Below are 69,860 nucleotides of genomic sequence, written 5' to 3'. Positions count from 1 at the left end.
TCTAAATTGGCACAAGTGGTCAGTACTTAGAGGAACAGATCCAAATTTAAGATAAATTTGTGAGTTAAAAAAAGTAAATAGGTATTAAGGTGTAGAGACAGAGAGACAGTCTACCAATTACCACTCTCTACCAAAGGAGTTACCGATCTCCTCAAAAATGTTCTCAATCAACCTCCAAAGCAGCGCTCCTTCATCTGTGTTCTGAATGCATCATGTGCAAATCTCTGTCACAGGTATTATGTCACCATCTTATCGTTATTTGACAAGGACAGTCTATTATTATTAATCTGTATGTCCTAGGAATAAAGCATTACCCTCAATTACTGAAGAAGAGTGGGACAAGGGAATGATTCAGACTTCCTTTCATAGAAAGGGGCCCAAGGAAGTAATTACTTGAAAGTAAGTACCCTTCAAATTCAGGATTAGAGGAGAAACAACACAACAAGGAAACCCTGCAATCTGAGAACCGAGTTCTTACCTTATCGTAGGAAGCAGATGTGAGGTCATCATAGTCAGAAAGCCAGGGGTGAGCCTCAGCGTCCCGTTTCGCCATCTCCTCCAACTCTGCCTGTAACTTGTCCCAGAAATCGACATCAGACTGTAAGGAAGGGAAGGCAGGTAGAAAAGGAGATCCATCATGTTCGCCTCACCCCACCCTCAGCGCCACTAGGATGGATTCCCTAAGGCGGTAAATCTTAACTTTCAAAGCGTCCAAGAGCCTCTGAAGAGTTTTTTTAAATGCAAATTCCTAGATGCTACCCCCAGATTCTGATTCTGCAGTGGGAGGTGATGCCCTGGGATCTGCATTTTTGACAGTTACCCACCCTGCCCCCAGCAGTTCTGACACAGTGGGTCCAAGAACACTATGGCATACAATGTTCATCATCTGTGATATTAAAACACCAACTCTCCAGTGGAGTGAGTTCCCTTGAGGTGTCTGCTCCTGTGCTATCTGCTCTCACCTCTATAGCAGACTTGGCTCGTTCAAACTCCATATCAAGGGCAGCTGTGTTTACTGGTCTTGTGAACTGGTCAACCCAAGCCTCAGATGTACCCTGTGACAAAGAAGGATGATCATACCACCACCAACTTTCTGGTGACACCCACTCAGCACCAGCAACCTGGACACTTCTGAGAAGATTCTCAGAATCTCTTTCCCACCCACTCAGGACCTGGATGCTACCAAGACAAGCTGGCAATAAAATCCCTTCCCCGTCCGGGACCACTAACACTGAACCCAAGGCCTGGGGCACCAGCCGGCTCTGAAGTGGGACTAGGAAGTGACGACGTCCTACCTGCTGCTGTATAAACTCTGCTGCCCACTGTTCTGCCTGAGCTCGGCCCGACCCTGCACCGGACTCCAGGGACACCTGCCCCTCGCCAATCTGCCGCACGAATTTCAGGAACTGGGGCACAGAGACACACATAGGCCACTTGGGAGAGGACTTTCAGGTGTGCACTCTCAACCATGCCCAAGAGAAGCCTGCACTTACCCCTCCCCCTGACCATCTCTAGCTGCAGACGAGATTTGCTAAAGACCCTGAAAAATGTCAAGAGCAAAAAGAAAGGGATTTCTGGCCTTAAAGATTTGTGAAGACACAGAAAAGCGAAAGGGTTAGTATGCAAGGAAATGAGGGAAAGAATGTTGGAAGGAAGAAGCAGGAACCTAAGTCTCTGTTCTCCAGACAGGAAGGAACAGACTTCAGATCTTATTTCCTTCTCTTTAAACTGGGGTAAGAGAAGCTAGATTCTTGACTTCCAAGACCAGCTCTGCTGGGCAAAGCAGCAGTGGGATGTGGCTCACCTCGGAGTTGGCCAATTTGGGGTCATCCATCTTGGCCACAAAGTCACTGGCTGTGTGCTGCAGGTCCTCCTCAGGATGATATTCATCGTACCTGGAACAGGTAAGGACACACTCGTTCCACACACTAGTCTACCACCACCTTCCCCACACTATTCCGTACTCCCAGCCCATGGCAATCACAGTACCTGGGGGAGGGGGGAAAGGGGAGGAGGGAAAGACTCTGCTCTCTCACTGAGGACCTACAAATTCCAATTCACATTAAAAAAGGACACTTGCACGGAAGTGGCAAAGCACTAATTACATTCTTTTATCTTTCCCATTCCCAAACCTCTGTTTATAGAGAGAAGGAATACAGTAGCAGCCTCCAAAGTAAAGAGGGAACAGGGTGCATAAGGTAAAGTTACGAACTTCCGGTTAGGACATTTAGAATTCTTAACTCAATTATATCTGAGACAAATTTCTAGGGGTAATAACATAAGCGAGAACCTTACCACAGAAAATGAAGGGGCTGCAAGTCAGTTTGAGAATGTGGATGGAGAAAGTGAGGGAGGCTGGGAAAACTATCTAGTACTCCTTTCACAGGGATCCATCCAGAAAGAAGTAGCTAGACTCACCAGCGATCTGTGGTTGCTGTTCCCTCAGGCTCTCCCAGCCACAGCTTCTCCTCTGACTGTTCCAGATATTCCTCAGCCCAGCGGGCAGGGGACACAGACAAAGGATCTGCAAGGAGCAGAGGTGGAGAAATCACACAGGGCTCAGTGAGGATCAGGGAAAGGGAGAGTACAACTGACCCTCTCTTATCCAAGCCAAAGCAGATGAGATCCTACTGAATCCCTCAGAGACTCCTGGTCAAAAGAAAACACTACCGAATTCTCAATATGCAACCCACTCCCAAGGGGCCTGGGGTGGAAGTTTACGGAGCTGGAAACAAGAAAACAAATGAGGAGACGCAGGGAAGGAGTATGGACCAAACCCTTCTGCTTGAAGTGCCAGAGACTTCAATAAGAAACAGCAGGCACTCAGGGCCTCCACCTTCCTCAAAGGTACTGCAGGCAACTGGTAAGGAGCTAAGGGAGAACAGAAGAGCCCCTGCTCCTTAACCAAACCTCTGGTCCGTTCTCCATCAACAGAGTTCACCCTCTCCCAAGAAAACAATTGCAATTATATTTCATCTTAATATAACTACCTAGAGAATCTGAGAAGCAGAATGCTGGGCTAGAATTTAAAAATACATTGGTCCACTCCTCCCATTGGATGTCTGTTCAGTTTTTTCACTGAGATGTAACATGCAAACATGAAAGTACGTGCAGTGTACCAAACGTAAGTCTGCCGCTTTATTTACTTCTACCCACGAATACACTCAATCACCACCACCCAGATCAAGACACAGGTTGACAGCTCTCTCACAGGCTCCCTCAGACTGCCTCTCCCCCAGGAAGAAACACTAGTCTGACTTGTCACTTTCGATTCATTTTGAGGGCTATGTTTTTAAGTGTAATACTAGAAATTGTCTCAGAAGCTCTAGTGACAAAGGGTGCCACCACAACATCATAATAAACATACCAAGGTGACAGATCGAATGAGGGCGCTAAACTCTTTCTCCACCTCTGACTTGGTCCTGTACTGTTCTGGGGCAGGAAAAAACCCCAAACTAAAACAAAACAAAAGCATTAAGACATTGTTCAAAAGTGCCCAAAAGAATGAGTAAAACACAGAGAAGGCAGGACGTGCCGTTTTCCCTCTGCTCTGCCTTCATACCTTTCCACATCAACACTGAAGTGCCCATCCTGTCTCTGTCCCCAGTTTAAAGATCTGTCAGTGCTTTTAACACTGACAAGGCAGATTCATCCCCTCGATATTAAATATATAACAGAACTGTCTATCCTATTTACCGAGACTTTGCCTGAACAATTTCAACAAAGTCAACACAAATCTGAGAAAGTAATGTCAAAATCTGAAAAAAAAAAAAAGATCCAGACTCTCAAAATATACCTAATTATAAATAATAAATATTACTAATATAATAAAAGATGTGGCTGATGACTTTTTTTTGATCATTCGATCTCTTAACTTCAAGGACGCTCAACGTTTTTATCCAGATGCCCTCACTAGTTCTTACAGACAACATTTCTCTTTCCTTTGCCCCAACTAGACTGTTGGCTCAAGAGTGGAGACCTAGTAAGGAAATACTTGATACTTAAGTAAACCTTACAATGCCTCCTGGTCCCTTTGTCCCATTCTGTTAAAACTAGACACCCTTTCTCCTTACTCTCCAGTCAATCCTTCCTCTCAACTAGAGGATTTTGCAGAAACATACTCTGGTCGCAGTGCTCCTCAAATTATAGAGCATACTGTTTCTGTGAAATGCTCCTTTCAAGGACAAGAAGCAATGGAAAAAATACAAAGCCATGTGGACTTTAAAAGAGACATGAGGCAGATTAGAAAAAAAAACCCCAGAGGTGAGAAAAATCATCCTCAAACAGCCGTAACCTGGTATTTGGCCACACTAACCACAAACCTCAGAATTTTCTGGCATTGGGAACCTGTCAGAAGGAGTCAAAATGAAATGATGAAAAGAATTCTCTTTGGTCTTCATGCTATTTTTCAAAAAATTCTCACAGAAAATCAGATCCACTTGGATACCTGAAATTGAAACAATAAAGACCTACAGACTGGAAGGGACTACCCCAGGTCACATAAATTAGTAGAATTAGAACCAACAATCTAGATACCAAATATCCAATGCACAATGTTCTCTTACTTAGTTTCTCATTGTGTTCCTTGGCACATCTAGCCCAAGCTCCAAAATCAAAAACTCAGAACTATTTGCTAAATAACCCAATGGTAAAGAATGTAGGTTCCAGATCAGCCTACTGGGCACTCGAATACCAACACCACCATTTATTCACTGTGCAAGGCACTTAACCCTTAAGTTTCCCTTTCCTTATCTATAAAACAGAGATAATAATAGCTACCTCATAGGGACTGTTGTAAAGACCAAGTGAGATGATGCATATAGAAAGCACGGAGTAACAAGTGTTAGTTATTATTATCATGACTGTCTGCTCACAGCAAACCTGTACCGAAAGTAGAAAACATCGCAACGAGATTGTTACTCCTTTTCTTCCACAGCCTTCTCTGCGGCCATCAGGGGAGAAATACTGCCACTCCTCATTTGCTACTGCTGCCTACCACTTCTTCTAGGAACGCGCAGGCTTCTCTCTCATGATTACCGCTGGAACCTCGCACACACCACGTTAGCTGAGGCTGTCTACACTCAAACCCCTTAAAAACGTATTTCATCCCTACAGCTGAGTCACAAGATGGAGAATTATTTGGCCCAGGAGATTTAGGGGCAGAGGTGGGGGAATGGATTGCATCAAGAAATATGGCAGACTCAAAAATGAGCTTCATGTAGTGACGGAATAATTCTGTAACTCGATTGTGGTGGCAGTTACACAAATCTACACACACGATAAAACGGCATGAAACCATAAACACACACACAGAGGCATGTAAAACTGGTGCAATTTAATAAACTCTGTGGACTACACCAATGGACGTGCCTGACTTTGCTACTGTACATTACTAACAGTTATGCAAAATATTGCCACTGGGGAAGACAGCGAGAAAGATACACAGAACTTTCCTCTACACTTTTTGGCAACTTCCAGTGAAACTATCATTACTTCCAAATAAAACATTAAAACAAAAAACAAAAAAAATGAACTGTCAAGGCTCCTTTTAAACTTGAGTCTAGAAACTTAACAACAGTGATTTGAAGATAATAAGGATTTAAATATAACCTCCTTTCATTCTGAAGTCTACTTATCCATAAAGTAATAGGTAACCTATATCATCGATTAACACTAGCAGCCACAAACACTATGAGGATAATAAAAAATGAATTACTGGAAAATTAATTTCCTTTAACTTTCTCCCAAATCTCAATTCATTTGCTCAATAAATACTGAAGGTCCGGTACATATAAAGCAATATACTACTACATTTGGCATTTTTGTAAAGGCAGACCCCAAATAGCTCAAGTTCCCTTTCCAGCTCTCCATCTCCCCACCTCCATGAAGCAGGCACCGTCCCGAAAGAATGTATGAAACAGAAGAAATCTCCCAAAGACGACTTTACAAGTAAGAGACGTCCAACAGATTTTTCTAAAGTTGTTTTCCACCTAAAGGTTAAGGAAGAGTTCACTGATTGCAAGCAATTTCAGTAATTATAACAAAAATCTCATCAATCTCAATGCTTATAGTAGCAATGACTTTTTCTTCCCTGAGTTACCAAAAATGACAGATGCCCACACATTACAAAAGAAGTCTCTCTACAATAAAGAGATGGCATTTAAGTCTATGGTTTGTATGAAAAACTGAGTTTGTCTGGTGGAGGGTGTTTGTTACAACTCAGATTTTCACTTGAGGCAGGCTCCCCGAAGAAGATTCTCAATGATAGCATAATGGCTCTAAGTATGAAGCCTCGAGTCAGAAAGACAGGAGTCTGAATGTCCTCTCTGTTACTGAGTGACTTTGAACAAAGTACTTAACCTTTCCAAATCTCAGTCTCCTTATCTATAAAATGGGGAAGGAATACCTACAAGGTAAATATAACTGTGAAGACCAAATGAATTGAAGATTATAAAGTGCAAAGTACTATTAATGAAACAAAGAATATCTATTGTTCTACCTTAAACTCCAACTTAAGGGTGGGAAAGGGAGTCATGATAAAAGAGATCAACATCTTTTATTAAAGATGAGTTTTAGTTGTTAGATTTGGGGTTCTACCCTAGAAACAGAAAGCCCTATTTTAGAGAATAAAAATGATGGCGGAAGAAAACAATTAGGTGCCATTAATGATCTCAGGAATGTTCAAGATCTATGGCGATGGGAATGCCCTGAGAGTTTAGAATCTTTGTAAATTTCTCCATTTGTAGCTCTTGTTATTCTTAATTTCTTAAACTGGAAAAAGGCTAACAAATGCTTCTCTTTGAAAGCAATGAGGAAGAAGAAAGTTAAAGAGAATGCCATTCCCGCATGCCCCTAATCAGACAGGTTTGGAGAAGAATCAATCCCAAAGGACAGGATGAGCACGGACATTCTCAAAGACGGAGAACTAGGCTGGGACTCTGAAGAGCTTCGGGTGCAGGCCTGGCAGTAGAGCACCATGGTTCAGCCCACACAGGGTCTGGAATCATTCAATCCCAGAGTCAAATCCCCCAACTCCACCACTTATAAAACTGTATCACCTTGGGCAAATCACTTAATCTCAAAGCCTGTTTTCTTATCTATGTGCTGGGAATAAAAACAGTAGCTACCTCAAGAATTCTCGTGGGGATTAAACAGATAATACACTGAAAGCACTTAAAACAAAGCCTCGAACATGGTAAGTACACACTGGCTATTATTATGAGTATTTATTATTATCATCAGGATATGGTCTTTGCCCTCTAAGACCTCATACTTCAGGCCCTTGAACACAATTCCATTTTCCAAGGCCCCAACTCTGTTCAAGAGGGCTTAATACCAGAATCCCACTGGCTATGCTTAGTATTTCTTCCTGGGCGACATTGCCATCCATCTAATCTGTGAATCCTCACCACCAAACTACAATAAAGTTCCAGATAACAAAGAAGTACCTAACTCCTCGTGTTCTCCTCATCCTCTCTCCCATTCTGTCTTTATATAAAGATATAAAGAGATACATAAATATCATCTCCAAAATCTCTTATCCAGTTCAGACCCAATCCCCTCTTTCATGTAAGTTTCAATAACTCCCTATTATCACCTAAGGGAAATTAGATTCAGTGCCCTAGAGAAATGAGTCAAGAGTCCAGAAAAGCCATAGAAGAAATCGCTCTATATCCTAAGATTGAGCTGGGGGAACAGAACTTTGCCCCATATGAACCACTTTAGGTTTACCCATGACAAACCTCACCTGTAACTTCAGAGATGAATTCTTGGGACCAGTCGGTCTCATTATAATCCTGAGTTACATCTACAGCATCTCCAGCTGCAAGAAACTCCTGGGCCCAGTTCTCAGACAAGGCCAAGTCTGCCACACCAGGAGCTTAAAAGAAAGAGAGAGAACTAAGAAGAAGAAAAAAAAAGAAAGAAAAGAAATGCATATCATTCTATCATGCCTCAGGAACCCTGAGCGCACATGAAAACACTTTTTGTCCCTTTTGTCTCCTTCTGCATCTCAGTTCCCCAGTGCCTGCAGCATCCAAATATGGAACCCCCTTGGTCCTGTCTGCACAGAAAATGGTGATCTGCCCTCCCACCAGACTCTAGACCCACCTCTCTGGGGTGCCTGGCGGAAGTTTGACTGTTCAATCTCCTGCATTTCTGCCAGGAGGTCATCCATTTTGAAGGTCTGAGGGGCACGGGATACAAGTGGTGCATTCTGGTCCTGGAGAAATTCAGCCACCAGCTGCCGGGAAAAAGATGATGAACTCACGGCCCAATGACCAGGAGACACTAACATCAAATACAAGGAAAGGGAAACACAGAAACTACAGATTTGGAAATCTCAAAGAATACATTTTTAAAAACAAGCAGGAGAAGAAATAAGGCAAATCTCATTTGGTCAGGAAGCTCCAAAGAGTGAAATATCAATGAGCCACATTTAAAGTAAAAACACAATGGGCAAAACAAAAATGGGGCAGAAGAGACTGGTATGTTTACCTCATCTTCAGAAGCTACTCCCAAAGGCTTAGAGACCTAAGACAGAAAAGAAAGGGAAGCAATATGGTACAGTAATGAAATCCACACAAGCAACTCAGTTAAACAGGAGTTAAAATTCCAGCTCTAGCATTTAGAGTGACCTTTGTTTGGCAAGTCACAAAACTTCACTGAGCCCGTTTCTTCACCTACAAAATGACTGCCTTCAGCTGTATAAAGATGTACAATGCTCAGTACAGTGTTAAGTAAACACTCATTAAGTAATAACTACTATTAACCTGCAACACAACAGAAAAAGCAGTTATCCCAAAGTGTTCATCTGGCCCCTCCATCCCAGGCCACCACTCCAGTTTTCTACCTCAAGAACACTCACCGCCTCAGACGCTGGGGTTCCTGGGGGCCAAGGGCCAGGCCTCAACCCCTCCTGCCGAAGGGCCTTGTCCTGGGTGAAGTGCCCGGCCAGCTTCATGAGCGGGTTGGCACCCCCGCATTCGGCCTCCACCAGCTCCCGCATTGCCATGGTGACCGCCAGCTCACTGATGGGTAGTGAAGGTTTGGAACTGAGCTCCCGTTGCCAGATCCTTTCCCACTCCACAACTTTGCCCAAATCTGGGGGGAGGCGGGCGGACTTCTGTCCCAGGTTGTTAGCCACTCGCCACCCTCCACCCCTGTACCTTTTGCTATGGCCCCCACCTCTGCCAGGAGTCCGAGAGGGGGCCGATGCTCTCCTGCCGCCCCCCTCAAAGGCCACAGCTTTCAGCCTGGGCCTCTCCAGAGGCCTCCACGACTGCGGTCGCAGGCGGCGGCACCGGCCGGCAGCCGCCCCCCACAAAGGGGCCAGGGCCCCAAGGGACTAAGGGGGACAATTCCGCAGTTGGGCTTTACCGGGGCACTGGACGGGCAAGAAAGAGTGGGAACCCCGCCAGAGCGTAAGCCCTGTCCCCCCAAACCCCCTGTCGTCCGGCGAGCTCCGCGGGGAGCCATTCCTTCCCAAGTCACCTGAGCCCCTCCCCCCATTCGGCGGGTCCCGGCCCACCCCTCCTGCGCTCCGGACCACCCATTTCCCCCGCCCCAGTCGCAGCTCCAGCTCCGCCCCCGGGGCCCGCGAGGACTAGGGAAGACCGGAACGCTTCCGCGCGGCCCCTCGGGACCCTGCGCTCACCGTAGCGCGCCGCGCCACAAGACCGGCCGGGGCACCTGGTGCGGGCTGAAGAGGGAGGGGAGAGGAGGGGGTGGGAGGCCAGGGGCGGGGCTCGGGCTTAAAGGGGCCGTGGCGACCGCGCAGCCTTCTCTGCCCTGCGGAAAGCTGCTTGTAGGGGCGGGGCCTTAAGGCTGCGACGCAGCGTGACGGAAGGAGCTGTGAATCTTAAAGGGGAAGACCGTTTTAAAGGGGAAGTCTTTTAAAGGGGAAGTCTTGGAGCGGCGACGCTTAGAGCGTTTAAAAGGATCACCGGCTCTAGGACTGGTTGGATGGAAAGCTCAAAGAAGAATGGAGCTAGGAGGGGCTTCCTGAGCTTTGAGGGAAAGCCGAGGGAGCGTAATCCTGGATTCAGCCCATCCTGACTCTTCCCTGGCGGCACATTGTGACCCAATGGGATTTCCTCCCCTTTCTGGGCCTCAGTTTCCCCTTCTAAAAAGGGGCTGACTAGTCTTCCTAAGCCCCAAAGCAGGTAAGAGAAAGGCCCTAACACGGGAGTTGCAGGGGTCAAATCCGAGGCCTTCCCCAGCCCTCTAAGGATGTCCACTTCCAAATTGCCCCTAGAGGGACATCGTCACAGTCTCCTTGGAGACAGAAGCCTGCCCCCAATCCCTCTGCCACTTCTGCGTAGTAGGGAAAATATCACTGGATGATGACAAATTCCGGAGACTAAAATAGGGTCCAACGCATTCTGAGTCCTCAAGCTGGTAACATACAGGGAAGGTGCACAGTGAATCACTCTTCTCCCCTCCTTCCTCCTTCACCCATGGTCAAGGTCACCATGGTTGCCGTATTCCCACTGCTCCAGACTGGGAAAGCACAGACATGATCCAAGAAATGATTTTCAATCACGGAATAAGCCTCAGGCCCCACCATCTGCCGCAACATTGGCTCTGATGTCAAACTTCAAGGTCACCAGGAAATAAACCCTTATATCTCACCTGGCTCCAAGACTAAGGGAGTCCTGGTGCCACAAAGAAGGGCAGAAGGGGCTCAGGGCTGCTAGTAATTGAGCAAGGATTGGTTAGTACCAAAAGGACAGAAGCACCATCCTAGCCCAGAGTGCAGGAGAGGAGACAGGTAGACAGCAGATGGTGCCCTGGGCCAGGCTTGTTTCCTGGTTGCCCAGCAGATTTCAAAGGTGGACGCCCCAGGGGATCAGAGGGGCTTGGCTCTGTAAACTTCCCTGGCAAAGGAAAGAAGCTGCTCTGACACCTCAAGGGAACAGAATGGCAGGGCAAACCTGGAGATTGTGCAGAATTTCTCCTTTTCCTTACTTTTTCACCATCTTCCAGAACCCCCGCACCCCCTACCCTGCTCCTTTTCCCTAGAGAACACAAATCCCAGCCATCCCAGTGCATGTTCACTGTTCTCAGCTGCCACTGTAAAGAAAATAACTAGTACCTAATAAACTAAACCATGTCGAGGAGGAAGGGACGCTCTGTAAGATGTAAAGGATCCCTGGAGAGGGGAATAAACATTTAATTGAAACCATATGATATGGTAGAATTTTAGAAAATCAAGGCAGCCAGAAAGGACTTCCCAGTACCACTCAAACCATACCACACACATAGCCACCTGCTCTGCTAGGAGTTTAGTAACTGATTATCTATAACTCATTATGTGCCTGCCTCCGAGGAGATGATAATAATGATCATAACTGAGGTTTATTTGATGCTTGCTAAAACCCAGGCATTGCACTAAACACTTTATGGGCTGTACTGCTTTCATTCTTCATAATACCCCCTATGAAATAGGTATTGCCAACCCACTTTGCAGATGAGACTTACCCAAAATCACACAGCTAGAAAGTCAAAATTCAATCCAGACATAACTCCAAATACCTACCCATTATGAAACATGGCCTCCCAATCTCAGAAAAGCCCTATTTATAAGTTCCAGAGAGCTTTGTCTCCCAGGCCACAGAATTCTGCACAGAACCTGGCTTACAAGTCCAAGAGGGATTCGGGGGCTAAGAAAGGACTAATAAAGGTAGTTGGGTGTCTAACATTCAATTTATTGAAGTTCTAGATTTAAAATACTAGGTTCAACTTTAAATTATTATTCGATTCATAAAAGTAATAAGTTTTTTTAAATGAAAATTGCATTTCATACTTCAATGTTTAATTCTACTTATTTTTTTTTAAAGATTTTATTTATTTATTTGATAGAGATAGAGACAGCCAGCGAGAGAGGGAACACAAGCAGGGGGAGTGGGAGAGGAAGAAGCAGCCTCCCAGCAGAGGAGCCTGATGTGGGGCTCGATCCCATAACGCCGGGATCACGCCCTGAGCCAAAGGCAGACGCTTAACCGCTGTGCCACCCAGGCGCCCCTCTACTTATTTTTTTTAAGATTTTATTTATTTGAAGTAGAGAGAGACAGATAAAGAGAGATAAGTGGAGAGAGGGGAAGAGGGAGAGGGAAAAGCAGACTCCCCGCTGAGCAGGGATCCAGACGTGGGCTCCATCCCAGGACGCTGAGGTCATGACCCGAGCCAAAGGCAGACGCTTAGCCAACTAAGCTGCCCAGGAGCCCCAGATTCTTATTCTTTTGACTACTGGTTGATTAACTCAGGTTTAACGGGTTAAAGTTCTCCAATTTTTAGACATAGACTATATTTGCTGTGTTCCCGGCATTGTTCTAAGCATTTTTCAAGTATCAGTTTATTTCATCCTCACAATAACTTCAGAGATTTTATTTAATTATTTGTCAGAGACAGAGAGTGAGCACAAGCAGGGGGAGAAGCGGTCTCCCTGCTGAGCAAGGAGCCTGATGTGGGGCTCTATCCCAGTACCCTGGGATCATGACCTGAGCCAAAGGCGGACTTTTAACAACTGAGCCACCCAGGTGTCCCTCACAATAAGTTCATAATAGAAACTATAATTCTCCCCATTTTGCAGAAGAGAAAACCGAGGCACAGGGAGGTTAAATGACTGGCCCAAGCTCATACTAATAAGTAGCGAAGCTGTGATTGTAACCTATGCCAGGGTCATCCAACTTTATCTGTAAAGAGCCAAACAGTAAATATTATCTTTTCAGGTCACGCAGTCTCTGTCACAAACACTCAGCTCTGCTCTCTTAGCATGAAAACAGCCAAAGATAATACACAAACGAATGAGCATGGTCATGTTCCAATAACATATTTTATGGACACTGAAATTTGAGTTTTATATAATTTTCACACATCACAAAAGAATTCTTTTGATCTTTTTTTTACCATTTAAAAACGTCAAAACCATCCTTAGCTTGCAGACTTTACAGAAATAGGCAGCAGGCCTACATAATCTGGTTCCAGAGGCCATGCTCTTAAACCTTATGCTAGACTTCCCCTTTTTAAAAATAAAAATTACATTTCCTTAAATATTTTTAACTACGTGGCATTTAATATACATATATTTTAAGCATTTTGAATGCCTGACAGGGCCACCAACTCTTATCAGGCAAAACCTTTCTAGATTTATTCAACCCTGTACATCTAATAAATCAAACTTATAAATATTTATCTGATTCCCTTAGTCCTTTTAAAATCTCAAGTCTAAAATTTTACTTCCCAAATTGAAGGCTAATACATCGGATTCGCTTAAACATCAAATATTCTAATTCATAAAGTCACTTATACCTCTGGAAAGTAAATTTACTGGCTCGGGTAGGTCAAGATTACTAGGCCAAATTTGGAACCAGAGTAAAGGTCCTTAAAAGCCAGAGATTTGAGACCAACACACAAGACTTGGGAGCTACCTATTCCCAAGACAGTGCTGTCTGAATAATAAGTGAACACTCTCAGCCAAATTTTAGAGATGAGTTCCGTCTGCTGTATCATAGTCCCTGAGGCCATTTCCTTCAGCTAATATGATACCTGACTCACAGTTTTCCATTTTCCCTAGCTTTTATTGTCTCATTTAGGTGCAACCAATTGCTTTACTCAACTTCACTGGAGCAAACGAACTATTGTAGAAGTGTTGACTTCTGTATTTCTTTTTGTTGGGGGGGAGTTGGAAATGGGGAACCACCTCCTCTGGTTTGATTCTTTGGTTTTTTAATGACATAAGATGTAGTGTTATGGAACTGTCCATGCTCTGGAAATTGGAAATATATACAGTCTTTATACCTGTACGTTTGGCAGAGCTTATTGGTTATGATTTACCAGCCTTTCAGCCTCAGTACCATCACTGGCAGAGATAACTCGGGCAGAGGAAGAAAGCTACATGTGTAGTGAGACACAGCAAATCCCAAAGTTGGGCCCATCTAAATATACTTGGACAAAAATCTCAGTTTGCTTTAAGTGTTCAGAATAATGAGATGTACTCACTCAGTTGTGAAATTTAAGAAACAAAACAGAGGATCATAGGGGAAGAGAGGGAGAAATAAAATAAGACGGAATCAGAGAAGGAGACAAACCATAAGAGACTCTAAATCATAGGAAACAAACTGAGGGTTGCTGGGGAGGAGGGGGGGAGGATGGGGTAATTGGGTGATGGACATTAAGGAGGGCATGTGATGTAAAGAGCACTGGATATGATAAAAGACTGATGAATCACTGAACTCTACATCTGAAGCTAATAGTACATTATATGTTAATTAGTTGAACTTAAATTAAAAAAAAAAAAGAATAGTGAGAGCTAGATATACCTAGGTGTATTCAGCACTACCAACCAAACTTTAGGTGCAAAGCACCTAACTCCATTTCCTGGACACACAGCAGGGAATTCCCCCAGCTAGCAATAAGGACTGTAGTACATGTTCCCTCTACCCCTAAGCTTGTAGCAGAATTGTACCACCTTTAGAAATCCAGAGAAGTTTCAGAATATGTCACCCTTGCCAAAATCCAATGGGAACCTTTCCATCCTCTCCCCCTCAAAGAATGGAAGGAAGAATGAAAAGTAGTCAAGGTTTTTGACTTGGGAGTCTTTCTCCAAATGAGTTTTGCTCCTTCTTCAGGATTTTTCACCAAATATCCATAGCTTACATAGATAAGCAATGTATTTGTTTTCAGGAAAACGCAAGACTTCTGCTCTCAGAAAAATGGAGTAGGAGGCACCTGGGTGGCTCAGTCGTTAAGCGTCTGCCTTCGGCTCAGGGCGTGATCCCGGGGTTCTGGGATCGAGCCCCACGTCGGGTTCTTCCTCTGGGAGCCTGCTTCTTTCTCTCCCACTCCCCCTGCTTGTGTTCCCTCTCTCGCTAGCTGTCTCTCTCTCTCTCTCTCAAATAAATAAATAAAATCTTTAAAAAAAAAAAAAAAGAAAAATGGAGTAGACATACTTTTCTCTATTCCTACCACTAAGTACAACTAAAAACCCTGGACATTGTATGTGAAGTAAACATAAGGAGAGTCCAAAAGGTGGAAAAAAGAAAGCAGACTAGCTAGGGACCTCAAAACCCAAGAAACAACATAATAGTCAGTTTTATGGGTTTTCTTTTTGCCTCTTATATCCCACACTGGGTGCTAGAAAGGTCAGCAGCCTATTAGCACCAACATGCACAAACAAACAAACAAAAAGCGCCAATAAAAGCCCAGCTCTCTCCGGCCAAAAGACCAGGAAAGGCTTAGCCTGCAAAGACAGAATCTTCTAAACAACCACTCTGCTCCAGCAAAACATGAAATAAAAACTATGGCTCTACTCACACTCACACCAGCAAAGGCCAAGCGTTGTGAAGACCAGATCTCCACCCTCATGAGGCTACATCAAGATACCTACAAGATACCCCAATACCTACTGTGGGATGGTATCAAAGAAGGCCAGGTAGAGACCCCTTTCCCACAGGCCAGCGATGAGGCTCTCCTCCATTCCCTGCAATGTCAGGGGACACCATGTGGAGAGTTGGAATTAATACCCCTACCCAGCCCATCAGTTAAGAGAGGCCTCGGCCTCTCACGTGTCAGTGGAGGCCAAATGGAAAACCTGGGCTTCTACTTCCACATGGCAGGAGTGATATGGTGTACTTTCTTTCTTTGCAGGAGTGGTGTCCAAAAAAAGTCAGTTAAAATAGAAGTCATCAATAAGATTCAGATTCCATAACATAAAGTAAAAATGTCCTGATTCCAATATAAAATCACTCATTATATCACGAATCAAGAAGATCTCAAACTGAATGAAAAATGTCATCTAGGGTCACCCAGGTGGCGCAGTCGGTTGAGCGTCTGACTCTTGGTTTTGGCTCGAGTCATGACCTCAGGGTGGTGGGATTGAGTCTCAAGCTGGGCTCTGCGCTCAGCATGGAGTCTGCTTGAGGGTCTCCCTCCTTCTCCTCTGCCCCCCCCCAACTTGTGCGCTCTCTCTCTCTTTCTAAAATAAATAAATAAATCTTTTTTTAAAAATGTCAACCAACAGATGCCAACACCAAGATGAAAATACTGGAATTATTTTCAGGCAGCCATGATAAATATGCTTCAACAAGCAATTACAAACATACTTGGAACAAATGAAATAGAGAGAGCCTCAGCAAAGAAATAAAAGCTATCACAAAGAACCAAATGGAAATTTTAGAAATGAAAAATACCATAGCCAAAATAAAAAGCTCAGTGGATGAGCTCAACATGAGACAGGATAGGACGGTGAGTTGGGGCCAGGGGTGGGGCTGGAGATACCAGTGAACTGGAAGATAGGACAGTAGAAATTACTCAATCTGAACAACAGAGAAAAAGTACACTAGAAAAAAAGAAGAAAAAAAGAAGGAAAGAAAGAAAGATCAGAATCTGTAGAACTATAACGAAAGATCTAACATTGTGTAATCAAAGTCCCAGAAAGAGAGGAAAGAGGTGAAGGGCTGAAAAAGAGCTTAAAGAAATAACAGTCAAAATTTTCCCAAATTTGGCAGAACATATAATCCTACAGATTCAAGAACCTGAGCAAACCCCAAACGGAATTAACCCAAAGGAATATACACTAAGATACATCATAATTAAATTTCTGAAAACTAAAGACAAATTAAAAATCTTGAGAGCAGGGGCGCCTGGGTGGCACAGCGGTTAGGCATCTGCCTTTGGATCAGGGCGTGATCCCGGCGTTGTGGGATCGAGCCCCACATTGGGCTCCTCCACTATGAGCCTGCTTCTTTCTCTCCCACTCCCCCTGCTTGTGTTCCCTCTCTCGCTGGCTGTCTCTATCTCTGTCGAATAAATAAATAAAATCTTAAAAAAAAAAAAATCTTGAGAGCAGCCAGAGAAAAATGAAACCTCCCCATAGCGGAAAAAACAACAAATAATAGCAGATTTCTCATCAGAAACCAAGAAGGCCAGAAAGAAGCAGCACAATGCTTTTCAAGTGTTCAAAGAAAAGAGCTATTGGCCCAGAATCCTGTATTGTTAGGATATATTAACCCTAGTTCTCTATTGATGCTGTAAAACAGCATCACACATCTGGTGGCTTAAAACAACACAGATTTATTATTTTACAGTCTTGGAGGTCGGAAGTCTGAAATTGGTCTCATCAGGCTAAAACTGAGGTGTCAGCAGAGCTGTATTCCTTCTGGAGGCTGTAGGGAAAAATCTGTTTCCTTGTCTTTCCAGATTCTAGAGGCTACTCACGTTCTTTGGCTTATGGCTTCCTTCCTCCATCTTCAGCCAGCAAGGTTGGGCCAAGTTCTTGTCACCCTGCCATTCCTCTGGTTCTCTCCCTTCCGCCTCCCTCTTCTAAAAGTCCTCATAAGGACCTTTGTGATTATATTGGGCTCATTCAGATCATCTTAAATTCAGCTGACTAGCAATCTTAATTCATCTACAACCCATTTTTCCTAAAATAATCACAGGGTCTGGGGATTATGACATGGACCTCTTTTGGGGAACATTATTCTGCATCATACCCAGTGAAAATATCCGTCAGGAATGAAGGCAAAATCAAGACATTCTCAATGGAGGAAAAGGAAGAGAATTTGTCACCAGCAGACTTACCCTAAATGAATGGCTAAAAAAAGTTCTTTGAGCAGAAGAGAAACAATAAAATAAAAAAACATGCAAAATCATGATAAAAGAAAGAATACAGTAAGCAAAAATATGGACAAATATAATATGCTTGAGTTTTCTAAAATATGTTTGGTAGCCGAAGCATCGTTATACCACTTTTTATTTTTTGGAATAAGCATTAGGTAAAGGTATGAAATCTGGGATTTGAATCCCATCTATGAGTTGCAGTAACTTTGGCTGGACACCTCATTTTCTCATTTACACCCGGGGCAGGGATAGAATTCACTACATCTCTAAAAGGCTTCCGTCTCTAAAATCTGTGACTGTCATGCAGTGAGTAGTATCAGATGTCCTATATAAAAGCCAGACAGTTAATTCATTAAGTCAGCAAGTATGTATTGAGCTCAAATCCCTGTGCTAATTCCTTAATTCCTTTTTATTGACACTGGGCATTTACCGTGATACTTACATTACCTTTAAATCCCCTCCCAGGTTTAACCTTACCTACCCCTCTTCCCCCACCACACACAAACACTCCCTGCCCGTAGGAGCATTCTATCCCTCCCATCTTCCCAATCTGACTTCCCCTGAGACCTCATCTACATTTATTGATTCTAAAAAGTATTATTTCGAGAAAATTAGAAGACAAGCCACAGACTAGGAGAAAAAATTTGCAAAACATGTACCTGATTTAAAAAAGAAAAGAAGTGGCAGCGAAATTTTACAAACAGCTCTTAAAACTCAAGAAGAAGATAAACAGCCCCAATTAAAAAATGGGCAAAAGATCTGAACAGACATGTTACCAAAGAAGATGTACAGATGGCAAATAAGTACATGAAAAGATGTTCAACATCTTATGTCCTTAGGGAAATGCAAATTAAAATAACAATGATACCACTACACACCTACTGGAATAGCCAAAATCTAAAACTTTGACAACACTAAATGCTGGCAAGGATGTGGAGCAACAGGAACTGTCATTTCTTGCTGGGTGGGAATGCAAAATGGTACAGCCATTTGGAAGACAGTTTGGAAGTTCCTTACAAAACTAAACATACTCTTACCATACAATCCAGCAGTAGTGATCCTTGGTATTTAACCAAATGAACTGAACACTTTTGCCCACACAAAACTCTGTACATGAATGTTTATAGTGACTTTACGCATAATTGCCAAAACTTGGAAGCAACCGAGATTCCTTCAGTCGATGAATGGATAAACTGTATCCATTCATACAATGAAATATTATTCAGTGACAAAAAGAAATGTGCTAAAACTTAAAAAGAAAAAGAAATGAGGGTGTCTCAGTCAGTTAAGCATCTGACTCTTGATTTCGGCTCAGGTCATGATCTCAGGGTGGTGAGACCGAGCCCCGCTGAGCATGGAGCCTGCTTAACATGGAGCCTTCTTGGGATTCTCTTTCTCCTTCTCTCTCTGCCCCTCATCCCTACATGTGCGCGCACTTCTCTCTCTCTCTCTCTCTCAAAAATAAAAAGGGCTATCAAGCCATAAAAAAGAAATGAAGAAACCTTAAGTGAAAGAAGTCAATCTGAAAAGGCTACATACTCTATGATTCCAACTATGTAACATTCTGGAAAAAAACAAAACTCTGGAGATGGTGAAAAGACCAAAAGATCAGTAGTTTCCAACAGGGACAGGGAGGAGGGAGAGATGCATAGATGGAGCACAGGGTGAAACTATTCTGTATTATACTATAGTGGCGAGTACATGACATTGTTCAATTGTCAAAACCCATAAAGTGTACAACACAAAAAGTGAACTCCCATGTAAACTATGGACTTTAGTTGATAATAATATATCGGTATTGATTCATCAACTGTACCAAACATAACCACACTAAAGCAAAATATTAATAATAGCGGAAAGGGGGTATGACAAGATATATGTAGACTGTACTTCGTGCTCATTTTTCTGTAAAACCTGAAGCTCTTTTTCTGTAAACTTAAAACTCCTCTAAAAAATAAAGTCTATTAATTTTTTAAATTAGTAAATAGCAAAAAAATTTATTAAAAATATGGTTTTTTAAAAAGTTAAGAAAATAAACTACTAGCAAACTTAGTCAAGGGGCAAAAGGGGAAGTATAAATACACAAATTAAGAAATGACAAGGAAGAAATAATCAAAAACAAACCAGGAAATTTTTTTTAAAATTATGAGACTAAGTCCCGTACCTCTTTTGTCACAGGTTGGACTCCTTTGCAAGCTGACCTGAATGTAGAAATTCGCATGCACAAGGCTTATTGGGGAGTGCCTCTAGGATCGATATGTATGGTGGAGCAAAGAAAGCAGGACTGAGCAAAGAAAGAAGTTGAACTCCAGTGCAGTCATAGCAGTGTTCAGATAACTTGTCTTTTAGCTCTCAAGTCACCAGACCCTGAGGAATGACCTAGAGAATACTACACACCATCCAGAGATGCCTGGTTGGGACTTGGGTCTGTCCCTTGGGAAAGGGGTGAGTGTATTCCCTATATGAGAAGGAGGATGAAATGGATATTTTGCTAAAAATACCAGAAGGATGGACTGTCGTAGAGAGACTGCCAGCTAATTACAAAGCCTCATTCTTCCTCATGGGAGGAATGGGCACGCAGCCAAACTACATTTCCCAGCTTCCTTAGCTGTTAAGGCGGCCAAGTAACTAAACACTAGCTCACAGAACCGGAGCAGAAGGATAAGCACTCCTTCCAGGTCTGGCCTGAAATCCCCCCCCGTGCCACCCTCGGACTCTTGCTCTTTCCAGCTTGGTGCAGCTGTCCATGCCCAGTGACCTTGGAAATCATGTGTTGAAAACGGCAGAGGCACCAGAAGGTATTAGCCTGAGTTTCTAATTCAAAACTGATTAGCCCAAGCAAGATATCCCAGAATCTAGGACAATACATACACACCCCAGACCCACATTTTCTCAGGTCCACAGTCCCTCATCTTAAACTCTTGGAGCCAGATGTGTCTTAGTGTTCAAAACTTTGGGGATTTTAATAAGGCAAATATGGTGTGTGAATTACATACCCTTTTGCTCACCAGTATCAGGCTATGCCAGTGACTCTGAATTTAAACTCCACTGAAAGGATTTGCCAATCAACAGGTCGGTGTAGCTGTTTTAATCTTCCAATCTTCAATCTTCCAATCTTCTGATTTTGAATTGTTCCTTCATGGGCTCTACTGCAGCTTTGGGGAGCCGCCTCGCAGCTGTGCCCTGGCCGGGAGCTCTCTCGTGATATCTCTGGTCTTCTCTGGGACGTGTCTCTAACGTCTTAGATTTCTTTAGATCCCATCATTCTTTCTGATTCAACAACTGATATGAGCGCCACACACACCACATCGTTGTGAAGAGCTATAATGTCTAGTGTGTGTGGGACTATTTCCAGTTATCTGGGTTTTAATATGTAATTTATTAAAATTGTAAGTATAAAATCTAGTTTTGCTTAAATCTTTACATTCAACTTACAAATCCGGAAATTCTATTTATAAATGTGCCAAATGGTACATTTAATCACTTCCACTTGTTCTTTGATTGGTGTTTAACTCAACTTGAAGGGATTCAAATTTCCTTAACAATTACTCCCATCCACAAACTTACTAAAATTTCCATAACTGTTTTAGACCAAATTCATATGCTTAATACATTTGATTTTTTATTTTTTTTCCTCATTCACTTTACTGGCCTGACAAGGTAAGGTTAAAATCCTTACACGCAAAATCTTTCTTATACATAAGCAACTTGTAAATCTCCTTACTTAACGTACCTTGTTCAGATGTTAGATTTGTCTTAAATGTCCTAATACTGTCTATAAGCGTGAGCACTATCTTATAACTTTCAACTAAAAGTCAGAATCAACAGATACTCCAAGTTGAAAATGCAAACCTTAACTTAAATTCATACAGATTTTTAAACTTACCTTAAATTTAACATCAAAATATTATGATTTACTTCACTGTCTCTATGCCAAATTTTATACCTTCTCAGAAGATCAATTTGACTACATCAGGAAGGCCGAGGTTATTAGGTCAAAATATTAGTGCCAATAAAACAGTTAGTTATCAGACTGAAGAGCAGGACAGGAGCACTCAGGGGCGAAGGGGTTACGTGCTGTCAGAATAATTCTCACCAGTGAGCTCACTGCGCGTTCTCCTGGTAGAGCTTCCTGTGTGGAACGTAGGGCTGGGCTTTCAGTTAGACCAGCTCACAATTCACAGTGCAAATCAGGGCATCTCTTGCATGCTACCTGATCCCATCTTGGATAGATGAACCCCTACTGCACCCCACCTAGCTCTCAGCAAATTTCCCTTCGCTGATTTGGTCCTCCATTCCTTCTCTGCTTTGCTTGTCTTACCCAACGCTCTAGCCCTGTCACTGGCCTCTCTTCTAATTAAGGGGTATCAAATTCACATAGATCTTTTCCTATTCATACCCACCTGGCCTGACCTCTGAGATCGCAGGCTCCTTTCCTATGTGTCTAGCCTGTCTTCAAAGACCATAAGCCTTTCTTCCAATGAAATCTATCCCTTCCTCCAGCTTAACCAGCCTTCTATCTTTCTTTCAGTTTTCCACCTCTTCTGTTCCAGGAGTAAAACCAAATTCTCCTGTTGTTGCTATTGTTTTTCACTTGATCTTAGCCAAAAGGCCGAGAAGCGATTGTGGTGTTGTTCTCAAGCAGTTCTTCCCAACTTCTTGAGCAAACGTGATTCTTAGAGCCAGAAAACTCAAGACACAGACCTTTTTAATCACCTTCCTGAGCCTTTAGGTTTGCCGTCAGTTCAATTATTTACCTTAACAAGAAAATGGTATATCCCATATATATAATAAAGGAACCCCACTTCTTTTGAACTCTTTATTGGAAAAAAATACGCCAGCCTTAGTAGGTGAAGCTGCAGTCTGGGTCTACAAGATTCAAATTCATGGCCAAGGACTGGATAATTAACCAAAGGAGTATAAAGGATACAATTTCAGAGCCACCTTGAAATGACTGGAGGTAACTCCAGGCCTCCCCACACCCCATCCCCTTGTTGCATAACACAGTCTCTAATGACAGTAAGAGGCTGACCAGGCACAGCCCATCTGCGCCTGCACAAAGTTCACACACAAACACGCTTGGGAGTGTCATTTGCTTCCTGTGATGTGTGAGGCCCAACCTGAAAACCTGGCTGAAAAACACACCAGAACAAGAAGTTATTCCATCTACCAACACCTTGCCTAGAAAGACTTCATAGCTAAAATTCTGCCCATTTTGAAGTGAGATCAAAAGACCATCTATTGGGTGAACTAATCTCTGGTTTTCCTTTAACTGCAGCTCCAGGTCACCTTCACCCACCTGGCTCAAGGTCAGCCGCAGGAGTCGGCACCTGAAAGCCTGTGAACCCTTGACTACTAAAATCCCAGCAGTTTCTGTTGCTGAAGCCCCCACCTATTAAAAAATAACCCTGTGCCCACTTAAAACAGCCCGGTAACTATAAAAATAGTCACTGTCCTATGTGATTAGCCATAACCAGCTTCTGTAAGCTGCCAAGGTGAGAGGAACCCCAAGCGCGCCTGACTCCAAAGTATGTGTTCAAAACCACAAGGCTGGGCTTTGGATGAAAGAAACTTCAGGGATCCTGCCTTCGCCAAGACTGCATTTCTAAAGACCCCATTGCCACTGGGGCTGGGGATGGTTTTGCCCATCTCCCAATAATTAATGATAATGATAGCTAATGTAATACGCTGATTCTGAGTTACTACAGAAAGAGTTACCTTATTTAACCCTCACTCATCCTTTGAGTAAGCAATTCCCCTTGTTAGGTGATGAACAAAAGCTTAAAGAAGTTAAAGACCAAGACTGGACCCTAAGTTGCTGGGATCCGAACACAGGAACCTGACAGCAAAGCCCACCTCAACCCCTCCTCCCCACCACCTTCCCTGGCAAGAGGTGCCCCTCTGGGCTTTCAGACTTTCTCAAAGTGACAAGATGGCAGTTCAAGAATAGGGTCCTGAGCTAGAAAGTCATTGGCCCAGTGGTCTGTGAGGGGACAGCTGAACTTGCAGGAGACGAGGTAGTGTGAACAGCCCAAGCCCACCTTGCACTCGGTGCCCTGGGCCCTTGCCTAGTTGTTGGGTGGAAGTTGCATTACCCTCTCTTCACTGCTTCATGCCTTTTGGACTCTACCCTCTCTGTAGTGGAGCAGAATGAAGGAAGACTAACCCCCCTCCAGTGGCCTAAGCAAAAATCAGAGGTCTTCTCAAATGCTGCTTTGGCCAGTTAATAACCCCCCAGAGGCAGCCATACTGCAGCCCATGGGAAGAGGGCAGCATAATCCCAACCCACACACGCTTGAGGAGAAAAGACCACATGTGATGGGGGAGGGGGGGGCTGTAGAGTTGGGGTGGGAACTTCAAAATTTGGGGTCAGGTCCTGGAGACTGGATGTTTGGGATAGAGGTTCCCTTACCCTTGTGGGTTATAATCCTCACCAGGTCCCATGGGGTTCCTACTCCTTTTCTGACAGAGCCAGCTCCACCACATCCCAGAGCCTCTATCCCCCCTCCTCCTACCCACTGTTGCTAAATTTAAACCCTCATCTGTCCTTTTCCTGTAGGATGCGAGTATTTTAAGGGAGTGACAGCGTGTGCCGCAGGAGACGCAGTGACAGCAGCGCTGTGAAAATAAGCACCCCAGCTTCTCCCCTCTGTCTGTCAGATGCACCCGCCTGCTGGGGAATCACCCATCCTCCTCCTCACCTAGCCCCCTTCCCCCTGCTCTGACTCTCTCCCAGGAGGGAGCTCACTGTGAGCCCTCAGCAGGACCGTGCGTGAGGAGAGGATCCCCGGAAGGTGGAGTCCAGGAAGATAGGAGCCACAGTACCACAGAGGTCCCAGCAGAACCACAGAAGAACATAACAGACACAAGCTCATCCTTGGTTCATGCTTGCAGACAGTGCCGTGAAACACCCCAGTGTCCGAGGGACTCACCAGATGGATCAACACACAGTCCAGAGGAGCCCTGAGGTGTCATAAGTCTGGGGGATCCAGGGGACATGCTTTCAGGAGTCCCCAGGATGGAGATTAAAATCTGAAGGGAATATGAGATCTTCCATAGCCTTCCTAGAAGACCGGGAGCAAATTCGTCATTCTTGACCTCCCCCAACAAGCTCCGGGGTGGGGGCTGGTAGGGGGGAAATGGAGGCCTCCTTATTGTTGCTGATTAGTGCATCAGCCCCCAGGGTGCAGAGTGGAATCAGAGACTCTCGAAGTGGGCAGAGTGCTGTGTCCCCCTGCCCAGAAGGCACAGGTGAGTTTTCAGGTCTCTGGCCTGGTAACAGGAAGGACACACTCTGTCTTGAACTGGTGACAGCGTGGCTTTTCCCAATGGCACAGCTTTTCATCATGCACCTTTCAGCAAGCTAATCAATTTACACTGCAGAGAATGGACCTAGGGGGAAAACAGCCTCCCAATGCAGAAGGAAAGATCTGAGTTAGGCCAATGGAGATGTGTTTGCTGTTTCTAATTAACTTGAGAACAGGTAAATTGGAAACCCTGCCCAAGGCCTGGCATCCTGAGGCTTTACCAGCTGCTGTGAGGGAGGGTAGAGAGCATCCTTCTAGGAGATCTTGAGCAACAAAATAAAAACCCATTTGGACTCCTGCCTGGTGCCCTTTCTCTGCATGATTGTAGCTGGCATCTTGCCTCACTCATGACTCCTGTTTCTCGTGTTTGTGTGTGTGTGTGTGTGTGTGTGTGTGTGTGTGTGTGTAGTGGGGGGGTGTGGAGAGGACAGAGAGACGAAGAGACAGGGACAGAGAGATTGCGAGAGGGAGGGTGGGCCAGCAAGCAAGAGCAACAGTTTGAGACAGGTGGTGGCCCAAGGAGTTCAAGGTCTTCTCTAGGCCTCCAGACTCCTACTTCCACCCTCAGCCCTCATGACACATCTACCTGCCCAACTGTCATAGAGGGAGAGAGTGGTCACCAAGGGCTGAGATCTGGGGTGTCAGACACTGAGGGAGGGTGATGAGGAGAGACAGGAAAGCTTACAGCTATTCGACCTAACTGGGTATCAGTGATTCTGACTGTGGAGTCTCCGGGAATCAAATGCAGAATGATACACTTCAGAAGAAACCCGTTTGGTTCCCAAGACAGATGACCCAGGAAGACCGGAAGTCAGACCGAGGTTTGGCAGATGTTGAGAGAAAGTCTCTATGCTGTCACTTGCTCTGCATGCTGCAGATGTCTGTACATCGGGGGGCGGGGGGCGGTGGGCAAGTTCACAAGGTTGCCCTCTCCTCCACCTGCTCCCTGGAGCCAAGGCTTGAGCCAGAGGTAAATAAACACCCCAGTCTCAGCCACACTGGAGGGGCTCCAAGAGCCAACACAAGAATAATGGGATCCCCTGCATGGGAAGCTGTAGTCTCTGAGACCAGGGCCGGGTGAGGACTGGAAGGGATAGCAGGAGGGAGGAGAAGGAGGTAACTCACTCAAAACTCTCTCACACCCTTTGAGAGTGAAGGCCCTCAGATGTCTGAAGGCTCTACTGTGGAGCCGTCACCGGAGCTTCTGAGGGAGTCCGGGTCAAACAGGTAGGTAGGTCGAATACCCACTTGGTATTCCCGCAGCTGCCATGCTGGGAGGCCCCGACTATAGGAGGGGCTGCTGCGGGGCATCTGCGTGGTGCTCTGTGCACTGACCCCCCAGGCCAGAGGCCCCCAGAGCCCCTCTCCTCCTGCTAATAAAGGCTTCTCTGAGCCTGAGAGCCATGCACATCACCTCGCTCGTATTCCCGGAGCTCCTACCGTGTGCCAGGCACTGTGCGAGTTGCTGAGGATACAGCAAACCAACCGGGTGGTGGAGACAGACACGTGCCACAGTCTTGGAGGAGGGGCTGTGGCAGGGGTGTGATCAAGGGGCACCAGAGCACACACTTCCTGGAAGAGGCAACATTCCAACTGAGTCTCCAGTGATGCACGGAAGACGGCGAGGCGCACGAAGGGGAAAGGGCACACCAGGCACGGGGGAACAGCACATGCAAAGACACGGAGGCACCGGAAGAGCAGGGTGAGCTTGGAGAAGTGCCAGTGGTTTGTGCGACGGGAGCCCAGGTGCACAGAGGAGGTGGGCAGACAGGGCCAGAGAAAGAGGGAGACAGGGCCTGACCCCCTGCATGAGAAGACCTCCCAAGATGTCAGGACTTGACCCTGGCAGTGACAGGGAGGCTGGGACAGCTCTCAGTAGGAGAGTGGCATAACCAGAGCTGCACTTTAGAAAGGTCACTCAGATCCAAAGTTGAGATGGACTACAGCAAGACACCCCGGGGCAAGGAGAACAGGTGGGACGAGGCGGGTAGGAGGGAGGCTCTTGCAACAGATAGGCAACAGGCATGTCTTGAGACAGCAGCAGCAGTAGGGGAAAGGGAAAGAAAGACACATTCAAGAGATCTTAAGGGGTAAAATTCACAGGGTCTAGTCACCATTTGGACATGAGGTTAAGGGAGAGAGGAAAATGGAGACAGACTCCCAGGCTTCTGGCTTCGGTAAATGCATGAAAGAGGAAAGGGATAGGTAAGCAAGGGAGTAAGAACAGTGGGAATCCGGCAAAGGGTAGCTTCAAGGCCCCAGCTGCCTGGGTGGAGACAACAATGTGTAGTTGTACACAGGGCTGGGGAAGGGGATGTGGGAGGGAGCCACACAGGTGGTGGCGTCAACCCGCAGCTGGTAGATGAAGCCATAGGTAAGGTGAGGCACCCAGCAGGAGTCAGACTGGGCCCTGGGTGGGGTCTGGGCGGGGCCAGTGAGCTCCACCGCCCCCTCAACTGAGTTACTGAGAATCACAGACAACCACTGATGCTCCAAGCTCCTCATGGGACAGAAAGGACTTAAGACGTGGATCCCTGGTACTTCTGGGACAGGGAGAGCACCAGAAGGATGCTCCCAATACAGTTCCCTCTTCTGAAATGAGCCCATCTGTTTCCTGTTCCTTACTACCTGGGGAACGTGAACCAGAGCCTGTTTTCTCGTTACAAACAGTAGGGTAGCCTGCCCTCTCGCCCTGGACTTCCGGGCTAGAAGCTCCAGGCAGAATCTCCAAGAGACGAGGAGGGGCTGACAGGGTCTCCCCCGAAGCCCAGGCATGCGGGCGCTCCCTGAATCGTCTATGCTTTTCTTGGGGGTGCTGAAGGAAGAAGGCAGTGGGGCCAATAGTATCACATTCCCAGTGGCCTGGATTCTGGAGATTTACCTGGGGGGTGCTTTGACACCCTGCCCTCTCACTGCAGCCCCGCTCAAAAACCCCAACGGGCCCTGGGACCGGAAAGCCTGCCACCTACACAACACCCACAGGGGATCGGGCAGGCAGGAGGCGGCTCACAGAGCTTTTTCTGGTTGTTTTATTTGAAAACCCTAGGGTGTGTCCCCTCCCTCACCACACCCAACCCCCTACCCCCACCCCAGGACATGACGATGCCACACACACACAAGGCTGTGAGCTGCACACGGAACACAGGGGCTGCGCTCACAGCAACATGAAAAAATATACATTATATATAATACCTGGGCCCCCACCCCGCCACTCCGCCTGCCATCCCCACAACCTGGCCACAACCAGGTCACGTTGGAAGGGGTAGGGGCTGCAGGACCTCAGGCAAGGAGAAGAGAGGAAAGAGGACAGGAAAGGAAGGAGAGTGGGCAAGGTGAAGAAGCAGGGGTCCCCAGAGTGAAATGGAAAGAGAGAAAGGGGAGGGGACAGAAGAGAAGCTGTGAAGGCCCAGCTGAGGGAGTCCCAGGGAAGGAAGGCCTCCATGGACAGGAGAGTAGGGAAAGGTTCCCTTCGATCCCACCCCCCGCCGCTAGTGACAACCCCATCCCCCATGCAGCACATGGCTGGTGGGGGGACAGAGACCTGGGCAAGCTAAGCGGCCACTGCCTTGGGGACAGAGAAGGCAGCCCAAGTCTTTTGGGGAACTGAAGCCCAGAGGCACAGGAGAGAGGTGGGCTGGGGGTGGGGGGCAGGGGGGATGGATCCCAGCGGGGCCCATTGGGATTCGGGGATTAAAGGATGACTCATTCTGAAGAACTCTCTCTCTATTGGTCTCTTCTCTCAGAATGTCCTTGTCTCTTTTCTGGGGGTGTCTCTGTCTCACCAGCGCAGAATTCTCTGTTCAGGGAGGAGTGTAGCCTTAGTAGCGGTGTGGAGGGGTCTCAATGATGCGTCTCTCATTGCTGCTGGGGGAGTCCGCTGCCTCTGAGTCACTGCTGTCCTCGTCCTCCTGCTGGCCATCAGCAGCCCCTGCCACACAGGCCTGCCGATTCTGGTAGGACTGGATAAAGTGGGAGCAGAGAGCACGGGCTCAGTGGTCCACACACACCCCAGAGCCTCTCCTGTGGGGACCACGCTCCCTCGGGCCCCTTACCCCACACCCTCAAACCTTCCTCCTTCCCACTCAAGGCAGCTCATCCTGGAGCTTTTTGCCCAGGGCCCGGCCATGGAGATGCTCCAGCTGCATCTTGACTGTAGACTGCCCCACTTCCCAGTGCCACTCACCTCCATGGGGTTCACGATAATGGTGAGCGCTGAGTCATCCCAGAAGAGGTCAGGGTCCTTGGGGTCACTGGAGGCCTCTGGAGGCCCACCGGCCCCTGACACACGGCGGTGAAGGGAGTGGATGCGCACGAGGCCCAAGATGACCATAAGCACCAGGAAGCCCACACACACCACAATGACGAGAGTCGCTGCGCTGGGGACCACTGCAGGGACAGCGTGCAGTGAGGAGACCGCCAGGCACCCCCGCAGGGACTTGGCACAGCAGGGAGCGGGGGATGGGGGGCCCCAGGGGAAGAGGGAGTCCTGGAGTAAGAAAAGACAGGATCCCTGATGGCCCAGAAGGGGGGAATACCCTGTGCAAGCTGGAGGACGAAGAGCAGGAGATAGGGAGGAAAGTGGGGGGAAGAGCTGCTAAGGCCAAAGGGACAGAGACAGAGGGAGAGGGTGTCCCAAGCGGGGCATGGGCCAGGGGAGGAGAGCTCCCTGCCCAATGCTGTCATGAGCAACCCTGTTCTCAGCAGACACAGGTGTAAGGATTGGAGCCTACAGTCATTCTGCCCATGCCTTCCCCGCTCAGGAAGGGGTCACTCAGCCTAGGGAAGAGGTGCCTGGCGCCTGGGGGCGGGGGGGGGGGGGGGAGGAGAGAGGCAGCCACACAGGCACAATGGTGCAAGAGGAGAGAATGTCCTGCATCCTAAGAGGCGAAGCAGGCCCCAAGCCTGGCCTGGCAGCCAGAAGGAGATACTAGCGCCCCAGGCTGGGGGACAGGCCCCAGGGGCAAGCAGCAGCCCCTTCACTTACCCACCTGGACTGAGCTCATTCCTGCTCTGTGACACCTCTCCTCTCCCTGGGGGCTCAGGGCTCCTGGGCATCCGGGGCTCCTGCTCCTCCCAAGTCTCCCCCTGAGGTATACCCACCTCCCCCGCGGCCCCGTCACCCCTCTGGCCCCACAGCCTCACTTGAATGCCTCGGCTCAGGGGAGCACGGACCCTGAAGGGCAGCGAGACAGAGAAAGGCGCGTGCACGCGCACGCGGACCCTGGAGCTGATGGCGGCCAAGCAGACGTGGATGCACAAGCACGTGCCCAGGAAAAGCGTGTGGCCACACAGCTGGACGAGAGCCGCCACTGCCTGCACCCGAGCCAGGACTCTGCCAGCCTGCACCCCCGCCCACGCCAGCCACCTGGCAGCCTGCGCACAGAGCAGGAGCAAAGGGAGGCGTCTGAGGGTCTCCAGCAAGGCGTAGCAGAGCCATAGTTGCAGCGTCACCCAGCTCCCCGCCAGCTGGGCGCACCAGGCGACGCCCTGAAGGAGGATGTACACAGCGCAGACGCGGGCAGCGCGGGCCACAGAGCAAGCAGCCGCGAGCATGGCCCTGGCCACCTGTCGCGCACACACACACAGAGCCTGGAGCGGCAGGAGCAGACAAAGCAGGAGAGCCCGCAGCCCCACCGACAGCACGTGGAGGCAGCGGTCCCACATCCAGGTCCCCAGGCTGAGGGCCCGCACAGGCAGCTGGGTCACTGCACCCCACATGCGAGCACACCCTGCTCACTGTTTGTGTGCACAGCAGCTCACCCAACCACGGAGGGCTCGTGGGGCCCAGGATCCGGACAGTCCCACGGCGGAGGGATGATTACATATATGCATCCCATACACGCACACAGCCCACACACGAATCTCCCAGGCCCGAATTTCCCCACAGCCTTGAAGGCTCACACGTTGAGAGAGAGAGCAGAACATAAAGAGGCACACAGCATGGGCAGCCACGCACACAGCCTGTTGCGTTCCCCTCCTCCCCAGCCACCAGCACCTGCAGACTGCCACAAGCTCCGGGGCCAGCCAGGAGTGTGGAGAATGCCCTGCGTGAGCAGGCACGCTAACCTTGCACCTCCCTGAGGCCACCCTGATGGCTCTCTGCCAAGTTGGTCCCCATCCTGACCCGACCCATAGCTCACTTGGGGCCACTTGTCGATGAGAGCTGATCCTGCTAAACAGGGCCGGCTGGCTCCCTGGGTACTGGCTCTAGGGCAGAGATGGCTAGCTCAGCATTTCTCAACTGCCTAGGGATAGGGGAGAAGGGAAGAAGGGGACAGAGGTGCTTTTTCTGACCATCTACAGGAAATAGTCCCTCCCAGGTCTCCGTGTCAGTGGGCAAGATCCAGGAACAGGAATCCGGCCAAGAGATGGCCCCTGTGGCTGAGCCCAGGCTCCAGAAGGAGTAGAGACCCTCCCCTGACTCATAGAGGAGACCGTAGCTGGCAAACTTGCTCTAGGAGCACAGCGATGGCAAGCCGAAGTTTCTGGCTTAGCCTGGCGGGGGAAACGACAAGTTGATTGCCAGGAATAAGAAATGGCCCCAGAAAGACAAAATGCAGACCTGTATCTGCAGGCAAACAAGTAGAGTTAATTAATTTAAAATGAGCCTGGGAAGCCAGCGAGATGGCAGCATTTTTAAATTAGCGACAGACAAAAATCAAGAGTATATAAAAAGTGCAGTGAACCTTTCTTGCTGCATTAGATCCAAGCAGTTAACTCTGGCCTTGAATGACCTGAATGCCCAACATGAAGGGGTGTTTTATCAAATGGCCCCTGAGAAACTTGTTTCAGTTGGTTGTGAGGACACTGTTGAAAGCCCTGTCCACAGTCTTGCTTGGTGCCCCCTTTCTGATGAGCCTTAGGAGAAATTTCTTTCTGCTCTCAGTCCCAGGACTTTTCTTGAAATACTGGTTGGCTCTTATCATACGATTCCCATAAGTGCCCAGGTCTCCTTTTGCTTAAGCTGCAAGGAAGCTCAGAGTCCAAATTCTGGCCCACTCTGGCAACCCCAAGTATTTCAGAGTATGTGTATTTTATGGATGGACTTCATATCCACCTGCACTTTATTCTTCTTTCAGAATTGTCCTTTCCTCCCCACTCCCTAGTTCATTTTCTATGCTTACCCTATTTCCTTTTTTTTTTTTAACGTAGGCTCCACGTCCAGCATGTGCTCACCACCCTGAGATCAAGACCTGAGCTGAGACCAAGAGTCAGATGCTTAGCCACACAGGTGCCCCTGTGCTTACCCTATTTCGTTGTAGGTCTTCCTGCAAAGCTTCAGAAACTTGTAGGAAACAAAGCAGGGAAACAGTTCCCAAACTTTGCTGCACATTGGAATCACTTGGAGATCTTTAAAAACCACTGATGCCTGGCTCCCACCTCCATTGTGATTTAACTAGTATGGGGTGTAAAGTAACCTAGGCACCAAGCCTTTTTACAACTCTCCAGCCCATCCAAGGTGTATCAGAATTCAGGATGACTAGGTAAATATTGTCTTTATCATCTTGCCTCTCCCTTCTGGGACAACCTTCTCTCCCTAACCATGAACATCCCAAACCAGCTGTCCACCCCCAATTCTCAAATTCTCATTCTCTCTTCTGCTCATCCAAAATCCCTTCTACCCTTCAAGGTCCAAGCTCTGACTCTACCTGCACCATAAAACCCTCCCTAACTGTCCCAGTTCACACTGATATCTCTTTTCTGGCACTCGTAGGAGCTTCAGAGAAATGAATCCCCTATCCCACTGGAGGGGATTATGCCTCCTTCGGTTTCCCCCTGGCTGGAGCAATTCGAAATTGCAAAGTCACCACTCCATAACACCACGCCTGCAGTTGGGAGGGTTCCTGGACACTGGGGAGGTGAGCGGAAGGAACACTGTGAAGAGTCAGAGAAGGTATATGGGATGGGTTTTATGAAGTGGATCTCCTGGTATGCTCAGGAGATGTCCATCTCCAATGGCTTTAGGTGAACTATGAACTCTGCATCCTACTCAGGCCAAAATAAGGGGAAAGCAAAAGCAAGCTGCCTCTATCAATTGAAATCTCAGAGGGAAGTTTGGTTGGCCTAGACATCAGCTCAGAACAGTGAACGGGGAGGCTGGGTTTCACTCTGAGGAGGTGAAACAAGGCAACCCTCACACACCCTGGAGCACATCCAGGCAGCTTCAGGGGATGAGGGGTGAGAAACACGGCCTACCAGGCCGGCCAGTGGGACAACTGGCCACTCAGGGCACGAAGCTCTGGGGTAGTTACAACAGGTATTCCCTCCCAGCAGAGAACAAAGACTGAGAATTCACCAGGCCCAGCAGTAATGTCAATGCAAAGTAGCAGGACCCAGTATCCAACCCAGACAAGGTTGAGTGGGATGATTCCCAAGGGAAGAACTGAAGAAACAGCTAGGGAATCACTGGGGGGAGGGGTGGGAAGCTGGATCCGAGGGTCTTTTTAACAAGAACGGGTTTAGCTTGCTCACAAGTCTCTAAAGATTGTGTGAAGTTTCTATGAACCTTTGCAACTTGGTTACGCATTATGCTTCCTCTTCACCCCTACTTCCCTACTCCCTCCACTCCTACCTCCAACTGTTTTGTTATAGTGAGTAAAAGCACTTACAGAAGCCCCTGCAGTTATTTTCAGAGAGAGCACGGAAGAAGGGAGTCAGCCCCAGGGAAAGGGAACACAGGGGACTCTAGTGGTGGCCACCACTTAAGGGGAGGAAATCGGACGGAATCCCTGGGGGTACCGGGGAGCTGACCTCCGTCAAAAAAAGCCCTAGGAAGTCCTCAGGATCTCCCCCAAATTAGATGCAACTATAAAGTAATGAAAGAGGAAGGAAGGAAGGAAGGAGGGAAGGAAGGAAGGAAGGAAGGAAGGAAGGAAGGAAGGAAGGAAGGAAGGAAGGAGAAAGGGGAAGGGAAGGGAAAGGAAGGAAAGGAAAGGAAAGGAAAGGAAAGGAAAGGAAAGGAAAGGAAAGGAAAGGAAAGGAAAGGAAAGGAAAGGAAAGGAAAGGAAAGGGAAGGGAAGGGAAGGGAAGGGAAGGGAAGGGAAGGGAAGGGAAGGGAAGGAGAAAAGAAAAGAAAAGAAAAGAAAAGAAAAGAAAAGAAAAGAAAAGAAAAGAAAAGAAAAGAAAAGAAAAGAAAAGAAAAGAAAAAAGAAAAGAAAAAAAAGAAAACACAAGCAAGCATCAAACATACCTGGAGAAGGTATGGAAGTCAATGGTTAGTGCACAGGCTCTGGAATCCTGCTGCCCAGATCTGAATCCTGGCTCTTATCACTTTCTAGCTGCGTGATCTTGTATAAAGTGCTTAACCTCTGTGGGCTTCCATTCCCTTGCCTTTTTAAAGGGGATAATTCTAGTACCTATCTCATTTGTTGTTTGTAATGAGCTGGTATGTGTAAAAGCCCACGAGCATGGTGCCTAGTACACATCGATGTGTTCACTGTTCTTCTTATTAAATGTATTGATATGAGCTCTGTAACTTTCAAAGTTGTGTTTGGTGACCATGGACTTCCTCCAAGGAAGCATTTTCAGAATTCCTTCGGGAATTGCCTTCAGAGCCCAGATACACCTTTTGACTTTTTTCAAAAGTGACAAATCTGGGCCCTCTGACAGTGGGTTGTATGTCTAAAAACTTCAAATGATATCCAGAGCCAATTCTGATGAAAGTGGCTGATGAAACTGGGTAATACTGAAATGGGTCAAAAGCAAGGTGTATCCAAAATGTAATAAAAATAAATGCATCACATAAATTGGCTTTGAAAGCAACTCTAAAAGGGATTCCAAAAACCATTTTCAGCATCGTCAGAATCATCTATGCAGATTTTAATAATGTGGAAGAAAGTCATTTTATAATATTAGGTGTAAATATCAGGTTATAAAATAGTTTGATCCCAACTTTGTAAAAAGAAAAAAAAATAGGCACAGAAAAAAACTGGAACGTTAACAATGGCTCCTTCTCTGCAATGGAATCATCGTTAATTTTTCTTCTCTACACTTGCAGTGTCTAGTTGGTCTACAATTTAGCAACTCTCAAATTGGGGATTAAACCCTGCATTGCTGGTAAAAGACCAAGGCTAGGGAACAAGATTCCTCAGAAGGGCAGCTCTCCATCTAGATTTAGTACTTTACCTCGTTGAACACTTTATTTTACAAAGACTTATGACTTTATAGATAGTACATAATAATACATGTAAGAGCACCAACTCTCTCCTTGAGGATAGAAACTATTTATCATCTAATTCTTTTATGTTCCTAATAGCACTTTAGGACAGTGCTAGTACACAATAGGTGCTTCATAAATACCTGATGGCTTCACTACAGAGGATCCCCAGGTCCAGGGCTAATTTGATATTGCTGGAGGAGGACAGCAGGAACAACAAAAGCACCTAAACCCCACACCAACTTTATGATTCCGGGCATGAGTGCCCCCGGCAGTGAATGGCACGGGCTCATATTCTCCCTGAGGGAAAGTTAATGGTCCAGGGATCACAGGGATTGGCACAGAGTGGTCAGTTAAGTCAGGTAGCACAGGGAACAGAACCATAGCTCCACCAGCCTCCTCCCCTCCCAGTGGTGGAGGAGAAGATGCCTGTGCCCAGCCCACTCCCCACCACAACCCCGCCCTGCCTTGCCCGGCGTGGTCTTACATACTGGAGTTTCGGTGGGAGCTGGCCAGGCTGTGTCCGGCCATCTCAGGGGGGGGCTGGTGACCACGGTGCAGGAACTGCTGGGAGCTGAGCATGTGGCTGGGGTGGGCCACCTGGTTCATGCTGTGCAGGACGTTGACCTGGGGAGGGAGAGCTCAGTAGGCACGCGCTTCTCTGCAGGTCCCACTCCACTTCGCTAGAGCCCACCTACAAACCCTGACCCACAGCATCTTTGTCTCTGCCACCACCAGGTGGCTCCTCCGTGCTTTGATGCCCACTCCCACCAACTTTGGGTCTCAGTCCGCTCCACCCAGGCTCCTCGACAGCGGGGGAGCCGTGGAGGGAAGGAGACTCTCTGAATACCTCCACGATGAATTCATTGCTGGAGTAACGACCATTCATTTCTGAGCAGGACAGCCGGAATTTCCTGGCATAGAGGGCAGCTCCGTGTCTTAGCCGATAATGAGTCTGCCTCAAGATCTCTTCATACACAGTGATGCTCTCTACCCCTGTGGGAGGAGGAAGCAGCTCAGGGCAGGACCCTCTCTCTCAGACCAGCTGATAGCACACACAGCCACAGCATGGGTCTATCTAGTCCCACTTCCTTAGCAGAGGTGTGACTTGAGTTCTCCTGAGAGGTGTACCCCTCCACGCCTAGCCCAGCTTTGACTGACTGGGATAGGGGGATTGGGGCCCATTTCCTGCTCTGCTCTTCTCTAAAAACTCTGAGGCTTCTGGGTAGGGCTGAAGAGAAGGCAATAAGGACACCCTGCAAGACGGAGGGAGGAGGCAAGCAGGAGGGAAACAGAGAGAGTGGAAGATAAAGAAGTCCTTGGTGAGTCTCTGGAAGGGAATGGAAATAGGAGGGAACCAGTTATGACCATCTTCTCCCACCCTCCCTTATAGAGGGTCCTGCGGAGACTAGCAGGCTACCAAGCTACAAAGTCATTACCACTACTCGTTAAGATGTGGGCATGTGAGTTAAAGCTCTGCTGTGTACAAGAGATCAGAGAAGTGGAAGACATAGAGAAGATAGCTAGGACCAAACAGCTAGAAGATTAAAAGCTCATTAGGGAAGACTGAGCCACAGAAGGAATGAAACCAGGAACAGGGGAGCCAGGGTATAGAGAGAAGCAGGGAGAAAGAACCACTTGGGAGCCCAAACCCCAGCACAGCCCCTCTAGTGGCAGTCTGGAAACCAGAGGAGCTTCCAGGCTGGCAAGGTGCAAGATGGCACTTGGTCACATCCCTAGGCCTGGAAGGAGGACCCCCTGAGATTCCCAGAGACTTGATCATGGGGAGGGGTGCACACAGAAAAAGAAGACAGGCTCTCAGTCCCCACTGACCGGCGATGGTGAGGTAGGCGGACGTGTTGGTGAGCTCCAGCCCTCGCTGCTGCAAGGATGCCATGTCCAGGAGCAGGCTTTCCCGCTCGGGGTCTAGGTCATCCCCCACCAGGGAAATCTCACAGCCATCCAGGTTGTGCACGATCTCATCTGACATGCGTGTGTCTGTCACTGGATGGGAGAGAGTCAGCATATGGGTCACAGCCAAAGGGCCCACCTCATGGCCATTCTCCACCCCCCCTTCCAGGCTCAGCCCCTGAGAGTAGTCAGCATCATTTTCAAAAATGCCATTTCCCCATACTTTCCTCACACCCAGAGGCCTCCTCCTGGCTCTATGTCCTCATGTAAATGGTTCTAGGCAAGCAAATGCAAGATGCAGTCACTCGCAGGTCTAGCCCCAGATTTTCTCCCTCCCTCTGGTTCCAGACTTGGGCCATTTCTCAGGATGACATCACTCCCTGGAGTCATCCTTACCTGTACCCTGCCAACTCTCGTACTTTTTGGCCTCCACCTGGTGAGAAATGGAGCAAGTGATTTGAAGATCAGGGAACAAAGGGATCCCCTCAGGTCCCTCAAAGTCCACCGCCGGGTGGGCAAAATGAGCAGTGCCACTTAGCAGGATCTGGGGGGCATCAGGCTGAAGAACCACCACGTAGCCCTCCACTTCGGGGATGGAGACACAGGATTCTTCACTGAAGCACCTAAATGACAAGAGGGGAGAGAGGCAGCTTGTGACCCCAACACCTCCTCCCCTACAATCCATACTCTGTTTCATCCTTCTAGGCCTCCATCTCTACAACAGAGCACCCCATGTCAGGGATGGGAAGGGGGAGAGAGAGGGATAGTGTCTCTGCAGTGGCACCACTACCCCTCCATATCAAAGCTGGAGGGGAGATAGCCTTTCCTGGGAGGAAGCCACTGTGGGAAAGGATCAAGGACGGAGCAGGTGACCCTGACATACATGGCCGAGCACATCATCAATGCCCTAACCCAAGATTATGGAACATCTATCAAACTCCATTCTACGAACTGAACCTACGAAAATGTTTACACATACACAGTTCTTGACTCAGGAGATTTAAATTACAATGTGTATTCAGCAAAATGTCTGGCAGATACATGTCCAAAAATACTCAACAACAAAAGCTGGAGAGCCTCTCCAAGGATGTCCTCCTCCTTGGTGTATCTTCCATTCATTCCCTTCAATATCAGAGAAAACTACTTTGGTAGGTGAGCTAATGTGACAATCTTGGACCTGCCTCCATGGTCCCGCGTAGCCTCACTGACCTCCTAAAATACTCAGCCAGGCCAACCAACCCACAGCACAGCTGCTCGGGAAGGTGTTCCCAGGGTCACCTCCAGCCCCACGCTTTGCCGATCAATAAGAATGACACCTCGCGTTCTCATCACACTTGCTAGTTTCTGAAGCATTTGCACATATTATTTTATTCAACCTTATTTCAGTGCTGTGGACTCGGGTTAAGAAACCAAAGATGATCAAGCATCTTGGCCACACAAGAAATATGTGTCAGAGCCGAGGTCTAAACCTGTTCTTCTTATTCTAAGGTCACACTCTTTCCACACTCTTTCTGAACCACAGCTACTATTTGGGGCCTGGATTTGCACCAAATTTATTTATAAAGAAGTACCCCTTGAACAAGCAGCCCTCACAAGGCAGTTGGTAACTCAGAAGCAGGGCCAATGGTCCATAAGCTTGTGCTAACTGAGGGGGTGTTACTGAGCGCGCCCAGCTTGACCACAGGAGCCAAAAGGGGGCTCAGATACGATGAACTCAGAGCCGCTAATGTTACCAATGTCCACAACCTGCTGAGTTCCTGTGCCACAGGGAGTGAGACCTAAGAATCTGCACGGTCATTCCAAGGGGCCCAGATCAAAGCGTCTTGGAAAACGACGTCAGCTGACCCTGAAAGCACAGGCTGCAACAACCATCCCCACTGCAGCGAGCAATCCAAAGGAGATCTGAAGGGCAACAGGGGGCCGGCCCTGACCCGAAGGCACTAATGATCTGGTCCAGAGCTGAGATATGGCACACAACCTCAAAACAATGGCAAACACAGTCACCATCATGTAAGTGGAACAAACAAAAACCCACGAGAGTTTAGAGAGGCAGAGGTTATTTCTGGTTAGGATGGAACTGGGGCATTTGGCAAGGGAGGACAGGACTAGTCAAAAGAAGTAGCAACTGAGCTGCCTTTGAGGGAGGGTAGGACTTCAGCAGGCAGAAGGTAGACCCTCGAGTGGACAGTGAGGGGTATACCAAGGGGAAGAGAAGAACATGAGGCAGGAACGCTGGGGTCAGATGGTGAGGGCTTTAAGGGCAGTTTTGAGCACTGGCCAAGAGAAGGCCATTGATATCTTCTACATCGGGGAAATAGGAGGAAAATTCTGATTTACGACCACTAACCTAGCCTCTGGTGGAGGGTGAACTGAAGTTAGAATACTAGAGATGGATCCACTCGTTAGGTTATGGCAATAGGCCAGGTGAGGGATCATCAGAGCCAGGACTGGAGCCATAACAGCAGAAATGGGAAATAAGGAGACACATTCCCCGACACCTGGCACAGGCAGGATCAGGGTGACCCGGCAACTGATGGAGTGTGGAGGACAGACAGGGAGAAATCTGAGAGGACTCAGAGGTCTCAAGCCTGAATGAATCCAAGGACAGAGACACCATCACAGAAATAGAGAATTCAGGAGAGGGGCTAGTTTGGGTATCAAAGGTCATTATTTCACCTTCAGCTTGTCTGTTTGAGGTGCTGGCAGAACTTCTAGATAGAGGTTATAGCAAGCAGGTAGAAAGTCAAGGGCTAAGGGAAAAGGACAAAGTTAGACAAAAAGATGTGGTAGCCATTTATTCAGTGGTTAATGCCACAAACTAGATGGGCTTTCCAGTAAAGAGAGGAAAAAAACCTTAGGGAAAATCTGCATTGACAAATAGTTGCATAAATCTGGCTCTAAATGGACAGAGCTCTAAGAACTGAACTCTGGAATCTGGGGAAGCCACATGGACTAGGGCAAGGCTTTGTACAAGAGATAGGGAGGTTCTGTTAGGTACTTGCCTCTCCCTCTTTCACGGGTGTGCACACACACACACACACACACACCCTTCTATTTTCTCCAATGACCTCAAGGAAGTATTAGGTTAGCACTAACCCCATGGTAGCCCCATAAATGGAAAAATGAGAGCTCTCTTTCTTGACTTCATACAGAAAACAAGATGCCTTCCCCCTACTAAAAGACCAAAGTTAGGTTCCCAGCCCTTGGATAAGCCTCTTGCGTGGGCATGAAAGACAGAGGAGGAATTCAGATGAGTCCATCAGCACAGAGGAGGTCAACTCCTCCCCTACGGGACCCCCCTTGCAGAGCCCCACCCTAAGCCAAAAGTCAGCACCCTCCCTTCTGACATGGCTCCTGAGCCTGGTGAAGGGCATGAGGCAATTGCTTGATTTCTGGTGAGTTAAACCCTATAAAACTGCATGACTGCCCTTTAACAACTAGAGTTCCAGCTAGAACATAGGGAGGGGGCACACTCAGCTCTGGTCTGTGCCCACGTGACTCCAGCTACCTGTGGCCTTCAGCTCCACACCGTGACCACACCACAGGCCAGATGCGCGATTCCCAAAAGCTACTGTCCCGGCCTTGCAGAACTTAATTGTGAGACCTGAAAATCACGCGCGGTCACTCTGTAAGGTTCAGAGCTCTCTCCTCTCTACTCTTTAAACCCACCCTTGCCAGGACAGGGACAACCCAGAAATGTTTATCTTCATATCGCTTATGGAGAAACTGAGGCAGAGCAGGGGAGAAGGGAATATTGTTCAGGAATCCTGACTCCTACATTGTGTAATCCGCCCACTAGATGGCAGTATCTCCTAAAAACTGCCCTACAAACACTCTAGGGGGTGAAAATGCCTGCTTGTAATAGCGAACATCGAACATCGGTGGAATAGGCATTCTGCTAGGCGTTTGATCTGGACTGTATCATTTAGCTCTCATACCAATTCCATGAGTTAGAGTCTATTGTTATAAAAAAAAAAAAAAAGCTTCTATTGTTATCCCTGCTTTACAGCATTTGCTTGATGTGAAAAGCTAGCCCGTAATAGACAATATGTCCATAGCTATTGTGTTTTCATTACCTCTCAATTAATCTGTATTTTTAAACACCTAATATACTTACACCTTGAAATAATTTACAATTTTTCTTTTAAAGAATCAAAATTATTTACTTAGAATTCAAAGGTCAGCAAACTTTCTGTGCAGGGCCAGATGATATATATTTTTGGCTTTTGGGCCCTACAGATTCTGTCCTAACTACTCAGCTCTGCCATCATAGTGTGAACTAATATGCAAATGAATGGGAATGGCTGTGTTCTAATAAAACTTTATTTACAAAAACAGGCAGCAGGCCAGATTTGGCCCCAGAGCCATAGGTTGCCAAGGCCTGGATTTAGATCATCCTATTTGACCTTGCAAGAACTTGATGAATCAAGACTAAAGTAGGTGAAACAACTAGAGCTGTTTGCTCAAGGTCATCCAGGCAATTAGTATTGAGTCAGAATTAATGTCAGATCCCCCAGCTCCCAATACAGTACCCTGTCTGTCCCACTTTACATATCAGCATAGAGGCACAGGGAAAACTAAAACCCCAAAGTCCTAGAAGGGTGGTTGGCGGAAACAGGAATGAATCCGTTGTTTAACTCTGAGTCTAGTCCAGGCTCTTCTACAAACATTGCTATGTCAACTGAGCAGGTCAGTGGTCTCTGGGGGCCCAATCTGCCCCATCCATACAGGGAGGGGGGTGTGCCTAGCCCCGGGTGACCTCTAAGGCCAAGGAGTTCTGACACTGTCTGGCTCTGCTCTGTGATTTCCTCCCACCCCCACCCAACACTCACTTGACGGCAGTGGTGAGGCGCAGGGGCCTGACGCCAGGCGTGGCAAAGCGCAGAGTGTTCATGTAAGCCACGTGCTGCAGGGCATGGTTGAAGGTCTCCACATCATCCCCCTCCAGGGTGAGCAGGGACTGCGAGGGGTTCACGTGGACCTGGGCCCCAGACACAGACAGCTGAGAGCAGGACGGGGAGGCGGGAGAGGAAGGGAGCAGAGGAGGAGGGGTGGGCCGGGCTCGGGGGCAGGGCGCATGCCTGGAAGGACAGGGCTAGAGGAAGGGGCTATACCTTCATGCCTTTGCCCAGGCTCTCGAAATCCCTATAGTCCAGCCCCTCCCGGCATGCATAGAGGCACTCGATGACCTCGCGGCTCTCCAGGCGGCCTGAGCGCACGCTGAAACCAGCCAGGTAGCCGTGGAAGTAGTGGTGGATCGGCAAGGGGTCTCCTAGGGCAGGAACACAGGGGCGGACAGGAGGTGAGAGTGGGTGAGGGGAGACGCAGCTGGAGCAGGAAAGGGGGCAGAGAGGAAGGGCACAAGGCTGGAGGAAGAGCATGGAAGGAGAAATGTGCAAATGAAAAGGAAAGAAAAGACCTGGAAGTGAGGCTGGGGGGAGACTGGAGAAAACAGAAAGGAAGACCAGAGATAGAATAAATCCAAGAGAGGAGTAGGGTGAAAAACAGAGCAACAGAAGTGAGGAAAGCTCCCAGGAGAGGGAGAAAGGGAAGGACAGGAGTGGGACCAAAGGGAGGAAAGAAGAGCCGGCGGAGGAAAAGGAGAAGGCAAGAGGGCATGGTCACAGGGCATGCAAGGGGACCCAGGGGGACGTGTGGAGCTTCACAGATGCCCAGATCTCCCTGCGTGGGACTGCCTCCTGCCTCCCACAGTCCCATCCACTATGTGGAAAGCCAGCAAGAGAACTCTTCCACTTCCTTCTGTGGGCAAGAAGGATGCCACCAAGCTCCATCTGGCCTTACCTCTCCAAGGGAGCCCTCCCTTGCAGTACTTCGTGCAGGCTCTGCCCCCTGGTGGCGTGGGTAGCAATAACTACAAGGCTGGCTGGGTTTTGGGGTTGGGATGGAATTGGAAGCACAGCACAAAAAGTTAAGGTGAGAGCTCTCTGGTCTCCAGTTCTTTCGCACAGAGTACCTTGTGTGGTGTCTGTACTGTTGTCTCCTCCCTTTTCCTTCTCTTTGTTCTTTTCCTCTGGAGGAAAATAAAAAGTGGCAATGAGTTTAAGTTTGTGGGGACAGACTGGCAGCAAGGAAAAAGAGGTCCTCCCTGCTCTGTCCCCGCCTGTGTAGGACTGGCAACCTGTCCACCAATGTCACATCTCAATCTCTCCAGCCTCTGCTAGAGACCAACCCCCAAATATGTTGCTGAGAAAACACAAGGGCTCTGGTAACACACACACACACACACACACACACACACACACACACACACACATGCACCCATGCTCCCAGAAGGAAAAAAATGAAAGAAATAGCTTAAGGAAAACTGATGACTCTCTGACCTCCAGCAAGGGAATGTACTGTGGAAATCATCCCTTTGATGGAACAATATGGGCACTGGCCAAAGCTACACAAAGAGAGATTCTGGTGCTGCCTGCCGTGATGACTAGTTGAACAGGTTGCAGATGGTGGGGAGGGGACTGGGGGGGTTGTGATCTCCTCCACTGGAGGTCTCTCTGAGTCATCCCGTCCAACTGCAGGAAGATAAATGAAGTCAAGCTGCCCTTGCTCCTTCCCCAATAATCCTAAGCCACTAGGGGCTCCAAACTTCAGTGTCTTCATTGAGAAGCTCAAGCGGACTTACCAGTCCAGCAGGCCCCAATCATGAGAGCAGGTTCCCTTCGGGGCGGGTGGATGAGACCATTGTCATGGATGAGGGCAGGGTCAAACGAGATGCCATCGGCATAAAGTGTGACTGTGGGGAACTCCAGGTTCAAAGCATAGTGGTGCCACTCATCATCACAGACCTGGGGGGAATAAGCAGCATAAGGGCAAGAACCCTCAGTTGATTTATCTTCAGGGAACTAACATTAGGTTCTGCCCTTTCTGCTGGGAGACAGGGTACAGTCCCTCATATTCCCAGCTCTATCAGCAGGGCTACTAGTGAATTGCTGCCTACCCAGCTCAAGAAATAACATCCCTGCCCAAAATCTATCAGGCACCAACCAAGTACCCAAAATTCCACTCTTTAGGCAAATCTCTAAAACTATAAACATTCCTAAGAGAAGGAACACACTATTTTGTGAATAAATTTTTCCCCGAAAATGTATGTACGTATGGCACCGAAAGGTCTAGAGAAGTTTGTCACCCAACAATAAAACAAAGAGGCTCCCCTTGGAGGTTTCTCCTAGGATCAGTCAAGATGGAGGTGGGGGTATCAGGGGTAGAGAGTTCTCTGCCTTATCAGTTTCTATGTGCTGAAACGCCTCAAGATTCAACATTGATCCTTTTCCCTTTTCTCTATACATGCTCTTCCTAGGAGTGCCCTCATCTGTTCCCACGGGTTCAGATACCATATTTAGGCCAATAACTCCAGAATCTGCATCTCCAGCCCAGAGCTCTCCTTGGAACGCTGGGCTATCCACTTGGATGTCTCACAGGTCTCTCAAATTTAACATGTGTAAGATGAAAGTCCACACCGCTTCGCAATACGCTCACTTTTCCTGAGGCAGCATAAACACTCCACTGTCCATCCAGTTCCTCCAATGGATGACCTACAGGACACCTTTGATCCTTCTCTTTCCCTCATCTTCCACATCCAATCCATTAGCGGGGCTGCTGATCCCAGGTCCAAACAGAGCTCAAAGCTGCAGATTTCTGTGCAGTTCTCTACGTTGCCATGCATCGGTCAAGTCCTCAACCTTTACCGTGGCAACAGCCTTGTCTGGGTCCTTCCACTGTTACATCTCTTCAATACACTCCTCCCATAGTTGCCAAAGGTATCATCTTAAAATAAATCTGATCAGATCACCTCTCTGCTTTAAACCCTTCAAAAGGCTTCCTGTTTCTCATAGGACAATATCTAAATGAACTCCAGCTGACGAAGTCCACCGTAGAACCTTATCACTGCCTATCTCTCCAACCTCACGCCCAGGCTTTCCCCCTTGTTCACTGTATTCTAACCCAACTGGCCTTCTTCCCATGCTTGGAACATGCTGAGTGCTTTCTTGCCTCAGGGCTTTTGCATCAGCTCTTCCCACTACCTAAAACACTTTTTTCTCACCCGTTTCTCATCCTTTAGAACAAAACTTAAATTCCACCTCAATCAGGACTTCGCTGAATATCTGATCTAAGGTGAACTCCCCCCGCCATCGCCTTCTCCCATCCTCTACTTCAGTCCCCTGCTTGTTCTTTCAGAGAATTTTTTACAATTCACTGTTTGTATATGACTTACTTTTTAAAAATCTACCTCTCCAACTAAAATGTAAGCTCGAAGAAGGCAAAGATTTTGTTTCATCTTATACTCCATTGTATCCTCAGAACTAAGCAGAATGGTAGAGCCTTACTTGATATTTAACAAATATTTGTTGAATAAATAAGGGAAAATAAAAGAAAAGCAGAGTCATGTTACTAATATTAGCAACAAGGGATCTTGTTCTTTCGATCTTGATCTTTCGATCAAGAAGCAGCAAATGGCAGACTGTCTCTTTTAAAGAGTGCCACAGAAACCGAAAGCTTTTATAGACAGCCCTCAATTATCTAATTTGTGGATTTTCTAGACTCTTCCTTTTCCTTTCTCTTTCTTCCACGTCCTTTTTCCCGCTATTTGCTTACTTGACACTCCACTGGGGCTTGCAAGAAAAATAAAAGGAGATGGGAACTCAAATTAGTCCCCACTGGTCCCCGTGGAGAATGAATAAAGCACAGGCTGCAACTGTCACTCTAGAGAGGATTTTATACATTTTCTTGTCTATTTTTATTTGTCCTTCATAATCACAGAGAATAGTAGTGAGAATTAACATTCCTTCTGACTTATAAGGTCTATCACATCATTTAATCCTGCAACAACCCTGGGAGATAGGGCCCCATTTAATAGGCCAAGAAACTGAGATTTAGACATACCAAGGAAGATTTCATGGCTAGTGAGTTGCCATGGCCAGACTCAACCCCAATCTGCATACCCCAGAATTACTTTCTGGCTTACAACATGCTAACTGCTTGAGAGTCAGGGATATGTACTGTTAAGGTTCTAGGTAAGAAAGGGATGAAATAAAACAAAGGAGAAAAGATGTTTGGTTGGGTATGATGTTAGTAGTAATGTGTTCCCAATTTCCTTTTAATCCCAGAGAGCTTTCTGAGGAGATAAGCCTTAGAAAAGGAGAACAAGAGAATCTGGGGGTAGAATGGTCAGGAACTGAAAATGGAGCACGAAGGGGATACAGGGCAACCCAGAAAATACCAACCTCTGCCCCAGGACCCTCCTTGCCTGGAAGTAAGGTACACCCACCCAGCTCTCTCAGGAGCCTGGCACTGGCCTCACCTGCTCCAGCTTCCAGAGGAACTTGACTGGGCGGGCACTCTCAAGCAAAGGCCAGTAGAGGAAGGCAATTCTACAGCCATGGACAGTCAGTGAGTAGTGAGAGAAGCCGTCCTCTGAGGGGAGAGGACGAAGACAGGGGTCAAACACAGGACCTGAGGCAAGAACAGGTTCAAAGCACCAGAGGGAGAAAACGCGGAATTCTCATTACTCTCAGGTGCTCTCCCACCGTATTCCCTAGAGTCTCCTCTCTTTCTCGCCCTCTGACACACAGAGTTCAGCCCAAGTGATCACTAGGGCTTCTCGAGCATTCTGTTTGGCCAAGATGCAACACTGGTTCAGAGTCCCCACAGGTCTTCCCTGCTCCCACCCAGATTTCTACTGGTCCTTTGGTTAATGCAAACTCCATGGGTGACAACCCTTTTCAAGTCAAGAAAAGTGAGCTTGGAGAAGTGGTAGAAATGAAAGGTCAGGACAAGACCGAGCCAAGAGCGACTGTGCCACTGCAGTCGAGGAAAGAGGGGGACTTGGAAATGGAGCCCACTAGCCCTTTGAAGAGGAGGACGGGCAGGGAGGGGGCAGGAGAGAAAGAATGGGGCACACCACTATCCATGCTTTTCCACTGCAGTGGACAGGCTTAATAGGAGTAGACTGGGGGTAGCCTACCACATGGTGGGATGCAGGGGGATTGGGTGAGTGGTCCCCCTGGGATGCAGGTGAGAAGGGCAGTGAGTGGTCCCATTGTACTCTGAGAGCAGTAGGGTCTCAACCTGTGATGCAGGCAGTAAGCCACACAATTTCAGGGAGCATCAAACCTAGCACTGCCATCTTACAAATGAAGAGAGAGGAAGTGACCTGTCCATAGCCACAAACTGGGCAGTGACAGAGGCAGGATAAGAAGCCAGTTTCCTCACTCTCAGACCAGTGCCCTGGGGAAGGCTCACCATTCTGAACAGTGTTACACACGATGGTTTCCTCTTCCTTCTTGCCCTTGTTGGGAGTGACGCCATGCTTCATCCAAAAGGACAGAGTAAAATGGTCACTGAGGCTGTCCTGGGGTCCAGAGCCCAGCCCAGCTGTGCCACCCAGGGGCACCTGCACAGCTTGGGTGCCATTGAACCAGTAGATAAGGCTGCTGTCCTGGCTGTAGTGCACCGAGAGTCCCGCCGTCCAGTTGGCATTGGGGCCGGGCATGGGCAACAGATCTACCTCCCCAGGGGCAGCACCTGCAGAAGCCCCAGAAGGCACAAGTGTCAGAGCTGCGAGGCAGCAGATGGGGAAACTGGAAGCAGCCAGGGCAAGAGTAACTGAAGGGGAGAGATTTCCCACAGTTAATCTCATGGCCTCTTTTGGCCTTTCAAAGACACAAGAGGGTGGACCTCTCTTCTAGGAATGGCTCTCTAATTAACTCATTCTCCAACTCTTCATTTCTCCCTACCATTGTTCCACAATGTACCTGGTAACTGTCTTGTGCTAGGATCATGAATCTTTGCAATGACACACTGATTTGCTTTGGGGCCACAAGAGTTAACCACATGCTATAACCTCTGTGGATATGTACACTTGTGGGTGGGCAAGGGAAGGTATAAGGCAGAGTCTTAGGAAAGAGGCAGAGGAGGGTTCAGGAGAGGTCTGGAGAGGGGAGGGCACACCCACCACAGAGTTTCCGCAGGGCCCGCTCTGAGTAGTTGTCACGGTCACAGCCCTTGGCCACATGGCTAGTCTGTAGCTCTATGGTGGCCTGAATATTCCAGAGAGGTTCATCACAGGTCTCCAGGCGGATACCAGGGAACAAAGCCAAGCTCCCTGCACCTGGTGCATATTCAATCCTTTTGTTCCAGCCTGCATAGAGGAAAGGGAGAGGGTAGTGAAGAGAGAGGAGAGGAAGGCAGCCCCTCTTATCCATTCTGTTCTTGTCATGTCCCCTGACATTCTTGGGTAGACAGCCAGGGTAGACAGCTGCAAGCCTGTCCCCAAATATCTCTCCCCTGGCTCCTAAGCTAGCCCTATTATTGTCAGAATGGACAAGAAGGGAGACCAAGGTGAAAGATAATTCACAAGATGAGTCAGAGTGCAGCTCCTCACCTTGCCAGCTGGGTTTACAGGTAGGCTTCACCTGGATCTCCACCTCGGCATCATCTGCTGCCCGCTTCTTCCCGCAGTCATAAGCCGTCACCGTGAACTTGTAGAGCCTCTCGCCACTGTACTGCAGCTTCTCTGTGTTCTCAATGTTTCCTGGGATGGATGTGGAAGGAGACAAAGAGGGTAAGGAACACTAGAGAAAGCTTAGGGAGGCAAGGTGAAGACTCATGAGTCAACTGGGCAGCAGATGAATTAGGCAGCAGGAAGTTGGGAAGGAGGTATCTGGGGGAAAGGCTCTACCTTGGGAAGGAGGTTATGGAATGAGGATCTGAGGAGCACAAATGGAGAGCTCAGTCCCGGGATGTTCTGATGAATATGGGTGTACAGGGCTGGGCAGCTGGTGTGGGCAGGGGATGGACTCACCATCATTGTCGATGAGGAAGGGGGTGTTGGGTGTGAGGATCTCATAGTAGCAGATCTGGCTGTACTGGGGGGAGCAATCACCATCGATGGCTTCCACCCTCAGGATGCGGTCATACAGCTTCCCCTCAGTTACTGCAGCACGGTACAGCCGCTCCACAAACACGGGGGCAAACTCATTTACATCGTTGACCCTCACATGCACAGTCGCCCTGCATGTACCAGAGCAGGAGGAGGGACAAGGAAGAGTCAGCCAGCCTCAAAACACAAAAAGAGGCACAAGTAGGAATGCAGACAGAGAGTCAAAGCAGACAGAAGCCAGTGTGTCCTGAGCCTAGGGCCATGGGCATGCTCATCCCACCCTCCAGGACACCAGGCCCCACAAGGGAAGGGGTGACTGATGTAAGGGGTAAGGAACAACCCCAGGGGACACCAGCAGCTGACTTGGATGAATCCTGTACAGAATGCTATAGGTTGGGTGCCAAGACAAGGGGTAAAACAAAATTTTGTATCCAGCTGGTTGTTCCTCCACAATAATCAAATCCAATGGGATAATCAAGGAAGACACGGAATAAAAGCCAAATTAAAACCAACCAGGGGATGGGGTGCCCGTCTGGCTCAGTCAGTGGCGTATCCAATTCTTGGTCCCAGGGTTGTGAGTTTGAGCCCTACGTTGGGTATAGAAATTACTTAAAAATAAAAATCCTTATGGGGCACCTGGATGGCACAGTCAGTTGAACAGCCAACTCTTGGTTTTGGGTCAGGTTCTGATCGCACGGTCCTGAGATCAAGCCCCACATTGGGCTCCCCACTCAGCATGGAGTCTGCTTGAGTTTCTTTCTCCCTCTCTCTCTGCCCCTCCCAGCTACATGCTCATGCACTCCCACTCTCTCTCTCTCAAATAAATAAATCTTTAAAAATAAATAAATAAATAAATAAATAAATAAATAAATAAATAAAATCTTTAAAACCAACTAGGAGAAGGGAAGTGGTATTTATATAAAAGCCATTAGTCATCTGACATGAGCGCAAGAGGAGTGCTGCCTTCTGTACATCCATGTGCAGTGTGCATGTCAGGTGTGCCCCCCTATACTCAGGCCCTGTGGGGCAAGCAGCCCTGGGGCTCTGCCCTTCGTGCTGAGCCCTGCCCCTCACCAAGATCTAGGCACCCAGGTCCCAGAGGCAGGTCCTATCTCCAAATGGGAAACTGAATCACAAGGCACGGTTTATCACCAGTGCCTCTTAGTGGCCCAGGAACACTGGCTACCAATCTTTCTCCCATTTTCAGACGAGAAGTTAGCTGGGCACAGTCATGGGATTCTCAGGCCCTGGTTTCATTCATGCTGGAGCTCTCTCCTGCCCACCTTCACCTAGCGCTGTGCATGAGTATACCGTGTGTGTGAGTATGTGCCTGCTGCAAAGTGGTGGGGCAGGTGGAAGGAATCCGGATGTGTGCTGAGATGCTCATCGTCCTTCTCCTCGTTATGCTCCTCATCATCATAACTCCCATGTACTGAGCCTTTCCCATGTATCAGGCACTGCGGTACACGCTTTTTACATAAACCATCTCCTTTACCCTTCATAACAACCTAGAGAAATAGGGATTATCATGTTCCCCATTTTACTGAGAAGTAAAAGCAGATCCAGAAAGGCTAAGTAAGTCGCCCAGGGTCATAAGTGGCAGAACCAGGATTAGATCCCATGAGTTCTACTACATGTTTCTATCACCTTAAGTGAAGGCTCCTGGAGGACACGGCCTCCGTCCCTGACCCCAATGAACAGAGAGGGGCGGGATAGGTATCAATGACAGCATGGGCAGAGGATGGTGAGGGGCTTGGGAGGAGAGAGAAGAGCCCAGCAGCAGGAGACAAGGGCTTCCTCACTTGTGGGACTTCTTGGTGTTGGCGCCGTCGGGGCCCTCGCCGCAGTCGTAGGCCTGGATGGTGAAAGTGTGCTCCTTCTGGGCCTCACAGTCCACTGGCTCCTTGGCCCGGATCAGCCCTTCTCCAGTTGCTTTGTCCAGAATCACGGCCTCAAAGGGCACCCCAGACCCATGGAGCCGGAAGCCACAGATCTCTCCTGGCCCAGGGGAGAGGGAGGGATGAGGCTCCTTCTCCTTTGCCACTTCCAGCATCTTCTTCCCAGCCTCAACCTCTCTGCCTTGGGTTCTGCTTCACCTCTCCTTCCAAACCTCAGCCCTTCTCTTGTACACGTGAAAGTGTTAATTATCAGACATACAGCTCCAACACCAGCTTCCCCGAGCTGCAACCTCTCAGAGATACTGGGTCTGAGATTTGACAAAATCTTGATGCAGTTAACCACTGCCTGCCCATGTCCTTCTCTCTGGCTCCCTTTATTCAGCCAACATCCTTAAGCCTACGTCTACCACTTCGTCATGGCCTCTTCCCCACTTCTACTGCTCTCCCTCTCTCGGGACTTCCTCCCCTCTCTTCCCTTGCCCTCTGCCTTCCCAACCACTTTTCTCCGTCCTACCCACCTTGCCATCCCCCAACCCCAATCACCTGCATAGCGCAGGGGGGCATCCTTGTCCAAGGCAAAGAGTGGTGGATTCAGCAGGACCGTGTTGTCATTCTCCATGACGATGCCTTGGTATTCTGCCTCGATCCATGGCTTGTGCTTGTTGGCTGACCCCCACCCAGGGAGAGGAGAGAAAGCACCTGTGAGCTGGCCCTCCACTCCCACACAACCCAGAGACACTTAGATTCCAGCATTATCACCCTTTCTACCCGCTGCAGCAACACCTGCAGGAGGAAGGGCTGAGGAGAAGAAATCAGCATTAGAGGAGTCAGAGGGTCTGTGAGAGGTCACAGCCTTCTCCTATGGCAAGATAGGTGGTTTCCGTGGCAACACCCTATCCTGGGGGAGGAGGGGGACAACTATCTCCACTGGGAGACATGGTCAGAGGGTGAAGAATTTTCTTTAGGGATTTCAAGTGCTAGAGAGTGGAGACTGGAGATTCAGGGAGCAGTGGTGGGCCATCAGAAGGCCCTGGGAAAGTGAAGGCCTAGACTAAGGGCGGAGTTGAGTTTAGAAAAAGAAGATCCAGATGTTTCCTGAGATCCTGAGTGTTTACCCTCTCCACCGTCACCATCACCCCATTTCAGTCCTGATCCCTCCACTCTGCACTTCTCCCAGCCAAGCCCCAACCTAAGTCCATCCAACCTAAGAGAAGGGAAAATATAGGACAGAAGGAGGGGGACAGAGAGGGACAGGGATGGAGCAGAGGAATCAATGCCAAATAACCGGACCCAGCACAGCCGACATCCTGAGGGATTATTGAACTGGCCTAGAAACATGACAAATCCCCTCCCTACTTCTCATCCCTACACTCAAGAGAACACACTCACAGCCAGCACATCTCTGTGTCTCCCACAAGGCCACCAAACCCCACACTCCCTGAACCCCGCTTTTTATACAGACCCATGACTTAGTTCTACTTCTTGCCTACCCCACCCCTCTTCCCTTCAACCACCAGCCAACCAGGGGTGAAGGACTCAGTCAGCCTTTAGATTTCCCCATCTCCTGCAACACTCAGCTCACTCAATTGTGTCTCCTCCCCAGTACTGATCTCCCGTTAGCCTGGTGAGGAGCTACAGAGAAGGCACAGTATGTTCCCTTCCCCTCTAACCACCCCCCACTCCAGCTGCCACTGCTTGCTCTGTCTAATCCCACCATGCCAACCACCAGGACCCCGAAGCACATTCATGATGGCCTGTCAGTGAAACATGGGTGGAGGAAGACATATCATCATAGGGAAACTGAGTCACCAAAAGGAAACATGCCCAGTACGTGACGGTGAACAAAACATCCTTATTTCCAGTCTTTCCTCCAACCACACCACAAAAAGCCTCCTGGTACTGGAATGCCTGCCCCTTTCTTGCAGATGACCACCAAAACTCCTTTCTCTAATGGCAGAGGAGAAAGCCACAAGATGGTGCTCAGAAGGCAAGCACAGGAAGTGGCAGGAGCCTAAGAAGCTGGGCTGAGGTCAGAGACTGAGGTGAGGAGCCACAGCCTGAAGATGAAGGGGCTGCAGTGTAGCAAGTCCAGTGCTGGGCACCCTCTCCACAGCTCGCCCCCAGGTCTCCCTGTTCCTCTCTTCTTGGCCACAGACTCTGCTTGTGTTCATTTCCTTCACTCACTCCTGGCTCCCTGCCCTTCCTTCCTTGACTTTCCCTTCCCCCTCTCCCCACCTGTTCTAGATTTACCTTTCAATCTTCTCTCTTTTTTTGCCTCCACCTTTACCCTCTTTACCCTCCTTCTCATCCCCCTCCCACACCTCTTCTCCCTTGTCCTTCTCAGCTTTCCCTCTCACCACTCATTTAGCACCCCCCACACACACCCACTTCTGCCCTTATCTGCCTTTCTCCACCTACCTGAGCCCTCTTCCCCCAACCCCTCTCTCCCTGCCGCCTCCGCCCTGGTCCCTCTGATGGCCTCACCCAGCTGAATTTCTCTGCTGTCTGCCAGAGAGGGCAGCTCTGGTAACCCTCAGCCCAGCTGTACTCAGGGTACTGATGCAGAGGAACACGCCAAAACATACGTGCTCCGAATTGCTGAGCTGCAAGGAACTATTTCTCCCAAGGATGGGATGGATATGAACCAGATGGATCTGCCACACACCCTTAGTGTGGGCACACCCCAGTGCACACGGAGAACCATCCAGAGATGTGTATCACCCTTCAGGGGCAAGTCCTTCTGCGACCTGAGATATCTCCCGCAGGCAGAAACTGGAGGAGGGGGAGACAGAGACCCCAAGATGGAAATGAGGACCAAATGGGAGCCAGAGAAGCACATGGGTAAAACAGCCCAGAGAGGACGGTGTGGGGAAGGGGATGTGAGGGAGAGAAGGGGGCAGCTCTCAGAAAACGGATGAGAAGGGGAACGGTCGGAAGAACCCACACCTGTCATCTGCCAGAGAGCTTCAACAGCCCCTGCTCACCCCTGCCCGCACATGGCTCTGCCGGATACCCCTCTTTCAGTGCCCCCCTTCCCCCACTTCACTCACCTTTGTTACAGGAGCTGGAGGGGAGCAGGGAGGCCAGCAAGAGGGGCAACAGCAGGAGGGTCATGGTGTGGTGTGGGCAGGGCAGGGCAGGGCCAGGCGATCGCTCTCCCCCAAGAGCCTCCAGCCGGCTGATTCCACCTTGGGGGAGGGATGCAGGGGCTCTCCAAGGAAGGGAGGGAAGATAGCGGGCCGGGCCGCAGTGCAGGGACAGAAAAGAGCCCGCCGCGCACACTAGTCCATAGAGCAGACCTACGCAGACCCCAACCTAGGTGGCTGAGGTGGGGGACTTGCAGAGGCTTCTCGTTCGCTCTCGAGCCGGGCGTCCTCACTCTCTCCCTCATTCCCACCCCATCCCCGCTACTGCAGGATGACGTCAGCAAGCCAGGCGAGGACTGATGGGGCGGCTGGCCAATCGGGTGTCTGGGGGGGGCCAGGTGCTGCAGGGGGGGAGGAAACCAATGGGACTGGGGAGCAGGGGCGGGAGACTGTGTTAGGGCATTTTCCCTAGACTGCAATTTGGGGGAGCAAGGGAACTGCGGGGGCTGGGGCGGAAGCTGGAAAACCGTAGAGGGGGTGGGAAATAAGAGGGACATTGGGAGAATCGAGAAGCTGGAAGCCCGGGGGTGGGAAAGGGAGACGTCAACGGAGACCTGAGGGAGGCGAGGAGGGGCAGTATCACGTCACCCCCCCCCCCCACACACACACCACCACCAACTCTGCATTAACCTCTTTTCACAGCCCATCCCATCAGCAGGTCCCTGCTGCGCGCCTCCTGGGAGCCGTAAAGCAAAACCCACAGCCTGAACCCAAGAGATCCTAGCATTTCCGTTCCCAGCCCCAGGTGTTTGAGGAAACCATGGGATGGTCAGCAGGGAGGTGGAAAGGGTTCTGGGACTGGAGGAAGAGTGAGAGATTTGCACACAACACACACACACACACACACACACACACACACACACACACCTGTCCAGACGATTCACTACTAGGTGGGATTTTTTCCACTGCCTAGGCTCCCTCCCTCTCCCCAAACTTCCCACCTTAAACCATGATGAACCAACCCAGCTGATTCTGAAGCCAGGGAAGTTGGTAGGTTTGAAAGAGAGGGAGAAAGGGTTGGGGGCGGAGGTGAGGTACACGGTAATTTCGGCAGCCCCCGTCATGGTAATACATCTGGTAAGCGTGGGCTGTCCAAAGGCTGGGAACTGGAGGTGATGGTACCATCAGTGACTACAGAGGGACAGGGAAACCCCTGGGTCCCAAGTCAAAATTTTCCAGGATAGCCAACCAAACACCTCCTTCACTCTCTGCTCCAGACTTTGAACTCAACACCTCCTCAGGCTGACAACCCCCTCTGTGCCTGGGAAGAACAGTTTCTCTGCCTCCTTCCTAATGGCCCTATAGGACAAAGAGCTTGGAATTCCAGAGTCGGGGCCCCAACTCATCGAAGCTGTCTGAGGGAGTTGTAGGAGGTAGCACTCTAGCATTTCCTTCACTGTGGCTTCTGGCCAGCTGACTGTCCCCCGTCTTTCCCCACCTCTTCCCCCTCATACCTTTCAGGATCCCTGACTCAGGCCTAGGATCTCGGGGTATTGTTAGAACTCATCCCCGGATGAGCTTGGAGGCTGCCACTCCACACAGCAAGACCAGACCTCTCTTAGGGAAGACCGCCCCCCTCAGAGCTCTGGGACATTTCCCAAGCCTGCGGACAATGGGCTGCAAGCCAAAACTGACCTTCGAAAAGGCTCGTCTTGGATGACTGAAAGCCCCAGATCCTGCTCCAGGTTCCTTCCTCAGGAAAAGCCAAGGTCAGGCAACAAGCTGCCAAGTTCCCACCCCTCCCTCAGATGGCAGGAACCAGCCCCAAACTCATTATGAGAGGAGGGAGGAAGTCTGGTAGGAACTCTTATTGCAACAGGGCCCAGCCCTATAAAAACCCTGGTAAGCATAGACCTTTACGCAGCCTGTGTGTGTGTGTGTGTGTGTGTGTGTGTGTGTGTGTGTGTGTGTAGTCTAGCCTGGACTCTCTCAGCCTCACCTGCCAGACAACACCCACTCCCTCTGCACCCTGCCTGCTATATTCTCCTGAAATCTCGATCTCTATCTTGGCCAGCCCAGACAATGCCTCCCAACCTTACCGGCTACTACCGCTTTGTCTCACAGAAGAACATGGAGGACTACCTGCAAGCCCTAAGTAATGGCCTCACCCTCCCAGACCCCTCTCACTCCTCTTCTCCCCTTTCCCTCCGTGCCTCTCTGTCCCATTGAGAAGAGGGAGTTCTGGGGTTGGATGCTGTGGTGGCACCTGACTTGGGATCCATTTCTAGCCAGGGCACTGGTAGCAAGAGTCCGTCTATGGTCTCAGACCCAGCTAAGGGGCAGCCCACAGCCCTGGCTGGCTTGTAGGAGCCCCACTAAGAGGTAGCCCCCACAGACATCGGCATGGCTCTGCGGAAGATCGCGCTGCTGCTCAAGCCGGACAAGGAGATTGACCATCAGGGCAACCACATGACAGTGAAGACCCTCAGCACATTCCACAACTACATTCTGGAATTCGAGGTGGGAGTTGAGTTTGAGGAGGATCTAAGGAACGTGGATGGACGAAAATGCCAGGTACTTTCCCTCAGGCTTGGGGGAGGGCACGTGGTTGAGCAGGTGGGGGCCTCTTAACAATCTGGGGCAAAACAAAGTGCACTTTCCCAGCCAGAGGCAGAGAAAAGCGATCACTACAGTAGGCTGCAGAGTCCCCAAGGTAACAGTCGCCCAACTCGCTCTCTCCTGCCCCCTCTTATTGCCAGCCGAAAGGACAAAAAAGGCAGGTCACCATCAGTCCAAAGAAGAAATACTTGCTCACCCTCTAGCTTGTGACCTTCTTGGTCACTGCAGACTCTCTTTTCCCTAACCCTTTATGAGTCCACTATCCTCTATTTCTTTCTGTTTCTTAAGCCTTCCTTTTGGTCTCCTTTGCAGACCCTAGCTCTCTTATTAATCCCTTTAACTGGGGTTTCCCCTAGTATTTTGTTCTTGCCTTTCTCTCTTTTGTCTGTACACCAAAGCATGGGCTAAATCATCTATACCCATGCTTTCTGCTACCATCTGTAAACTGTCCTTGACATGGATTCTCCAGCCAGAGTTGCCTCCTGAGCTCCACGGTGAAGTTTTCATCTGCCTGTATGATGTTTCCAACCGCATGCCCCAAGCTCAAAGCCAAAGTCATTATCTTCCTACCCAAACTATTACTGCTTTATATTTCCTGTCTTTATTAATGGCAATAACCAGCCAGACCAGAGACCTGGGAGTCACAGCTGTATCTTCTGCACCCCAACACACACACACACACACACACACACACACACGCACACATCTAGTTGGTCAAGAAGTCTTTATAACTTGTCTTCACTGTCCAGTATAGTTGCTACTAACCATATATGGCCTTCGAACGCTTGAGATGTAACTAATCCAAACAGAGTGTTATAAGTATAGCATACATAGTGGGGTTTGAGACAATACCAAACAACGTAAAACATCTCAGTGATTTTGATTTTAATCACATGCTGAAATGATAATACTTTATATATTCTAGGTTAAATAAAATACATTATTAAATTTAATTTCACTTGTTTCTTTTTCCTTTTCTAACATGGCTACTAGGAATCTTGCATTTTCTAATGTGGCCTGTGTTTATGGCCCGTTATATTTCCACTGAACATTGTTGATTCTTCCTAGCCTTCCTCTAGTGCCTCCTTCATTCAAGCCCTCATTTCTCGCCTGGTGCCCAAATCTGGCCCTCAATCTTAACCCTTCTCTAACCCACTCTGCATACTGTAGCCACAAGCATTTATCTAAAATATAAACATGATCATGAATGAAACCCTCTCAGTGACAATCCCTTATGTTCCAGATGAGGTCCACTCTACTTAAGAGCCCTTAACAACTATGTGGCCTTCTTTCTTACTTCTATGCTGTTCCTTTTCTTGCTAGAAATTTCCCAGCGTCTCCAATCTAACTAACTCCTTGCTTCCTTGAAGACTCAGCTCTTCCCTCCCCACTCCCATCCCCAACACTTGCCTGGTGTCACAGGTACCTGCTTCCTGCTCTGTCTGACCAAGATTCTGAGCTCCTTGGTTAGCAGGGCCTATCCTATGGGAGGCTTTAATACATGCTGGTTGGAATGCCCAGGCCCACCCCACTCTGATTCAGGGCTGGGGGTGATCCTTCACTCTCAGGGACACTTCAGCTGTCCTCGAAACCGAGAAAGAGGAGAGATTCCCTGGTGGGACTTACAACCAATCCTCTTTTTTCCCAAAAGACCCTCCAGTCCAGCCGGAAGTATCCAAAGGACAAAGTGTTTGTTCTTCATCACCCACCCACCCCAGTTCTACTCCTCGTTATCCCGCTCCATCCCTGCTCTGCCCTAGCAGTCACTGTAGACAAACTATGGGCCCCCCTCAGTGGCCTTTGGGAGTTGGGGAAGGGAGTCCTACTGAATCAGAGCAGCCATCTTACTCAGAATGAAGGGGCTGGAGCAAGACAGTGTCAGCGGTGGTGTGAAGAGGGGCCGCCCAGCCAGACTGAGTTGGATGCATTTGGGATGTTCTGCCTCCAAATCTTCCCTTATTCCTGCTTTCCCTATAGACAATAGTCACCTGGGAGGAGGAGCAGCTGGTATGTGTGCAGAAAGGGGAGGTCCCCAACCGAGGCTGGAGACACTGGCTAGAGGGAGAGAAGTTGTATCTGGTAAGCTGGGTGAGGGCTGGGAGAGGGGCCTCCAGATAGGACTCATCCCCTTGCCCAAATCGAGTCAGTCTCCTATGCCACCCTCTGCCCCCCTCCAAGGAGAGCAACCAAAAAGAAAACAAAAGCACTGGCAAGAGTAGAGAGAGGAAGACATAGAGGGGCCAGGTGGGCCCTGGCTACAAGTCAGATGAATGTCCATAAATCATGACTAGAGAGACAGAGCCTAGCCATTTCGCATTCCATGACCCAGCTACCTTCCTTCCTCTGGGGTGAAAAGTTGAAGGTGTGGGACAATGATACAATTCCCCATACATCAAATGCTCTAGCTGTTGTCTCCCAAAGGATTAAACAGAGCTCAAGGACCTTGAAAAAGGAACTCTGGCTGGCAAGAAACTTCTTTCTCCTCATTATTCCTACTCTGTCCCCAGGAACTGACTGCAAGGGATGCAGTGTGCGAGCAGGTCTTCAGGAAGGTCAAGTAGCCAGAGAGGAGCTGAGGGCCCCTGCAGATGGCACCGGTCCCCAGACTCCTCTTGCTCGTACCCCTTCAAGCCCAGATTGTGCCAGGTCAGCAGTCCCTTTCTCGGGCCACTTACTCTGCCTCCGGGTCCCTCCTCACCCCTCCCCATGTTAATCTATAACTTGCAACCCCCCAGGCCAAAGTCCTTTTTCCTCACACTCCACTGCCCTGTAGTAGCCTCAGATCCAATTCCCAGTCTGGCCTCCTGGATGAAAGAAACAGGCAAAGGGGAAAGACCCCTTGAAAACAATGGATCTCAACTCTCTTTGGTTCATTTGGTCCCTTATTTTCCATCTAAGAAAGAAATAAGCTTTGAGCATTTGGGGACAAGTAAGAATTCTGTCCTGGTGGAACTTTTGGAAAACTGACTAGGGTTCAAGAATTTAAACAGGAACTACTGGTAGAATCTTTTGTCTATTTCCTGTCCTTATTCTCAAGAAAGCCGCATGTGTTCAACAGAACCCGGCCCAAGGCAAGGCCTCACCCACACAGAGTTCAACAGACCACATGTACCAATGTCTGAATGAATCCTGGCTATCTTATATTTCCATGCTACATTTTGGGGAAGTGGAATGGGACAGGGTGAGACCTTTGTCTAGTGCTGGAGGAGGTTATGAAGCTTCAGAATAATGACCCGGCCTCCATGTCTGCTTTGGGAAGCATAGGCAGCAAGAAGGCTAGAAAAGATTGAAAGGGGTAACAGATGGAAAATACAAGGCCAAGAGCTAGGAAGATGAGGGACATGGGGGTGTGAGGGCAACAGCAGGAAGAAGACTGACATGCCTGGCTATTGGGACCCTCTGCTTGAAGGCCAGCAAGGCTGGGACAGAGGATGAGAGGGAAAAGTGAGAAGAGCAAGGCTTCTCCCTAAGGGTCCCAGAATACCCTGGAAAAGAGCCCAGAGGGCAGGGCCTGTTCAGGGTCAGGGCCAGCTCCAGCCTCTGGACACCTCCCCACCTCCAGGGACCTTCGTCCTTTCAGAATAAAAGTCCTGTGGGGCAAGAGTCAGGGAGAAGAGGGCTCAGTGTGGGATGGGGACAGATCCTGACTGTGTGGGAGGCAGAGGTTGTTGGAAAGTCCCTGGCCTATGCTCATTAGATGATCACCACTGCCCCCTCTTCCTGCAATGGCTAAGCCCCTACACATTCAAGACAGTCACTAGTTTTGAACACTGATCCTACTAGATGCCCTGGAATGAGTTTGGAAAAGAAAATAAAAGAACTCAGAGTGGAACTGAATAGCTTACTCTCTGCCAGTCTCTCTGCAGATGTCCCCAGTAGAGTGGGGAGTAGAGAGCCCTCCTCTGGACAAAGCCACCCAGCAGAAGCTCTGGGGACTGCTGGATCCTGCCTTGTCTTTTTCCAAGGTACAGTGAAACCAAAGGAAAATGCTCCATGTATAGTCACCTGTTGTCTAAGTCACCGGGGCACTGAAATGTCCTGGCCCCTCTGAGTTCACAGCACAGGTCCAAGCCTCTCCCCACAGGACTGTCTTCTGTGCTCTTCATATTGGTCCAGCGCCACTTGCTTTAGTCTTGCCAGAGGGGCTGACCCAGGAACTTGGAGGCCTCCATGATGACTGTCAGGTCCAATCTAAACACCCCGAAAATGCCTGGGACATGAGCATCCAGCCATCCACACTGCAAGTCCACGTCCTTCACTTGACCTTACCTCTTCAGGATCCAGAGTCCAACAAGAAGCCTGGAGATCCCCAAAAGAGCCCAAGCCATTAGAGGAGGACTGAGCAGCTTCAGAAGCATCACCCAGGGGGTGGGCAGGAGCAGAGAGCTACTGAGACTGGAAGCCTGGGCTGCTGTTCCCCCTGTGGGCAGCAGGGGGTGCTGATCACACCAAGTTTAATCCTCCCTCCTCCACCACCTTCTTGAATATTCCCTTTCCCACCGCACAGACACCTGCAGCACACACACACACACACCGTACCACCACCACCAATTTCCAACCCACATACTCACCTGCTCAAAACCCCAACCTCTCCTTCAAATCAGGCTGCTCCGTCTGTCCTCAGATGGAAGAGATGATTACCAGGGCATCAACTGAGAAAGAAGAGAGGGACATAGCCTTCGAGGGAAGTGCCGCCCCCAAGCCTGTCCTGGGGCACACAAAGCTGAGGATCAAGGACTGACTTTGACTTTGTTGACCAGCATCCTAGCCCCCAGGGAGATGATCAGCAATCCAAAAGGTTTATTTCCATGTGAGAGGGAGTAAAAACCCCCTTCTAAGCCAGCCCCACTCCACCAGGCCCCTACCCCACTCCTCCTCAGGCCCAGAGAGCACCACATGCTCACAAACAACCTTCTGGCCTGAACTTCAGATGATCCTTTAGTCTCGATTCCTATGTCACTACAGATCCCTCTTCGCAGAAGAAAGTAACCAACAGTGGATATACCAAGAGCAGGTGTGTGCCCTCTGAAGCAGAGAACCACATGCTGCCCAAGGCCTCGAGGTCCACGTTCTGGTAGGGGACCAGAGAGTAGGCAGGAGCAGCAAAGTCTAGCCAGGTACCCCTCCCCGCTGCCCCTTTCCCTTCAGCCACTCTCTTCCATGTGACCCCACCCCACCCCACATGCCCAGACCTGCATGTTGAAAAGAAAGCTCAGGCAAAAGCAGGAAATTCCTCAACTCTAAATCACAATGGCCATCCCAGCTAGGAGCTCCATCCTATAACCGTGGTTGGACCCCTTACTGGCAGCAGGGGATCCGTAGAAGCCACTGCAAATCCTGGGATCCCAAGAGAGAGCAGAGGCCTGGCCATATTGACACCTTTCCCCAATCCCAATGTTATCCCCTATGAGGCAAGAACTACATCTGGTCTAGGCTCACGTACCCAAAGGTCAGTATGAGGTCAGAAGTTCCCGATATAGCTAAGGATGGCCTGCTTCTTCCCTCCTGCCTCTCCCTGCCATAGACTCTTCCTTTTCTGGAGCTTGCTGTGCCTACCCAGCCTGGGCACCACCTCCAGTACCCCCACTCAGCTCTCTGGGACGTCTCCCCTGACTTCTCCAGGCTATAACCCCCTCGATCACAGTAGCACCCATGCCATCAGGGCCCCCAAGGACTGATCTGGAGTCATCCCAGTGCTGTATCCATGATTATGGACAGGTGAGGATGGGGGAGACCTTGTATGTATAGCAGGAGGTGAAAGGGTATCTGGTGAGGGGACTCGATGGCCAAATCAGGCAGCTCTGTGAAGGACTCTGATGGGTGTAGCTGGGTTTGCATCAAGGGTAGAAAGAAAGAGAAAAAGAGAAGGAAGGAAGGAAGGAAGGAAGGAAGGAAGGAAGGAAGGGGAAGAAAAGAGAGAGAGAGAAGAGAGAAAGAGGGAGGGAGGGAAAGGAAGGGAGGGAGGGAGGGAGGGAGGGAGGGAGGGAGGGAGGGAGGGAGGGAGGGAGGAAGAAGTCAAAGCCACTGAGGCCAAGGGTGCAAGGAGTGGCCCTGCCTGACCAGGGGCCGGAATCAGCATCCATCAGGCCCTCCCCCTCCTCCTCTAGACCTCAGCCAGCAGGATGGCTCTGGGCCAGTTCTGTGGGCACCTTGCTCCACACGGTATACCCACCCTCACCAGAGGCCATTTAGATTCCAAAGACATTTGGATTCTAATTGGCCTCTGCATGAGATGGAGCTGACCTTTCAGCAAGAACAAGGAGACCACTGTTCTCTCAAGGACTTCCTGGCCCACTACCTCGCCAGGGGGAAAACCTCCTGCCTTCCTCCACCTACCCAGTCCCACATCTCACTTCCCTCTGTCCTCCCTTTTGTTCTGGCCCTTAGAGAGAGCCTCTTTTCTGTCCCCCATGGCCAGTGCCCAAGCAGAGGGTCACCAGCGTAGCCAGGCCTTTGAGTTTGTGGATAAATCACTTGCCTCAGAAGTTCTAGATCAACCTAAAATCACACCCAAAATTGGGAAGGAGTATTTCACAGTGGTCAGGGGAGTAGGCTCTGGTGTCGAACTGCCATATCTTACCAGCTGTGTGAGCGTATCCAACCACTAAAAAAACCATTTCAGTAAATAAGACACATTTGCCAGTCATACAAAGCAATACCAAGAGCCTTTCCTTCCTCCAAGGAATTTTGTGACGATTCCCTGTAAAATCACTCAGCGTAATACCCAGAATAGAGTAAGAACTGAGAATCTTAGCTATTATTAGTTTTGTTATCTCTTACCTCTTCACTTGCTGATTGAAATTCTCTTAACTGGAACCAAAGCCTTACACTCTACAGTTAAGGATAAGGTGTCACCACCAATGCCTCTGAAGTCACTGGGTGGCTTATATTTATACCAAAGTATAAATGTGATACCAGAGATTTAGAGATAGTATCGCCTTCCCCTTGGCTATTGAGGCAGATAAAACATCTGCCTGCCGCAGGGCTCCAGGACCAGAACCTCTCCCTCGATCCTGTGGCCCCCTCATCCCTATGAGGACAAGTGGGCCATCCCAGATGGTGCTGGAATCTGGACAGCTACTTCTCCTCCTGACCACTAGGCTTCCAGAAGCCTCCGGTCTCCAGATGCAGGTGCAGCCACTTTCCCTTGACCCCCCTGGTCCTCACTCTTCTTGTGTATGGATGCCAAATCCAGCCAGCACCTTGACCCCCGCCCCCTCACCCTGGTGGTTTTCTCAAGCTTCCCCCTTGCCTGAGAGGCCTCCACCCACCTGCCCCGGATCCCCTGCAGAATATCCCCTGTTCTCCTTGGCACTAGTGAAGCCCCAGCGATCCCTCCCTTCAAGCCTCAGTAGGGCTTCCCCACCCCTACTGACGGTCAGATGAGCCAGGAGGAGGAGGGTGTACTTAAGCATCAATGGCAGTCTTCCTTCCATGTGAATGTGCACATCCTTCCTGAGCCTGTCTTACAATATGCCTCTTCCATGGACAGTGTGTGGGGAGAGCTGTGTGTATTGTCCGTCTGGCCTTTTCATGCACTGTTCTACAAGACTGCTGAGAGCCAGCACCTACTCTTCTCTTTCCTTCATGCACATAACAATAGCCATGGGTATTCACTGACCTAAGCAGACAGGCAAGGCAGAGCTCAAAGCACTGCTCAAGGAGTCATTTCTTGCAGCCTCGCTGTGTGATCTCAGACAAATTATTTTATTTCTCTGTTCAGCCTCAGTGTTCTGTGACAGATCTACTCTCTTGCCTTCCACACCCACACCCTCCCCTTGGGTCCCTCTCTCGTTCCCCACTGTTTTTAGAAAAGCTTTGCTCCCTGTCCTTGACCCAGCAGTCAGGAAATTGTCATCCTTCGTGTAACGGAAGTCTATCCTGCAAGGCCCCCAGTGGAGAAAGAACCCCAAAGGAACAGCTAGATCACAAAGCATTCTGTCTCTCTTCAAGGTGGCTCCCCTAACCTCTGCTGCTACTCCCACCCTGTTCTGCTTCCCCACCACTCATTTCTTACTGAGTAGCACAGATGGGACAGAGGTGAACCATTTAAAATAAGGGTTTATTAAAGTCTTGGAGAAAACAAAAGCAAAATAGAACAGAGAGTAATATATGAGTCAATTATCTGAGGTATGAATGCAGCTTCGCCCATAAACTCATTGTGGATGGAAGGGATGGTGCAGGGTATAGAGATCTGCCTTGCTATTAACAAGCAAAGCACACACACAGAATGTTTAAAGAGTTCTTTATTAAAGGACTTTATTTCAGGCTTGAAAGTCTACACAAAGCCCAGGGGGCATGGGAGATTTGGAACTGGAATCTCCAGGCTCTGAACTTGTCCCTTTAGACAATCTGCTGGTGTGGGACCATTGTCCTAGATTCTTAAGACTCATGCTATAGTCACCCTCCCTTAGGTTGGAAAAGGCATTCTATTTAGGGCTTCTCCTTGCTTCTCTTTCTTTCTCCTTCTCAACAGCTTCTTGGTCCTCTTTAACTCTTTGCTATTTTCCCAAAGACTCACTTCTTTGGTGTTTGGTCTCCTGTAGGTCATACTTTGATCTGTATGGTCCTGCTACTTGAGGGAGGAGTGAAGGAGCCCTTCAGATCTTAAGGTGAAGAAGAGAGTCAGAGCCCCCAAAGGCCTTCCGGCTTCAGGTTAATGCATCTGAAATACAACCATACCTAGCAAAAATAACATCCTACTAACTGGTCTTCTGCATTTATTGCACTAGAATAATATGTCTATTTCTGTGATACCCAACCAATCTCCACGATGGCCCCCAGTGATCCCTGCTTCCTAGCATTCCCATTCTTGTGGATTCTCCTCCTACCCTATATCAGGTAAATGGAAGTGACCCTCCCACAATCATGTGAGGGAGCCATCTTGGAAGCAGACCCTCCAGCCCCAGCTAAGCCTTCAGATGAGTGCAGCCCTGGCCAACATCTTGATGGAAGCCCTATGAGAAACTCGCCAACATCACTCATCGAAGCTGCTTCTGGATTTCTGACCTTCAGAAACTATGTAAAATAATAGATGTTTGCTGTTTTAAACTGCTAAATGTATGAGTGATTTATTACACAGCAACAGGAAACTAACACATATTTTTAGCTTTGAATTTCATCATAAATGACCCTCTTCCTAGCACCATAGCCTCAATATTTGCCAGGCTGGCAAAAGGACATGGGCAAATGACTTAGGGCAATAAAAACCTGTCCAGCCACAAAAAGGAATGGCTCTACACTCAGTGTCCTAGGCCCTTCCATCCTAACCCCAGGTCCAGACACCATCTGAGCACCCAGCACCAGAAACCCACATCTCAGTGTCTGCCCCCTAGAAGTCTTTAAGAAAGTGAAGTTCAGAGGTAGGCAAGTGCCCCCTTTCTTTCCTCTCTTAGGTCCACCTGCTGGAGTACTTTCTGAGAACCCACCTTTTCCCTAGGTAATTGTTAAAAAGAATGTCCGGCATCTTCAGGTAATACCCCCCACTTTCACGTATGTATAAGCTTACCTTGTGGCTTTAATAGGACAAATGCAACTCAAGAAGCCTCATGTCATTAGAGAGATTACATATCCAGGGGCAGGGAGAATATCTTAGATAGCATCAGATCTTTGCCAGTGGGAAGCTTATTGACAAATTCTGCAATGACAGAGCATCAAGGTCCTTAAGACCAGTAGCAATGAGCAGAAGGCGGTGTCCGGGCATACAAGGCAGGGGAGAGCCACACCTGGGTGCCCAGTTATCCCTCACAGAGTAAGGAATCTTTGGGATCCTCCCCAGCCCTCCAAGGCCAGCATGGTGATACCAGAGCCAAAGATTTCTTTGTTGAAAAGAGGGAGGGTGAAATGGAGAAACACAGCTGGGAGAAGGCTATGTGCAGAGGCCAACAGGTGAACCCAAATCTGATGGCTGGAAAGAGGGGGACACCAGGGAAGGTGTTTTAATGGCTCTCTCTTCTGCTATGCTCTCCCCAACAGTCTTGGCTATGGGCAGCCCCTGAGCCTGGCATACAGTAACCTCTGCTGTCACCCAAGAGAAGCAGAACACTCATCAGGACCAGATCTACTACTACCAGTGCCCATAGCCCTATTACTTAATGAAGCCCAGAGAAGGTAGTAACCAGGGTTCCCAGGTGAGAGCCAGCCGAGCCCTCTCAAGGGCACCTTGCCTTCCTATGCCTGCTTTCTCTACCCAAGAGTGAGAAGCAAGGTCACATAACAATGGCCCGAACTCTCACTACAGAACAGTAAGTGGGGCAGGGCTATCCTCGGGGTCAACTTCACTCCCTCGCTCTCTGTATCAGGAAAACAGGAAAGAGCCTTAGGCATCCTCTCTTGGAGCATCTGCCCCCACTGCCAACCTCAGCATCTGGACCTGTCTCTCTACTACATGCTCTCTTCCTCCTTGGGCACCTTCCTCGAAAACTCCAATACCTGGTCCATTCCTCTTCCTCTCCACCTCATCCCATGGGCTCATCCTACAGATACATGTGCCAGGCATCATGCTCAGTCTTGGGATACTGAAACCAGTAGAACAGTCCCTCCCTCAAGGAGCTCACAGTCTTATAAGAAAGATAACTAAGTGAACAGGTGGTTATCATACATCAAGATAAGTGCTAATGTGTGATAAGCTCGGGAAAGCCCTGACTCCAGGAGGGCTTCCCAGAGGAGGGGACCCATGAGGAGAGAAGTAATAATAATGGATGGCAGCCATGGCATGATTACTGCATGCCAGACATTTACTTTTCAACTCATTTACTCCTCTCAAGAATCCTATGACATAATGATATCTTTACTTTACAGGTAAGGAAACTGTATTGTCAGGATTCTCCAGAGATTTATTATAAGCTTTTGGCTCAAGCAATTATGGAGGCTGAGGAGTTTCATGATCTGCTGGCTGCAAGCCAGAAACCCAGGAATGTCGACGGTATAATTGTAGTCCGAATCCGAAAGCCTGAGAAGTATAAACCCCAGTCCAAAGACAGAAGACCAATGTCCCAGCTAATCCTCCTTTCCTCTGTTTTTCGTTCTATTCAGGCAGGCCCTCAGTGGATTGGATGATGGTGTCCCCGAGTGGGAGGCCCATCTGCTTTACTCAGTCTACCAACTAAAATGCTAATCTCTTCTGGAAACACCCTCATGTACACACCAAGAAATAACGTTTAATTAGCTATCTGGGCATCCCTTGACCTGGTCAAGGTGACACATAAAATCAACCATCACAAAAACTAAGGAACATAGAGTTCCTTAGTAATTTGCCAAAGGTCACATATCAAAGGCAGAGCCAGGATTTGAACCCAAACAGATTGGTTCCAGAGGAGCCTGACCACCTAACCTGAAGTTTCTCAACCTCAGCACTATTGACATTTTGGGCCAGATAATTTTTTGTTGTGGAAGGTGCTGTCTCGTGCATTGTCGAATGCTTAGCAGCCTCCTTGGCCCTACCCACTAGATGCCAGCAGCATCCCCACAGCTGTGAAAACCAAAAATTTCTAGATATTTTTCAAGTATCCCCTGGGGAGCAAAATTGCTCCTGGTTGAAAATCACTGACCCAACTATTTTGCTACTACTCTGCCTTTCTAAGCAAGATATTTATTGAGTGTTTACCAAATACCAGGCATTCTCCAAAGAAATTTTGATTATTAGCTCATGTAATCCTCACAACACACCTATGGGTACCATTGTCTTCATCTTTCTTCTACAGGTGAGGATTTTAGAGGCACAGAGAAACTGCATAAGCTGGCCATGGTCACAAAGCTCCTAAGAGGCAGTGCGTGGATTTGAGCCAGACGAATCTGGAACCCACTCCATTAGCCACTATGTTATGCTACCTTTTGGTCTCTGATGCTTAAAAAACACAGAATTGGCCAAGGAGTCACATGTGCAAATGCAAGTCGATGTTTAGAAATAGTAAGATCACCATTGAGGCTAAAACACATATGACAGGAGGGAACCACATGGCATAAGGCAAGCAGAGCCAATTACAAATGAAGAATGTGGCACGATGGTTAAGTAGCTTGGGCTTCATCTTGTGGATCAGAGGGTGCATTCATTGAAAGGTTTTAAGCTGGGGAGAAGCATGATCACCTGATGCTGTAGACAGACAGCTGATAGAGTAGGGAAGGTGGACCGGAGGGCCAACACTAGTGGCTGACACTCCTTTGGGGTTGATTTAGCTTCTGCCCAAATATTCTTAACCTATAGGCATCAAGGCCCTAACTTGCATACCTGAGATGACTTGGGCAGAGTGGAGATTGCCGGACAGACTCAGCTCTTGTTAGAGTCACTCCCATCCCCAACATTTCTGTCCACAGCTCTATTTGTGTGGTTGTTTGTTTGTTTTTTAAGATTTTATTTATTTACTTGTCAGAGAGAGAGCACAAGAAGAGAGAGCATCAGGCAGAGAGAGAAGCAGACTCCCCACTGAGCAGGGAGCCCGAGGCAGGACTTGATCCCAGGACCCCAGGATCATGACCCTAGCTGAAGGCAGATGCTTAACTGACTGAGCCACCCAGGTGTCCCTGTCCACAGCTCTAGTGTCCATTAAGGGCAGAAGCCCAGGATCTCAGCCCGGGTGACTCAGGCCTCCTCAGCCCCCTCTGCTCCAGCTTTCCTGTACCTCTCTCCTGATGGGGGGCATAAAAGCCCCAATGTGTCCCAGCCCAGGGCAAGGTGTCTAAAGGGTCTCCCATGGCTGTTTGGATTCCAGGAAAGAACAAACTCCTCTCCAAATGCTGGGGTCTAATGAAGGCTGCAGGAAAACCTCACTGGTCTGGAAAAGCCAGAGCTATTCCTCAAAGGCCCTTCCCGATGGAGGACAGCAGGTGGCAGCACCAACAGGAATTTCAAAATTAAAAACTAAAACTGAAAATCCAAACTGAAAATGCTCTCCTGCACTCCTGCACTCACATCACGTACTCCCTCTGCTTTCTCTCAACCCATTCAAAACTTCGGAGACTATGCCCCTCTCTACTTCTGCGCTTTGCCTCTCCTCGTTTAATGAGAAATGAAATGCAATGGACCCAGAAGCAGGTGCAGAAGGTGTAAGTAAGAATCAGAGACTGGGGGGGGGGGGGGGGTTGAGACAGCGGGCTATCAACTTGTCTTTAGATAGCAGCCCCCCCAAGGCTGAAAGGATCTGTGCCTGGCCTGAGTTTCAAAGGACAGAAAGTCCTTCTTCATTAATCACGCAGATTAAAGATGCCCCCAGAGCCAGGGTCTAGCGTCATCTTCAGGATCCATGGCCTCACCCTCTAATCTTGTCTGGCTTAGAAAGAGCCACCTGGCTACAATTATCATTCTAAATACATTTACTTTATAATTATTAAAGTGATTTAATAACATTACAGAAATTTCACTAAACAGAG

The 69,860-nt window shown here is 48.7% G+C and overlaps 3 protein-coding genes across 13 annotated transcripts in view; 1 reads left to right on the top strand and 2 right to left on the bottom strand.

Moving 5' to 3' along the window:
* Positions 1-9,779, bottom strand: part of PEX5 (peroxisomal biogenesis factor 5) — a 16,915-nt gene extending 7,136 nt beyond the window's left edge. Inside the window, exons 1-10 of one of the 5 annotated variants that reach the window (XM_045781233.2) lie at positions 9,656-9,779; positions 8,867-9,029; positions 8,497-8,532; positions 8,110-8,242; positions 7,748-7,879; positions 2,419-2,524; positions 1,805-1,895; positions 1,296-1,406; positions 963-1,055; positions 479-598 (exon numbers count right to left, since the gene is read on the bottom strand). In XM_045781233.2, the coding sequence (XP_045637189.2) occupies positions 479-598; positions 963-1,055; positions 1,296-1,406; positions 1,805-1,895; positions 2,419-2,524; positions 7,748-7,879; positions 8,110-8,242; positions 8,497-8,532; positions 8,867-9,013 (969 nt within the window). In that variant the 5' untranslated portion in view covers positions 9,014-9,029; positions 9,656-9,779. The remainder of the gene's footprint in view (positions 1-478; positions 599-962; positions 1,056-1,295; positions 1,407-1,804; positions 1,896-2,418; positions 2,525-7,747; positions 7,880-8,109; positions 8,243-8,496; positions 8,533-8,866; positions 9,030-9,655) is intronic. The other 4 variants (XM_045781236.2, XM_045781238.2, XM_045781239.2 and 1 more) reach the window with 4 other exon arrangements.
* Positions 9,780-27,397: 17,618 nt separating this feature from the next.
* Positions 27,398-55,548, bottom strand: CLSTN3 (calsyntenin 3). 3 transcript variants are annotated; one of them, XM_045781081.2, is made up of 18 exons: positions 55,391-55,548; positions 51,334-51,456; positions 50,695-50,890; positions 48,815-49,023; positions 48,395-48,544; positions 47,966-48,151; positions 47,254-47,535; positions 46,313-46,464; positions 43,637-43,799; positions 42,968-43,024; positions 42,108-42,265; positions 41,826-41,974; positions 37,390-37,616; positions 36,916-37,086; positions 35,933-36,078; positions 35,574-35,709; positions 29,110-29,312; positions 27,398-28,885 (listed from the first exon to the last, which is right to left on the bottom strand). In XM_045781081.2, exons 2-18 carry the CDS (start codon positions 51,407-51,409, stop codon positions 28,745-28,747), a joined length of 2,802 nt encoding a protein of 933 aa, XP_045637037.2. In that variant the 5' UTR covers positions 51,410-51,456; positions 55,391-55,548; the 3' UTR covers positions 27,398-28,744. The 3 variants fall into 3 exon arrangements, with proteins under 3 accessions (XP_045637037.2, XP_045637034.2, XP_045637035.2); XM_045781078.2 differs by lacking the exon at positions 55,391-55,548 and adding an exon at positions 53,841-55,374; XM_045781079.2 differs by lacking the exon at positions 55,391-55,548 and adding an exon at positions 53,841-54,036 and having other exon boundaries at positions 27,399-28,885; positions 46,313-46,425.
* A 143-nt stretch (positions 55,549-55,691) lies between these two features.
* Positions 55,692-65,554, top strand: RBP5 (retinol binding protein 5). Of its 5 annotated transcripts, XR_015721597.1 has the most exons (7): positions 55,697-55,778; positions 55,951-56,031; positions 56,272-56,450; positions 58,473-58,574; positions 59,003-59,141; positions 60,351-60,460; positions 65,337-65,554. XR_015721597.1 is itself a non-coding variant. In XM_045781086.2 (5 exons), exons 1-5 carry the CDS (start codon positions 55,712-55,714, stop codon positions 59,054-59,056), a joined length of 483 nt encoding a protein of 160 aa, XP_045637042.2. In that variant the 5' UTR covers positions 55,697-55,711; the 3' UTR covers positions 59,057-59,359. The 5 variants fall into 5 exon arrangements, 2 of the variants coding, with proteins under 2 accessions (XP_045637043.2, XP_045637042.2); XR_006776766.2 differs by lacking the exon at positions 60,351-60,460; XR_015721596.1 differs by lacking the exon at positions 65,337-65,554 and having other exon boundaries at positions 60,362-62,444.
* Positions 65,555-69,860: the final 4,306 nt, after the last annotated feature.

The sequence above is a fragment of the Ursus americanus genome, chromosome 25 (assembly GCF_024610735.1).
Source record: "Ursus americanus isolate L20-20 chromosome 25, mUrsAme1.1.p, whole genome shotgun sequence".
Lineage (NCBI taxonomy): Eukaryota > Metazoa > Chordata > Mammalia > Carnivora > Ursidae > Ursus > Ursus americanus.
The sequence above is the reverse complement of the archived record's forward strand: the minus strand, read 5'-3'. Positions and strand labels throughout refer to the sequence as shown.

Bases quoted from the DNA above. Each gene is read 5' to 3' on its own strand.
- CLSTN3 (XM_045781078.2), bottom strand. From the start codon at position 53,904: ATGACCCTCCTGCTGTTGCCCCTCTTGCTGGCCTCCCTGCTCCCCTCC. The intron at 51,457-53,840 runs GTGAGTGAAGTG...GGTGGGGGTCAG, and splicing joins CTCCAGCTCCTGTAACAAAG to CCAACAAGCACAAGCCATGG. The intron at 29,313-35,573 runs GTATGTAAGACC...CTGTCCCTGCAG, and splicing joins CAGCTCCCACCGAAACTCCA to TGGTCCCCAGCGCAGCGACT.
- RBP5 (XM_045781086.2), top strand. From the start codon at position 55,712: ATGAGAGGAGGGAGGAAGTCTGGTAGGAACTCTTATTGCAACAGGGCC. The intron at 56,032-56,271 runs GTAATGGCCTCA...TAGCCCCCACAG, and splicing joins GGACTACCTGCAAGCCCTAA to ACATCGGCATGGCTCTGCGG. The intron at 56,451-58,472 runs GTACTTTCCCTC...CTTTCCCTATAG, and splicing joins TGGATGGACGAAAATGCCAG to ACAATAGTCACCTGGGAGGA.